Genomic DNA, 58,265 nt, shown 5'->3' with positions numbered 1-58,265 from the left:
CTTCCGATTTATCACATCAACAATATACCATTAATTATGTTCATATTTAAAAATATGCATCATCAGATACATGATTTAGGTAAGACCCATAGTGTAGGATCTCATTAACCAGCAAAGAGATGTTTGTTTGTATACTATTTCATTTCATGTAATAAATTATTGTGAAACAGTTGATACAGATGGGACTTTGCGAAGGTTTTCGCTCATGCTGGTAGCGGACGCTGCCAGCATGTACATGGGGACTTGCAATTTGCACGTCCCCACGTGCAACCTCTTTTTTTTTTGGTTTGTTTTTTTATAAATCAATTATATAATTAATTATATTTTGTAAAATTATTATTTATTAAGTACCGGTATGATAATTTTTTTCTCAAAAATTTGAATTTTAATTCTAATTTTTGAATTCGATGATGGGCTTGAAAAATTATTAAGAAAAGAAAACTAAAAAATTTATGGTTAAAAAAATTAGATTGATTAAATAATTTATTTTTAACATATATATTTATAAAAAAATTAGTTAATCTAAATAAACATATTTTCATTAAATGTATTTTATTTTTTAAATATAAATTCTATTTTTAACTTAAATTTGGGTAGCAAAGTTATACATATTCTGCCGTTAGAAAATTTCTCAATCCGAACTCGAGATGAAACAAAATCATCTCGAAAAATATGAACTCGAAACTGACCCAAATATATCAGAATTAATCCTCTAGGTCTGTCCATATAACTGAAGGACTTGGAGAGATCCAAACGAATTAAAACAAGTCAATAAATTCCTTAACCAATTATTAATACAAAAAATAAAATTTCTATTTAAAAAATATGATATAAAATAAATTTATCGAATGTTTATTTAATTTAACTAATTTTTTTTTTATATATAACTGATTCCAAATAAATTTATTTAATCAATTTAATTTTTTTTAATCATAATTTTTTTATTTTGACTCTTAATAATTTTTCGATGGCGTCAAATTCAAAAATTAGAATTAAAATTTAGACTTTTGATCAAAAAAATTATTATACCAATAATAAATAAATAATGGTTTTGCAAAATATTATTAATTATATAATATTAAAAAAACAAAAACTATAAAAAAAAGAAAATATTGTATATGAGTACTTTGTGATCAAAAAAATTAGTTAACCTAAATAAACATATTTAGATAAATATATTTTATATCATATTTTTAAATATAATTTTTATTGTTTTATTAAAAAATTGATTAGCGGAGTTATTGACTTATTTCAATTTGTTTGGATCTATGCAAGTCTTTTAGTTCTATGTATAGATCTAAAGAAATAATTCGAATATATTAGAATTTACAATTTTTGAGATGATTTCGTTTCAGCTCGAATTCGGATTTAAAAATTTTCTAATAGCATTTTTGAATCAATTCGACCCGAATAGATATGAATTAACTCATCTAGATTTATCCACAGAACCGAGAAATCTTCACAAATCCAAACGAATTAAATTAAATATATAACTTTACTACCCAAATTTAAGTTAAAAATAGAATTTATTTTTAAAAAATAAAATAAATTTAATGAAAATATGTTTATTTAGATTGAATAATTTTTTTTATAAATATATATGTTCAAAAAAAATTATTTTATCAATATAATTTTTTTATTTTCTTTTCTTAATAATTTTTCATCCCCATTATCGAATTCAAAAATTAGAATTAAAATTCAAATTTTTTAGAAAAAAATTATCATATCGGTACTTAATAAATAATAATTTTACAAAATATAATTAATTTAAAAAAAAAACAAACCAAAAAAAAAAAAGGTTGCACATGGGACGTGCAAATTGCAAGTCCCATGTACATGCTGGCAGCGTCCGCTTTTAGCCATAGCAGTTTTGCAATTCGCTGTGGCACACATTATTTTTTTAAATTACAAAAAAAAAAAAAACCCGATTTTGCGACCATTTTTATTGAAGAGGCAGCACCACCAACACCTTGAACGTATTACCAGATAAGTATGCCCGCTTCTTCGAGCAGAATCTATAAGAATAAGCAGACATCAAGATATGCTACATGATAGAAATTATCTAAAACACAAAAGGCTCAGGCCGTAAAATTCATGCTCATATCTCCCCGTCCCAAAGGTCCGCAACTGTCTTGAATTCACCGAGAGTCTCATGGGCAAACGACGTGCCCCGAAGCAATCTTGCCTGTAAATGTGGAAGTAAACAATCTGTTTCACAACGCCCCAATGCAGTTTCAAGAGCCAAGTGCAATTAATCTTCTTTGTTTTTCAGTACTTTCAAGTATTTTTACGAACAGACAGTACTAAAAACTTGAAATAAATGCGGATGATAATAATTTTAGAATATTTCCATGCATAGACATAAAAAGCAAATATATGATAATGATATACTACAAAAAATGTTGGTTCAGGGGGTTGCAGTTATCCGTTAAATACGAGGTTTTAACTTGCTAATTTCTAGGCTATAGCCTGTTCTAAAGAATGATGGGTTATAAGCAAATTAACTCTACATGCTGTGAAAATACTTCTTATTATTATTAATGAAGTTCAAACGAAGACTAGAATAACTTGCCTGCTCGATTTCAGATAACTTGACCATTAAACCATCTGGGATGGACCAACTAAAAACATCAAAGTTTTCTTTGATCCTTGATTCGGTTGTGCTCTTTGGAAGTACACTATGTCCCATCTGCAAACCCCATCGGAGACAGACCTGTGCAGGAGTCTTGCCCAATTTTTCTGCAACAGCCACTAAAACAGGATGCCGCAGGACTTCGCTTTTGAGCCAAGTCGTGCCCGGAGAACCCAATGGTGAATAACCCTATAAAACATGAACAGGTTGAAGGAAAAAAAGGATATGCAGGAAGAGAATATTGAAGCATTCTTTGAGTCTTAATATCAACTATTGATATCTATCAGCTATGTCTGTGCTACCAGAATGCAATACTCCATGGCATGTGTATGTAAAAATACAAGCATGAGTCATACTAAAATACACATAAGACCAACTAATCAACATTATATGCAACACATAAGCTCTTCAAGTGTAGCATACATCAACCCATTATCGATCAAACAAAGGATGTTTCCTAATTCAATAAGGACTTGTAATTTAACAGCACAGCAGTTGAGTAATCGAGATTTTGTTGACTTACAGATAGGTGAACCCCCTTAGATTTACATAACTCCTTCAATTTAGCCTGCTGCCATGAAGGATGGCACTCAACCTGGTTGACAGCCGGAGGAATGCGTGCAATGTCCAACAGATTGCCAAGTTTTTTCATTGAGAAATTACTAACCCCAATTGCCCTGGCCTTACCAGAATCAAAGAGTGCTTCCATTGCCTTCCATGTGCTTGGTATATCTGAGGTTGTCAGGTTTTCAGGCCGAAAGCCAACAGATCCCTTTTTCATCCTGACAGGCCAATGAATCTGCAAAATCATAATGTCTTCATCAAAATGAACATGATTATTCATTATTTGATGTGATTTTCTGGTAAAAAAAATTACAAGACAGGGTAATGCTAACACTTGCCCCTACTTCATGCAAAAAGTCATGTCAAAATCCAGGAAACAAATGAAGTTCTTCCATAAAATGATCAACATGGTAGAAATTTCAATAATGAATTTGATGAGCTTCTCAATGATTCTTGGGTTTAAGATTAACATTCACCTATATATAAAGCAGAAGTGATTCATATAATTGTCAATCAATAAACTCTCTCTTTCTCAAAGGCTAAAAAATCGACCGAGTTTCACAAACAAGGAGTCACAAGCTACGCAAGAAACTAATATCACATAAAATTACATACGAGGAACAAATCAACATAGTCAAGTTGCAATTCTTTGAGTGTTGTTTCTAATGCGACTGGTACATCTTTGGGAGCATGATCCTTACACCTGCACAAGCGCAGACAGCAAATGAGAGGACATATGTGAAAGCCGTGAGAAAGAGTATGAGACTATTGGTCTATGAACCAGATGGCGCTGAAAGTTCTAATCTTCCAGTTTGGCTGCATGAAAGTGTGATCATCTCAATCAATAAGCAGACTTCACATTTATCTTGACATGATGAAATTATATCATACAAAATGTTGATAATAACTCCCGAGTAGATGCAATAAGAATCAAATAACAGTCCAAATGCTTTTATCGACAAAATTTTGGAGTACCAGAGCTTGGAAGTAATGAACAAATCTTCCCTCTTCACAACCCCGTCATCAAATAGCTTCTTCAGGACTAAACCAATCTGACAAGAAGGATCAAGAGTGAGGCTCAAGGTCTCATACACGTGAATAAATAACCACACAATTAATGTTTTGAAATTGCCAAATGCTTATTTTCCAAGTTAAAATAGTGTTTCAGATTCATCCACTTGTAAACAGTCTTGTACCATGCAAAGATGCCACAAAACTTATACTTAACAAGATTCCTCAATTTGCATTCCCAAATCAAAATAAGTTACAGAAACAAAAGAATCATGCATTTTATGGTGATTATATCTATAATGACCAGATTTTTTTCTCATTACCGAAGCATCTTTCAATGCAGACAGAAAACTCTGTTGCAATGATTTTTCAGTCTCTCTACTTAATACAATAAGAAAAATGATCTTTTATCAGTGAGCAATCGCAATAGAAGATGGTATATACCTCCTCCTCATTGTCATAAGCTCGAGCACAATCGATATGGCGGTAACCAATCTGCAATTACATAACAAGAAATCATCAGCACTCAATGATGCTTGTTCCACAAACGACTTAAAGATGGAGACTTATACTTGTGAGAAAATTGTTAAGAAATGGACTTGGACCTAACTCAACCTAGCTCAAAGGGGATGGTTGCACTTGTCTATTTTAAAGACTCCCAGGATATTCAGTCATCGGACATTTACCCAACAGACACAAATTAACACACCCCTCTCATTACCCAAACGATACTCAACCGATGTGAGACACAAATTAACACACCAACACACACCTCTCACGCCCAGGAATGAAACGATAGATCATTGAGACATTAATGGGTGACCCAATTATAGGCAGTTCAATACATACGGTGGACTTGAGCTCTAATACCATGTTAAAAAATTAGACTTGGACATAAGCCCTTGTCTTTATTAAAGGCTCCTAGGATATTTATCCAATCGACTTTAGACACAAATTAACACACCATGTTTTTTTTTTAGAAGTATATGTACCGATATATTTGTTCAAATCATCCTATATTATTTTAGATATACATTTTGAATAATAGCCAACTTGGAAAAAGAAAGTACTCGTGAAAAATGGCTAAATTTTCTCAACTTTTTAATAATATTTTCTTGAAAACTGACAAAGATAACATAAATGTGGGGCTACTCGATCACCAGTCACATAAAGGAAACAATTTTTCCCCAATTTATCGAGGTGGGCCGGCCATGTACATCCCTGGTTTTAACTCGTATATTCACCCAGAAAAAAGAAGACATTCATTTGAATAAACAAAACACTCACAAACGAAAAACAATTAACTCAAACCAATTAAAAAGTCATTCAACAAACATAAAGAGCTCAATAAATGCCAAAAAAAAAATCTCAAACAACGTAAGAAAGATGGTGCTAATACAATGCGAACACAAATTAATGAATACCTTGATCGCTGCTTCAACAGCTTGACCTACGACACCAGGCTCCGACTGCCACGTGCCAAGGCCGACCGATGGTATCTTCGCTCCAGTGTTTAATTCAAAGTATCTAATCTCATCCGCCATTACAGAATTATACGCTAAATGCAAATAAATGGTGTGAACGATTGTATTGACAGTGAGAATTGGAGTGTAGAAAGCTCCAGTTTTATAGAAGCCAAAGAAAGGGACTGCTTTGTTTTCATTTCACGTGTATGAATCTGCGTCTGTTATCTCCGCTGGAGATCTGGGCCGTTGGTTTATTTCCTTCCACAGAAACCGACGGTCTAATTTGTTTGTATTGGCCGGCGAGGCCTAATTTTTCAAACTTGACCCATTTTGTAATACTCGTGTTTGAATAAATAAATAAATAAATATACTATTTAATTTATTTTAAAACCCCATAATTTAATAGCATTTACGTTTCTTGCTTTTTCGGCTTTTAAGTTTGTATTTTATTTCCAAAATCTTTTGTGGGAAAACGACCATTTACCATTGAATGCGTTGAATATTTTTTTTCCTTTTTAGCGATGTACAAAAATTTCGGTGTATAACACATTTTCTATCGTTTATTTTATCCCGTTGGAAAATTTTGTTTTGATCGAAATTTGTAAGGACAATGCTATGTAAACATAAAATTTTACATAGAGGGTTACATGTCCTATTAAATTAGAAAAATATCTCAATTTTTTTTTAAAATTATTTTCTTTTCAACCTACAATTTTTTATCTTACTCAAAAAACTTTTTAACGAAAATATTATAATTTATTTTTATTTACTAATAGAATTAATTTTACTCAGCTAAAAAAAAATAATTATTTTATAAAATTTTAAAATATAATTATTTACTAAGTTCAATAAAAAATAATAATTGCTATTTTTTATAGTAAATATATTTTAAAATTTTTAAAATTTAAATCATATATAAGCGAGATTTTATTATTATATATTTAAATTAAAATATATTTAATATTATTACGTGTAATAATTAATTATTTTTAGAAAGAACAAAATAAAAAATTAAATCATGTAGGTTTGGATTGATCGGGTTAGTCGAGTTCGAGTCGGTCATTATTGATTTATTCGGATTTAGTTTGAGAAATTTTTAAAAAGTTTTTGTACTTCTTTATAGAATTAAGAAATATTTACTATATTTTTTTATATATTGTATGTTTGGAAAAAAAAGTTATTGTATATTGTATCATTGATTTTCAACATGTAATAATTATTTTGTAAAACATTGATTTTTAAAAATAATTTTTATTTTGTATAGTAAGTATATTTTAAATTTTGTACAATTGAACTTTCAAATTTAAATTATATAGAACTATATAAGTGAGATTTTATTATTATGTATTTAAATCAAAATATATTGATTATTATAATGTGTATTTAATTATTTTGTTAAAAATTTAAAAAAATCAAATATTTCGGGTACAATCTGAACCCAAAAACCTCAATCTTATTTCGATAATTATCTGGTAAACTCGGATCGAGTTCAATTTTGACACCCCTAAAATTGTATAATAAATAGTAAAATAAAAATAATAATATTTTCGTTAAGAGTTTTTTTTAACAAGACAAACAATTGTAGGTTAAAAATAAAGATATTTAAAAAAAATTGATATAATTTTTTAATTTAATAGGACGTGTAATCCTTTATGTAAGACTCTATGTACATATATCATTATCCAATTTGTAAATATATTTTCTCAGTCGATTTGTTTAGTTCTCTGAGCTTGTGCTTGGATTAATATTGAATTTCAAATGCATGGATTTTTTATTAGTTTTATTTTTAAAAGAGTTGACCCAGAAGGGAACCCCTCCACATGAGTCAGAGTTAGAGTCAGAGTCAGAAGCCCATTGACTCATGCAGAATTTAAATCGAAAGATGCGTACGAGTAGACAGGGATCCAGGGAGACATTTGATTAGTTTTATTGAAAAACGGTTGACCCCGAAAGAGACCCCATCTCACATGAGTCAGAGGATCATTGACTCATGCGATGATTAAATCGAGGGATGTGCACGAGCGGCAGAGACCTGAGGGAGGGAGCAACATGACCAACCCCGAGCATACCCCCACAATATTTCAGCAGAGAATATGCTCCACACGAGGATCGAATCCGCAATGCTGAGGAATTACTTCTCACGTCACCTCAGACCTTACCAACTCATCTATGCCTCTGTGGGCACATTTGATTAGTTTTATTGTTTACAATGACATCGAATCTTAAACCAATACTTTAATTTTTTACTCATCAATAATACAAAGTATGATGAATTTTAAATGACACCATTATTTGTTGAAATTGAAATCAAACCTAACTAATAATGTGAAGTACTATATAAATTAATACTACGTTACGTGTTTGTACAATCCGTTTTATGACGAAATACTGTAGAATTAAAAAAAATACAAAAAAAAATGTAATGTTTTGTAAATAAATAGTAATCAAAACACAATAAATATATAGTAGATACATCAAATTTATAAAGGTGGGTGATATTTTCATAAATACCAAAACACCAAAGGACACAAAGTAAACATCTAATGTCTAAAAAAAGGAAGTCATATAAAATAATTGATTTGGTTAAAAATTTTGGTTTTCTTGAGAATGAAATTAAGATCATAGTAATATGTAAAAGTTGATTTTAAAATTCATTATTTACTTTCTCTAAACAAAAAAATATAGTACAAAGGATTGCGGGGTAAGTTGATCCATTTGTTTTGATATGCTATCTACTTTAGCCATCTTTCATGTTCAATCACGGATTCACGGGTCAAACAACGAAGGATCTTCCATTCGGTCCACCATTTAATAAGGCGCCTAAAAAGAACAATGTTGCCAATAATAATCATACTTCAAGACCAAAATAGATTTACTCGAGCATATATCATATGTTCTATATAGAACACCAAAATGTTGGCTAAAAAAAACACCAAAATGAGAAAGATTTAATTTTGTGGGCTTGGTCAAATTGTGTTCTGCAAATTCAGACCTCCCAATGTAATAAAATACATTGAGAGAGATTAAAGTTGCAAAAAGTATTTTGACCGATGAAAACAAAAATCATCATATATGTTATGTAAAAATTTGGGGTACGTACCCCAGTTACATTTATGTGAATTATGTGTGCAAATACACGTATGTATATTGGAAACAAAATAGTTGTTAAGTTTAACATATATAGATGAATTTTGGTTCAAATTTCACCATCCCAAAGCTCGTCAAGCGTTTTGTAGGAGCCAAATGTTTGGTGCACAAACGTTGCCCCTTGAGTTAGTCTTACCTGCATAATATACATAAATTTGGTCAGATTTATCATTATACTTAAGGAGTGTTTGTAATCACTAAAAAAAGTGATTGTTAGCTTTTGGCTTAAAAAATTATTTTTGTGTATTTTTTAAACCTAGATTATGTGTTAGCTTATGCTTAACTTAATTGAAATCCAAAAGCTAGTCATGTGGTGATTATGATTTTCCAAAAGTGATTCTAATAAGAAGGTCATTGTTAAAGTCACTCTAATCACTTATTTATGAAACACTACCCAACTTTGATTTTTAGGTTTCAAATATGTTTTCAAACACTACCAACTTTTGATTTTTCTTAACTTTTTTATAATCTATAAATTAATCACTTCTACAAAAGCACAATTTATTGCAAACACTCCCTTAGTTCCATGCTAACAGGTAGATAGTATCAACGTGCTACAAATAAGTTGATAACATGTCATATCAATGTTGATAAGGCTAGATTATTATGACAATATCCGAAAGGTTTCTTATATTTAGCCCACAAGACTATAGTGTCGCAAGTATATATAAACGTCCAAGTTCGATCAAAGAATACTCATGTATACATATATATATTCAAAATCTATGGCAAGCCCGTGCAGTAGAAAACAAACCAAGTTACCTGATGAATTTCAGAAAATTTGGCACACAAGTCTTGAGGGATTGACCAATCAAAAACATCAAAGTTCTCTTTAATTCTCTTCTCATTGGTGCTCTTTGGAAGGACACTGTGACCCATTTGCAAGCCCCAGCGCAGGGCAACCTGTGCAGGAGTCTTGCCCAATTTCTCAGCAACCGTATTGAGAGTTGGATTATTGCGCACTCCTATAGCGGCAGTGGTTGAAGCAGAGGAACCAAGAGGCGAATATCCCTTGCATTTGTAAAGCAGAAAATTCAGATATTAAAGTCAAATGATTCACTAACAAATGTGAAACTTGCGGAATAAATGTTATTGTCTTGAGTCCGCCCCTGAAGAACTACGTTTATTTCCTTGATAAAGAGTTTCAAATTAATTCGCAATTCACAATACTATGGGATTTTGTAATGCAGGTAAACATAGATAAACGCACTCACGGATAGGTGAACTCCTCTGGTTCTGCATAGCTCATGTAGCCGCGCCTGCTGCCATGAGGGGTGACATTCCACCTGGTTCACGGCTGGAGGAATACGTGCTGTGTCCAACAAATCCGACAGTTTCTTGGAAGAGAAATTGCTGACACCAATAGCTCCAGCCTTTCCTGTGTGATAGAGTGATTCCATAGCTCTCCATGTACTAGGGACATCAACTTTAGTAAGATTCTCTGGTTCCAATTCAACGCTACCCTTTTTCATGCTAACTGGCCAGTGCATCTTCACAGATTTAATGGCAAACAAGAGAGAATCAGATAATTCTCCTATACCAATCTTTATGTTGAATTCAAAAGATTCTGGTGACAAAAAGACATTTTTTTTTTTTTCAAATTTCATGTACAAAATGAGAAAGGTTATTTAAGTATAGTAAGCATACAAGATAGAGATCAACGTAGTCAAGCTGCAAGTCGTTCAAAGTTCGATTCAGAGCTAAAGGTACGTCCTCCGGTGCATGATCTGAACACCTGATGATTGCCAAGGCTAACTTCAGATTACGGGACGAAATAGTTTAAACATGATTCACACGGTGAGTATCGAATTGAACTAACCATAGCTTGGAAGTTATCCATAAATCCTCGCGCTTAACAATTCCATCTTCAAACAACTTCCTTAGGGTAACACCAATCTTAAAATTACAAAATGTGATCACTTTATAAGGTAATAAAATATGACTATCAAGGTTTTCTGAAACCTTAAGATATTAACCAATGCACTGAATGAACATCGGAAAGGTCGAACAGGGACAATCACCCTTGTTCGACTTATCAGATCCATTTATTAAAGTTGGGGAAATTGCATATATCACCCTTGTGAAATTCCGTGTTAGCTAATAACACCTGTGAAAATTTTTTAAGCTAATAACCCCCTGTAATTCTAGATTTGTAGCATTTGCATATATCACCCTTGTGAAATTCCGTGTTAGCTAATAACCCCATGTGAAAATTTTTTAAGCTAATAACCCCCTGTAATTCTAGATTTGTAGCATACACACCCTTTTCAGCTAAAAAATGACGAAAATACCCCTACATAAAATAAATGATAAATTAAATAGTTCATAAAAGTCAAGGGTATTTTCGTCATTTTTTAGCCAGAAGGGGTGTGTATCCTACAAATCTAGAATCACGGGGGTTATTAGCTTAAAAAATTTTCACATGGGGTTATTAGCTAACACGGAATTTCACAAGGATGATATATGCAATTTACCCATTAAAGTTTTTGGATCTGTCTATATAAACATAGCTTTCCGATCAATGAAATGTCATAGTGACAAAAACCTAAAGCCTTAAGAGAACGTACGATGTAGATGCTTAAATTCATACCTCTTTCTCATTGTCATACCTCTGGGCACAATCAATATGCCGATATCCTGCCTGCATTTTAACAAATAAATCAAGAACTATTACTATTTCCAACGCACGAAAGATGCGTCAATACTCGTCCATTTCGATGAACGGATTTTTAACTTGGGGGTAGGAATTGTAAGGTCAGAGTTCGATTCAATACAATTTAGGTTTCTTCAATGGCGAATCACCACTGCGATTATGGTCATTAGATACAGCAGCTTGCTATAACGAGCTGATATATAAATCGATCTGCTGAATTGGTACCTTAATCGCGAGGAAGATGGCTTCGCCGACGACGCCGGGAGCCGCCTTGTATGTGCCGAGCCCGACCGACGGGATTCTGGCGCCGGTGTTTACTTTGAAAAACCTAAATTCGTCCGCCATTTTTCTTTACGATCAATAGATGGCGGAATTTGCTGCCTAATCCAAATTATTGTACTGTGATGCATTCATGCATATATATATATACATAGGGTAACGTAGTCGTCATGGTGACGTCGATGTGATTTGATATATCAGGCATAGGACGAACTATTATTATTATGGGGAAAAATAAATAAATAAAGCATTTTTCGTTTAATTCATGGGCAAATTTGCTTTAAATCCCCAAATCCAAACATATTTTTGCATTCAATCTCTGTCATGAAAAAGTATGTTTGAACTCCTTGATTCACACAAAAATGTTTCTGCACTCTCTGGACCTACATGATTTTTTACGGGTGAAAATCATTACAAAACATTGAAAATATGGTACCAATATATGATATTTGAGTACTAATTGCTTTAGATCTGGTACAAAATATAAATTTTGGGTATACAATTTGAGCAACTTTATTTATATGAACACTTGTAACACATGTTTGAATACTCAATAATCATATATTAGTATCATATCTAAAACAATTGATACTCCAATATCATATATTGGTACCATATTTATAATGTTTTGTACCGTCGTTCGATTAGAAAAAACAAATATAAAATTAAACCAATACTTGCATACATATTTGAGTACTCGAAAAAACATATATTAATATCAAATTTGAAACAATTTATGCTTTAATATCATGTAATATTAGTACTGCATTTTCAAGTGGCTCACTCGATTGTTGCTTTTGCTTTTTCTTAACCTCCTATCACTGTACTAAAAAAAAAAAAAAACCTCCTCTCACTTTATTTGGGAGAATTGAGCTTTTTCTTTGTGGTTGATTAAATTTGTAATTAAGGATCCCTCTTGTTCTTAATAAATTACAAGTTTCTAGCTGTAAAAAAAATTATATATTACTGCATTTTCAATGTTTTGTACCAAATATTATTCGAGAAAAATTTTGCTATGGATCAGAGAACTCAAACATATATTTTTTTATGACAGAGACTTAATACAAAGTTATGTTTAGATTTGGAGATTTAAAGCAAATTTACTCTTAATTCATGGATTTAGTCTTAATTAACTTTTATTTTTTTTTCAATTCCGGTCATTTTGCATCAAAATGTTAACATATATCGAACCTGTCAACTATGTCCGGAACTGACATATCATCATTAATTTGATATTAATCAGCATTTCGGTGAAAAAAATCGAGTTAACAGACAAAAGCTGAAAAATGGATAATAAAAGACAAAGAATATGTAAGTTACTTAACCAAAAATATTGTTCGCCCACTATTATGCATGAAAACCAGAATGGAAGTTTGGTCGGACAAGCCGTGTATAGATTTAATTTGAAAAAATTATTATTTTTGATTTTGTATGTTTGTCACTTTGCGAACTTTATATTTTCAGATTTCACTTTTAATTCGTTATCTTTGTTTTTTTCTTTTGAAAATTTTAGTCATTTTTTAGATGTGGAGCTAATGTGACACTAATGCAGTGTTTATGTGAAATTGACGTGTATAATGTCACATAAGCATTTTCGAATAAAAATAACTAAAATTGCCAAAAATCAGAGCATACATGACTAAAGATGGTGTCTAAGGTAAAATTATTTATATATAGGGAGAGATATATATATAGTGTACATGAATATATAAATTAATATATTAAACTATTTTTAATTAGTGACAATTTATAACGTTTTGATACGTTTATTCCATAAAATTATCCTTATACGTATGTTGCTGTGTGTTCATAACTTTTTACAAGTACAATGCTACATAAAAAATATCAATTTTTTGCTCGAATAAAAAAAATATTATTTTGAGCTAAAATATGATGTTATTTGCGAATTAAATGAAAAATACTAGGAAAAAAATTAAGTAATAATCAATTTCTATTACCACTGTGTCCGGCGGATTAGTCTATGCTACACTAGGAGAGTTTCTTCCCCTATTTCAATACCATTAGATCATGTGAGACCCTTATATTTTTATGGAAATTAAAATTTGTGTTGATGATCTAATAGTTGTAATTTGATCACATAATGAGAGAAAAGTTCTTTAGATATATCCTAGAATAATCTATGTCCGGCTCCCTTGTGGGCCAGGCCGATATGTTGGGCATTGTCAAATGTCAATCCAGTGATTTATGAAAATTTGAGCCATTCTCAATGTTTTAGTTTTTACAATAACATTTCAAGGATAACATAAATTTTTTTGGTATTAATTTATTTTATAAACTTTGGATTATAATGATATATATGATCATGAAATTTCGGTACCTTTTTCTCCTTTTTTTTTATAAAAAAAATAACCTTCTTAAGAGAGGTAACTGAAAAACAATAATGTAATGGGTACACTCAAAATTTATGGAATGTATTAAGTACATATAATTTGAGGGTATCATATCCAAACCTTCAAAATACAATCAGTCAAGAATATTGTTGCTTCGATTTCAAAATACGATAATTTAAGAGTTAAGGAGGGTTGTTTTAAGAAAAACAAAAAAATATTTCACTAATAAAACTCTCCCAAATTCATGTGTAACGATGATATAGCTTGAAATTATTTTTTTAGGAGAAATTTCTGCTTTAATAACTTGAATTAATAAAGATAGTAGATATAGCAGTGATGTAGTTTTTTACTCTAGCTATATAAATAAAATTAATATATAAGACACGAGTTTAGGGCTTGCATTATTACACGTGTAAACTTATATGAGATGATTTAATGAGTCAATTTTGTGAAATGATTCTTCAAATTTTATGTCAAAAAATTTACAGATATGAACCAGATTGATTCGTTTAACAAATATAGAGCCGTAGAATAGTTTTTAAAAAAATCCTTAAGCAGTGTGTATGCATCATAAAGTCAAATATTCCTTTAACATGCAGTTGATCATGTGGATCAGCTGATATTTTGAACTTTATATAAACACGTATTAAGAAATATTCTTAATCTCTTTATGCTTCGTATTTTGAAGTTTTGACATTATTATTAGATAGATAGATATGTACGAGCCAACTTCGAAAATTCAAATCAAATTAGTTTTACAAGTCACCACAAAATACCCACCCCATGTATATATTCAGTCTTTAAAGAGACCCCACTCTATCGTTTACTTGTTGTAGGTCGTTCTTCATCATCTTAAACATTAAAATAATAGTTTATTTTCTTATCTTTCAGGAATTTAATTTTTACAATTAATATATACGTTTACACATATATTATATTACATGCATGTCACAACTCACAAAATGGCGTGGTGGGGGTTAAGAATTTTGTGTGTGTCCTAAACATAACTTAATCATGATATATATGCATATAGATTCATATAGAACATATAAAATCTCTAAATTATGATAAGAAGAAAAAAATATAAAATCATGTACACTTATTATTATTATTTCTTTCTTTATAAGATTTTACAAAATACGAAGGTGTGTGGACCCTTTTGGTTTTCCACATTCCAAAGATACACGAAACGTATCAAACATATTGAGACACAATAATGATCGATCATCACGATCATTTTAAACTTAAAAAGTTAATTTGCTCGACTATTATTACAATCACATCACCTGGCAAGATGAATTTATAACTTGCCATCGGCATTAATTTCTTAATGCTTGTAACAAATAACTTGTGCTCCTTGCATGATCATGCAGCCCAAGAATTACCCGGCAAGCGGTGGCCGTGGGGGGACTGAATTCTGGCCGAAACGACCCTTTTCGTCGGAGAGAATTCGCGGTCTTGCCGGAAAAGCTGGACGTCGGAAGTCAAGAACCGGCCCGAATCACCGGGGAGTCTCGTGTATGCAGATGAAGGAGACTCATTCAGCCATGTTCGAATCATGCCATGCCCTCCATTTTTGTATTGCATGATAGCTTTATACACAAAAGGGATGAGGCCCTCCATCTTAAATTTGGGATCAATTAAGTTTGTGGTTTCTTGGGCCAAGTGGTGGCTTTGGACTTGGTTTAAAAAGAGGTAGTAGTGGTTGGGGTGGGGTTAGGGGTTGGGGTTGATGACGTGGCGTAATATTTTTTTGTTTGAGCTTAGCTATTTACGCCTAGAAAGATAAGGTTCATAAAAGAAAATTGCACGCATCAAAGATTGAAAGGCACTAGTGTTTTTTTGGGTTAAATGGAATGAAATTTGATCATTTTTTTATACATAAATTTGAATTCGAGATTTGACCATGAAGAAATAAATCGTGTGAAAATTCTCTTAATTGGTGCAAGCGACTTGTCGTTTTTTTTTTTTTTTGTAGTTTTTTCCTAGCTATATATAAAATTATAAATGAATCTATTTCTATATATATAATATTATGTAAAGTCATATAGTGATCTCTTGGTGTGCCCATTTTTTAATGTCCATTAAAATCTATATATTATGTAAGACCCATATAGTGGTCTCTTGGTGTGCCCATTTTTTAATATCCATTAAAATCTATATATTATGTAAGACCCATATAGTGGTCTCTTGGTGTGCCCATTTTTTAATGTCCATTAAAATAATACATAAATTAAAAAAAACACGCAACCGCTTTCTTTCACTATCTCATTTTTTTTCTCAATTATGATTTCTTTTTTTATTTTTTTTTCATTAAACTATTTTTTTATTTTCCCACCAAATTTTGTATTTAATATATAATATAATAATTTTATTTGGCAGTTCTAATTGAAATATAATTTTATTATAAAAATGAACTATTTAAACGCAATGCGTGAAATAAAGTGGCTAGTATATATAATCGTGGAAGGTGTAAAATCAAAATTAAAGGATAAAAAAAAAAAAAAAACTTGGGGCAGCATTTGGTGCAATAATTTGAAAACCGTGTGTCAACTACATTCCATCACATCTCACCAAATCTCACTAGAATATGGTTGCGTGTCTAACTTATCTTATGCGTAACAGCAATTGCTAATGGATTTTTAGTTATATATATTTATATACAAAAATTAGAGTCAGTCATATAAGTCATAAATTTAACGAGGACAGTCAAAATTATTTTGTATAATATGTATCTTCGGTACATCGAAAATAAAAATTTTGAGAAAATATAATGATATATATATATATTCATAATTAGGAGGGGTAACTTTTGTTTTATCGTCTGATATTACTCATAAGTCATAATAAGAGAGATAATTATATATAGTTGCAATAGTAATTATATATTTTTTTTAATAACGAGGAAACCCCGCAATCTTTACTTTTCGGTGCGTATAGCGTAAACTCCCATACTAACGCAATAACCTGCAAGCTACGTTAGCCCGGTAAACCACACTAGGCAAGCCATGTATGACAGACTAATTCAAAAAAAATGTTGGTAGTGAGAATTTAACTTCTGACATCTGGCCAAGAGTGCACGTACTTCACCAATTTGGATACCCCTTAAGGGCAATTTTAATTCTTTTTTTTTTTGTACTTTAGAATGTTTTCAACAACATCAACAATAATTAGTGCTATGATTACTTTGTTAGTAATATTTAGTGTCACATTACTCCTTCAACAGAAGAAAGACTAAAATTTAAAAATTAATCGATCAAACTAAATTTTGACAAGTTTAGATGATCAATACAACAACAAAACCAAATTATATGATCAATTCTACCATTTTCTGCGTTTTAAAGGACGATTTAATTAGTTTAATTGTCAATTTTCCCCCTCTTTAATTTCTTTTCTTTTTTTCCCCCTCCTCCATTTGTCTATATTTGATCTCTGATAAAAGTTAGGTGCCGGTTGACGTTAACTCTAAAGAAGATATAATTTTAACTTGTACTCATTATTTTATTGAAAATCAATCTAATATATCCTAATATTTAATTGGCCCATCATTATTGTAAATCTCCTTCATTCTCGGCATGGTTATATCGGTTGAGTTATGTTTACCATATTACTAATATATGTATAACTCATCACATCTCATCCCACGTTTTCCTCGTCATATTATTTATTCATATATTAACTATTTATTTTACATCAATCAAATCATTATTTATCTCATATCAATCAAATCATTGAATTCAAATTACTATATTACCCCTTATAAATAATATAATTTTTATTTTATTTATTGTTAAAAGGACAAAATAGTCATTTAATATTTTTATATAAAATTTAATCAATCAAATCAAATAAACCATAATCTATCAATCAAATCCAATATTATTTTAACTATCATTTTTTATTTATTTTTTATTACATTATATTACTTATCTATATATATTACTTATAACATAACTCAAACCAAACGATGTCTTAGCATATGAGTATTACCCCAATGATAGATCTAATGTCTCATGATTTGTCACATCAACAATATATCATTAATTACGTATATGTGTAAAAATACGAACCATTGGATGCATGATTTGAGTATTACCCTTAACGTAGGATCTCATTAATCGATTACATCATGAGTTGAGGATATTCAATAATAGGGTTAGTCGATGCTACCTATAGGGTACTACCCCATGTGTAGGGTGGACCTCAATAATTGGTTTAAATTATATGAGACCCACATGATTTATCCAATAAAATGGCTCCACGCTACCCATGGGGTAGTACCCCATGGATAGCATCGACTTTTCCAAATAATACATGTGAAAAGTGACTGAAAACACCGTACATTTTTCGGGAAAGTCTATGCTACCCCAAGAGCACTGCCCTTGGGGTGACATGTCAGAGTATGATTGGTTAAAATCAGTGGGCCTCACGTGGGGCCTACTAATTTTAACCAATCACGGATTGCCACACCATCCCAAGGGCAATGCCCTTGGGGTAGCATAGACTTTCCCGCATTTTTCCTCGAAGTTTATGGAGTTTCACAAAACAAAGTAATAAAAGATTAATATTAATTTCTGGTTAAGTTAGTATGTGTAACGTCCGAAAATTTGCTACGTAAATCCGCATGCATAACTAAGAGATTTAATAAGTTTAAAATAATGTGAAAATGTGTTAAATTATTTTTATGAGTGATTATTTAAATTATGTGATTTATTTTCATGTTTTAAATATTTTTTCGGTATTTAAATTTGTTTTCTGTGGTTTATGAATTTATTTGAGAAAGTTTATTTTATGATCGCGTAGGCGGGGCCGTGGACGGACGAGATGTTTGTTTTCACCCAAAATATTTTCGGAGATTTTTAGGAGCCTTAAAATATTATTTTAAGGTATAATTTGAAGAAAATTATGGTATTTATATATATGTATATTTAGATGTCCGTTTTTACCCAAAATAAATCATTTTAATGACTTTTATTAAGTTTTAAAAATCACCTATTTTATTATTTCGGGATTTTTAAGTTTTTAGCAAATTATCATGTATTTTTTTAGTTTAAATTTTAGTAATTATCTACCCAAAGTATTTATTTAAATATTTAACCTAGACTACCCAAATATTATACTAAGATTTTCTACCCTATCTCACGCCTCAACTCCCTAGCCGCCTCCCTCAACCTTTCTCCATCATCTTCATCGTTCCAGCAAGATTTTCACAGCCCCGTAGCCGAGCTTTTAAGATTTTATATTGGTTGGAGATCTGTTCGTCCCGGAGAGCCGTACGACGCGACATAAACGTTATTTCTTGTAAATATTCATCAAGGCACGTCTCGAATCCATTCTTGGCCACCATTTAAATCATATACACTGATTTTTACTATGAATGATTTGTTAATGCATGTGTTTTCAGAATTTAAGGATATTATTCATGATTCATGCATGTAATCACGTTTTTTATGCATAAGGCTCATGTTGACGAGTTTTCTGACCACGGCTTGATCGGGACTGCTGCACCTTTGTTAGGGGTCTGATATAGGGTCATTAGGGTCGGTTTGGAGGGCTGGTTCATGGCTGGAAAGGGCTGGAACCGGCCATATCTTCTGATGCGCAGCAGGTCGCGCAGGTTGAGCGAGGTTGGGAGATTTGCTCGTTCTCGGTCCACAGAGCGTATTTTAGGGTGATTCCAGTTAGGTTAGAACCCCAAGACCTTGGGGAAGATTTTTCAGGTGGTTCTCCGGCCGGTTATTGCCCGAGATTGGCGGCCGAACGGCCGGAAGTGGCTGCTCGCGTTCTGCGTGCGAGCAGAAACTAGGTCTAGAGTGTTTTGGTTCGTTCTTCTTCCACAGACCACGGTTTGAGGTAAAATTTGTTGGGTTAGAACCGTCTGGGTGTTGGCTAAGTATGAGAGGTGGTTTCACGACCAAAGGTGGCCTGAGCAGGCGGCACGATCAGATTTTCTGAAGCCGCTCAGGGCTGCCTCGAGTTGGGCTTAGGGAGAGGTAAGCTAGGGTTGTGTCTTGTGTTTTGGCAGGCCGGGCTCCGCTTTTCGAGTCCGGGTCGGGTCTAAAATATAATGGGTCGAGTTAGTTTGGTCCGGGTCTGAGTTATATTAGTTGAACTCGGGTATTTTTATTTTAAATTAAATAAGAGATTTAGTTAATAATTAATGGGTTTGGGCTTGACTTAATTAATTAATTACACTAATTTAATATTAATTTTGGGCTTAAATAATTAATGAAGTGAGCCCACTAATTTTTCATGGGCCGTGTGATTCATGAGAATTATTGGGCCAAGTTGTGTCGGGTTTAGTAATTTTATCAGTCAAATTTATAAGTTAATGGTTAGTTAATAATTTTATTAATTTAACTTTAAGTTAATAAGTTGATGGGCCTAAATTATGTTTTTAGTGAGCCCATTAGTTTTTCATGGGCCTGGGGGCCCATGAAGCTTAATGGGCCAGGTCAGGTTGGGCTTTTGGGTTTTTGAGCCAGTCTAGGAATTTTTGAGTTTAAGTCTAGTGGTCAGCAGCTCGAACAAGTCCTTGGAAAATAAATGTCCGTAAATATATATTTAATTCATGCATGCATTTTTATTAGATATATAAGTATGATTTTTAAGAAAATAAATTAAATATATATTTATGGACAAATTTTCATGAAAATAAAGAAATAATGAGAATTTTTATGTTCATGCATCATTAAGAATTTTCATGATAAGTTTAAGAGCATGTTATGAAAAATATTTTTATGGAAGTTGAAGTGAAGGTGGAAAGTGATGTGGTTGGAGGCCGGAATACCTGGGCCCGGTGACCTTCCTAATGATGTATAAGTATGATGAGCTTATGGATCCAGCTGAGAGGGCTGGTGAAGTGGCAGCACAGAGGTGGAAATCCCACCGCCGCGTACGTTGGTTTATAGATTGATCAATCGCTCAGTATGATGCCACCGACATGGATACGACCTGTTGAGAACTAAGAAATTATGTAAGACATTTTATGAGATTTATTAAATATGATGTTTATGTTTAGCATGATGATGAAGCATTATAATTATTTATTCATGTTTATATGCATAATATTTTAAGAGCATGCACGTATAATTATTATTCACGTATTTTATATGATGTGTGCTTGTGTGTGGTTTCATTTTGTTATATAAGGATAGAACGTGCTGAGCCTCTAGGCTCACTAGATTTAAATGGTGCAGGTGAGCAGAATGTTAATGAAGTTAATGTGTTTCCGACTGGTGGCGAGGGCATATGAGTATCCAGGCGGCTAGAACCCGTGACCATTGCTCTAAGATGATTTTTATGTTGAGACTAGAACATATATTTCCGCATATGTATTATTATTATAGATTTTTAGTATATGCATGGATTTTACATTTAAGTAATTATTTTCTAAGTTTTCATGAATTTTTGTGAAAGAAATATTATTTAGGAATTTTATTATGACATTCTTATAAATTATTATTTAGTAATTAGTTTTAAGTATTTAATTGCATGCGTGTACCTTTATTGTATTTTTTGTGTATTTTTATTTTAAATTAAGTAAAGTTATTTTTAAGTACGATATATATATGTATGGGCATATATATATTTATATTCATTATTTTATAATAAGAGATTTAAAAAAAAATTCAGTAGTAGTTTTAAGATGTTTCAGTATGTTCAGAATTTTAATTCTCTAGCAGCTATGTATAAATGTCGCGATTTGTATAATATAATAACAAATCATTACTCTGCAATCCGGTAGATACGGGAAATTCTATGCCACTCCAAGGGCATTGCCCTGGGGATGGCGTGGCAACCCGTGATTAGTTAAAATTAGTGGGCCCCACGTGGGGTCCACTAATTTTAATCAATTATACTCTGCCATGCCACCTCAGGGCATTGCCCTTTGGGGTGGCATAGACCTTCCTGGTAGATACCACTTGTCATTGAGGTTATATATATATTTCTTCTTCTTTTTTCAAGAAAATAAATTTATATGCCCAACTGGATTTTTTTTAAAATTACATATTTAAATTACAGAGACGATTACTCCATCGAGTCTACATGTAGGGTGAGTTTCGGTATACCGTATAAAAAATATTGGTATGAAAAAAATTTTATACTGCTATCGATATTGAAATTCGAAATTCTGATATGGAAAATGTCCATACTGATACCGTACAGATAACGAAAAAAATTCGATATACAAAAAAATGTCTATATATCAAAAAAATTTCAATACGATATCTCGAAAAGTCGGCATTTTGGTTCGATATTCCACCTTTGTCTAGATATGTCGAGAATACAAATTTAGCATAAAAATATATACATAATTTGCCCAACTGGACATTTAAAAAAAAAATACCAAGTGGATTGAGTTAGCTGACATGTAATTTTCTACTAGACTGCACGAATTAGCCATGCTTCACCCAGAACCTTCTCCAGAATATTAGAGCCTAGAAAAATATTTATGGGAGAGAGCTATATAATTTTTTTTAATTAAACATCGATAAAATCACTTTATCTAAAAATCAATTTCAAATTTTTGTAACTAAAAATAATAACATAAACAATTGAATCGAAATATAAAAAATAAAACTAAAACTAAAAAAAACTCGATGAATTCTCAAATCTCATTAGTCAGAGATGAATTAATGCATAATACAAGTAGAATAAAAATCTCCAAATTAAGGAAGCATAAATAATATATTTTTGTCACAACAAATCTGAAAAAAAATATAAATTATAATTTAAATAGTAACTTAAACAAGGAATAATTATAATCTAATTAAGTAAAAATCATTCTCATTGTCGAATAAGCAAATTACAAAATTTTAGTATATCGAGACCAAAAATTAAATCAATTAAAAAAAAATCAACCGCAGTACAAAAATAGACAAAAATAAATCTCATTCAATAAATAAACGAAAGATGATTGCCCCAATTTGAATAATCTAACTCATTTGAGTGAATCAATTTAACGAAAAAAAGAGATTTTTGTTTAAATAAATATATATATATTTTTTACTAAATAAATTATAAAAAAAAGTACAAAAAATTGACCACAATCGAATTTTAAACAACATAAATAGATTTACGTAATATTTTAAATATATATAAAACAAATAATACTTAAAAAAAATTTAAAAAAAATTGAGGCCCCCGCCAAGGGAGGCCCTAGGCAGCCGCTTAGGCCGCCTCCCCTTGGAGCCGGCACTGGCTTCACCACGTACATGATGTTATTTATGATGAAATATATTTTCGTTAATGGGTAATTGTAAAGCCATATCTTTTGGCGATGATTCATATATATCTTATCTTATATATGAAGTTTGTTAAAATATGATATAACACATTTTATAGAAGCACGTACGATTAATTAAATAAATCGCTAAACTTAAAATTATTTTGTAGAGACAGCTGAACCACAGGCCCTAAAAATAATTTGATTATTTCGGTGGACGAATCATAATAATGAGATATTGTTGCCTTGAAGAAGATTTGAAGAAATATTCAGACAACGAGTTTCCACCAAATTAAATTGTATCCTCACTGAAGCTTCACTTATGTCATGCCATATAAAATTTTAATGAAATTTTTTTAATTATTTAAATGTAGACAAAAAAAAAAAAAGAAATAAAATGTCGTTTCCCTTGCCCAGACGCCAAAATGCCAAAAAATTTAAATGCATCCACTTTAATAATCATTAAATGAGAAAATCAATGAAGCATTTGGTTTGAAGTTCCCTGGAGGCCCAAGACAACAATCAATTGAATAAAATAAAAATGTTTGTTTACGTATTTTATTTTATTTTATTAAAATTGAATACAAATGTATTAAACATTTTTTTTAAATTATCTGAAAATAATTTAATGAATACATGCATGTGAAGATGACTTGACCATTAAAGAATATATATATATATATAGAAATGATACCCTGCACCCTAGGTGTGCAGGGTAACATGAGTACCGCATACGTGGCGGTCCATGATTGGTCAGCCAGTTTTTGTAAAAAACAATTGTGTGGTTGTGGGCGCGCCACGTAGGCAGGTGCCCACAGGTGTGCAGGGTAAGGGTGTGCAGGGTATCATTACTCATATATATATATATATAAAGTAAATGTAGAAGTTGAGTCGTTCATCATGATTCATGATTATATTCCAATTAGAATTAGATCTTGGAAAAGGTGCTAGTATATATTTCAAAGATGATTTGTTTTAAGACTATTATACTTATGTCTCGAACTTGAAAATCCGTCTAAAATATAAGACGTTTATGCCACATCGATTACAAACCATGTTAATGATTTTGAATGTCTTAAGTTTATACCCACTCCATTGAGTTTAATTTACTAGTTAACAGATGATGTCATTTCTTGCGTAAGAATATGTGTGACCAAAGAACAAAAGAAGTAACAAACATTTAATTATATATATATACTCCTTTTCTTTTTTTTTATCCCAACTGAGATTAAAGTGTATCTTCTAAAACAATTTTAATTAATTAAACAAATCAAGATGATGTCACAGATTCTTCAGTTCCAGCCAAAGACTAATATATTTGTCCCCTTTAATTTAATATTTCATGGTGTTGTTTTCATTATATATACAACAATATTTAATTTTGAAATTAGAAAATGATGGCAATTATTTGACTATGACGAAACTTATAGTATCTGTTATGTTAGGTAGATTGATATTATTATAAACTTAATCTAATATATATTTATATAATAATTAAGTTGGGCATTAATTAATTAAGTGCAGTGCATGCCTATGTATTCTTGTAACTAATTAATTCATTTTATGTAAAACTCAGTTCAGGCTTGTCCGATGAGTATTTGACTTGGCGATTGATAGAAAATCCTAATCAAACAGAATTATAAATTCTATATATAATTAAACAATATTTTTCCTAACATATTTTGAACGGCACATTCAGGATATAAAAGATAACTATCTCGGGTACGTACGTCTCGCGTTGAATACAAAGTTTACCTGAGTATAGGGATTCCAAAACTTTAAAGTTGTTATATAGATTTGGATATATTTGGAATTGAGTGCTTTTTGTATCCAACCTGATATTTTAATTTATTTTTTTAATAAATAAAATCAAGTTTAAACTTTCCCGGCCAATTTATAGTAATTTAAAGTCCAAATTCTCAACTTATTTAATTTTTTTTTTTTCAAAATTAAGTCCAAATTCTATCCAACTATACAACCTAAATGAGTAATCAGCAAATGTACTTTGAATATTTTATTATAAAAATGAATATTTAAGGATGATAAATTAGCTTAATTTCATGTATGTATATCAATTAATTTTTATAATTTATATTTTAAAACCAACCATTTAACATAAAAACTCATGTGAGACGATTTCACTGGTCAATTTTGTGAGAGACTCCTTTTTCTAATCAGAATAAATATTACATGATATATGTTCCTAATTGAGACAAACTTTGAAGTCAAGAGATGCATGCACGTTTTAGCTAGGTTGCTTAAATGAAATGGTTCCGATGGAATTTGGAAGAATAAAAATCATGAATTGGAGAGCTAGAATCCTCCAGCAGTGTATCCTCCATCGACGTAAATAACCTGGCCAGTAATATAGGAAGCAGCGGGAAGGCAAAGAAATGCGACCAGTGAAGACACCTCCTCAGGCTCTGCTATTCTTGTGATCGGGGTTCGACCTATCAGCGACGTAAGCATCGCAAGCAGGCTTGGATCAATGTCCTCCTACTTAATCATCAAACAATATTATATCTTTATAACATTATTTAATGTCATAGAAAAACAAAACTTGGATATATATATATATATATATATATCACAACAGATATTATATATGTATGGACTCATACAGGTTTCAAGATAGTCGTCCGAACCCCCCATGGCGCGACCGTATTGGTACGGATGTTATCCTTAGCCCACTCGCACGCCAAGTTCCTCGTCAGCTGATTTATTGCACCTAAAGATATATATATATATATATATCAACAGGACTGAAATATGAATGATCATGAACAAAAAAATGTAACAATATAATATATATAAATTAAATCATGACCTTTGGATGCAGCATAGGCGGACATAGCAGGCAAAGCCATGCCACCAGCAACAGAAGATATGAAGACTACACTGGCAACTTGAGATGCTTTTAAAAGAGGGTAAGCAAGTTGAGATATATGGTAAGGGGACTCCAAGTTTGTGGCCATCACACGAGAGTAGTCGTCAGCGGTATGATCAAATGCTCTCTTTATCAAACTTATTCCAGCATTATTTACCTATATGTAGATCAAGATTCAGTTCTAAACGAAATATGTAGATGATCAAGATTCAGTCATGCATGTGTACGTATGTATATCCAAAAACATGTTTTCACCCTTTTTTGTACGCGTTTTCAGTGGTATGTGTGCTATATACGTTTAAAATTTGAAAAAATTACATGGAATTAAATCATATTATGTTTTCAGTAATATTGTAATTTAACAGAGCTGATGTATGTAAGTATAAAAAAAAAAAAAAAAAAAACTTTGCTTTAGCTAGCACCACGTTTGCATTGGGACTAATAATTATAAAAAGTATTAAAAATCATCAAGATTACCAATAAACTTTGACTAGGCAAAACAAAATCAATTTCATAAGTTCATAACTATTTTTGCAATTTTCTCATATGAATATGCACGGCATATATATATATATATATATATATATATATATATATATATATATATAGAGTTTTGATCTCACCTCTCATAGGGTGCGTGGGGTTCCACGTGCACCCGTGCCCAAAATAACTCCGATTGTCTTGAAATTTTCACGGTAGGATCGTCTCGAAATTGCGAATCAATCGATATATCATATGATAAAAAGTTCAACTTCAGTGTTCGGAAATAGGAAGATGACGGGAAATTAGGTGAAATATATATGCAATTTTCGATCATCTTCCTATTTCCGAACACTGAGGTAGAACTTTTTATCATATGATATATCGATGGATTCGCATTTTCGAGACAATCCTACCGTAAAAATTTCAAGACAATCGGAGTTATTTTGGGTACGGATGCACGTGAAACCCCATGGTGCGTGAGATCAAAACTCTATATATATTATCCATGGAACCAAACATCCTCCATTTTGGAGGATTTCTCCAAAATGGAGGATAGTTTGGCCTATAACCGTACTCTATTTGCATCCTCCATTTTGGAGGATGCTACATGGAGGATCACTATTTAAATGGAGTATGGTTTTGGAGGATGACATATTTACGAAAATGCCATTCTCCAAAATTATTATTTAAACCCTTTAAATGATTAGTTTATTTTTTGGTCCCTATTTCAAATTATTTTATATTATTTTCAGTTTTTATATTAAATATTAGTGGGTTAATTGGTCCAATTTTTTATTAATTTGAGTGTTCTCCCATTTTTAATTTGATCCATTTTATTTTTAAAATTTTTTAAAATTAATTTCAGTGTTTCATTTTTTTAGTTTAGTTAAAATTTATTTGATTTTTTTTAATTTTTTAATAAATTAATTGTAATTTTATTATTTTTAAATAACATTAAATGGGAATAATGAACAAGGTTATTAAAAAAAACGAGTCGTGTAAATTTTTATTTTTTAATATGTTTAAAATTATAATACATAATTATTAATATATTGCACGATTTTTATTTTAACCATATCGAATTAATACAGTTGAAAAATATATTATATAATTATTTTATTATATATATATATATGTTTTAAAAGAGAAAAAAATTGAGCATTTGGTAATATTTAGAGGATATGGGTTGGAGAAGTTTTTTGAAAATAGAGATCAAGTATCTCTATTTTAGAGGATAGATGATGAAATTTAGAAGATATGGATTGGAGATGGCCTAAGACATTAAGAAAATAAAGATAGAGTAAAAGCACGTTTTGCACGATAGTTAATTAATTAAAATGGCATCACAGATGACAGAACTTTCTAAAAAATGGCATTACTAACAAATAAGTAGTATCTCACAGTTTGAATTTTTTTTTTTTAACCAAATGGCTAAATTTTTATAGATTATAAAATAATTTAACACAATAAGATTTATTATAATTGTCAAGGTACAATAATTTGCCTTATTATAATTGTCAAGGTACAATAATTTGCCTTACTGACAGAGTGTGATCAAGACAGTTGAGTTGATATACGATTTAAAAGATTGGAGTTTGATATATTTCGATAAAACAACAAACATTTGATCATACATTAATCTTAATAATGCAACAAAACTATCATTAATAAATAATACCAAAATTTTTGGAATCTTATTATATTATTATTATAGTAGAGTCATTTAATTAATATTTAACTAACTTTTAATTAATTGATGAAGTTTGAGATAAAATCAATATTATATCCTAACTTAATTCACAACAAAAACTAAATTATTAGATAAATTAGTCATTTTATATGACCTTATCTTTTTTTAACCATTAAATTTTATCTTATTTACCAAAATGATTAATTTTGTAACCTTTGGTGTCTTTCCTATTTATGAAAATGTCAGACACCTCTAAAATTGATGAATTTGTTGCATTTTAGTGGCTATTTATTTATAAAAATACTATATTTTTTGTTTTTTAATCTTTTTTTTTTAAAAAAACACAAACTTTACAAGCACAAAAACGTGCACTAGAGCATCACTAATAATTAAAGCATCGTCGGAATGAAAACCACATCAGATTTCAAACTAACTGATCATATATATATATATATATATATATATTCAAATAAATTTTCAAATAAGATAAGAGAGTCTCCTTGTCCACTTCTCGATCGGTTCACAGGACACAGTGGTCCATGTTATGATCGATCGTTGTCCCTTTGTGTATAGAATAAAGGAGCCACTTTGAAGGTTTGATCCACCTTATGCATAAATATATTTCATTTGATGACTTTTTCAATCATTCCTATATATACTTTTCAGATTTAAGGTCTCAATCATTCCTTTCAATTTACGCAAGCCCAATTAAAGATATTTTTTTGGACACATTTTTCTTGATAAAAAAAAAAATCTCTAGCAAAAATCTCTTGAATTTATTATGCTATTCGATTCCTTCCCCCATAAAAGTACAAATACAGTACACACACAAAGGACAAACTTCTTCAATTGTGCAAGAATTCACAGACCAATATCTCATAATATAAAACAATATTATTATTGTCTTATGCTACATGCATGCTCTTCACATGTACATATCTGCATCCAAAGGCCAGGTCTCCCAACACCCAAACCAATCACTGAATAATACAGAGATAGATGTCTTTAACAAATTACAAATAATTAGCTAGGCCGGTTCTCTTCTCTCATGTTTGAGAAATCAAGATATAGCTATATATTGTCTATATAGTCGAGTCGATATTAAAGTTGGACTCTTTACTTAATTACGAAGTGTTTAACAAAATTTTTCCCAAATACACATGACAAAGAACCATGAAAGGACGTTAATCAAATTTCCAATTTACCATTACTGATTATTTAGGGGCTAATTGCATGAACGTCCCATGAAAAGTAAAAAAAAAAGAAAAACAAACATATAAAAACCCACTAAAAATTTAATTAATAAGCTATGTCTTTCATTTTTTAAAAAAATCAAAGTTATAATAAAATTATGATAAAGAAAAAGAAATACTTACAAGAATATTGAGCTTGCCAGCAAAGGCTAAAGATACAGTTTTGATGAGTTGTTCTCTTTGAGTGGCGGAAGACAAATCGCAGGGGGAACCCTTTACTTTGTACCCTTTGGCTTCCCATTCTTTAAGCCTTTCGCTGATTTCTTGCTGGTTTCTTGAACAAATATACACACTCGCACCAAATCCTGCTAGCTCCTCAACTATGGCGTAACTGCAAATTTATTTATTTATTAATATCATTCATGCATATAGAGAAATTAATCAAAGGATTTAATTTAATAAGAAAGAAAAGATATCAGATCAGAATCGATATTAATTGTATTTAATAATTAATAATTACCCAATTCCTCTGGTGCCGCCGGTTACGAGTGCTGTCATTCCTTGGAGTGTCCATCTGCGTTGTCTGCTGCAACCATGCGCTTCATTTGCCATTGTCAATTTTACAGTTAATTTCTATGGACAAATTACTCTTCCTGGCTGGGACGACTAGTATTTATAGCAAATTTGTTTCTCAATATTTTTTTTTATTTTATTTTATGTCGATGTGAAGGCTTGGAAAGGTTTCGGCCTGCGCAAGGGATAAAGTTTTTCTTTTTATTTTTTTATATATATTTATTGGCAATGTGATTATGTGATTTTATGACTGATAAGGGTATTATATCATATATACCGTACCATTTTTTATTATATTGTATCGGTATACCAAAATTTTCGATATGAATAATTAACATATCATTATACAAAAATTTTGCGATATATTGAAATTTCGATACAATATTGATACATGTAATATACGGGAAAAAACTTACATATTTTTTAATTTTTAATTTATTATTTAAAAATATTATATAGTCTTTTATTTATGTATTTATTGTTGCAATATTTTGGTCTATACCGAACTTTAATGATACCAAAAGTTCGGTATTTCGGTAAACTCATTATTATCTTTATTTTAGATTAGGCAGGCTTCCGATTACGAAATATTATATTAATTTAGAGAGAACCAATTATTTAGCTAGAAAAAAGAGCTTCTCATTGAGCTTTTCCTCATGTACCAATGCTAATTGTTTTAGTTGCGTGTCTTCTATGTGATTCTTCGGCTGTTTCCAACTCTACACACAGCTTATAACATATATTTTTTCAAATATTGTCTTCACATACACACAAATTAAACTCGTATATATACTAATAAGAATAAGAATTTGATGCCCCATAAGGTGTCCAAGTTGGTGTAGTAGGTGAACTTTTGGCTATGGAGTTCGATTCCCCTTGCCAACATCTTCTTCAACTAGCCTGTCACACATGACATGCCTAGTGTGGTTTACTAAACTGGCCTAGTGTGGTTTACCTGATTGGCCTAGTTTGCAGGCTTTTTTTTAATAATAATAATTTGATGGATTTTTTTTAATAAACCGATAAGATATCATTTCATCACATCATCGTTTACAAAAGAGCTTAAAAACAAAAGATAAAAATTTACACAATCTGAGCGCACCGAAAGGTAGCGGCTGCGAGCTCCCACGTAAAAAAAAAGAATAATAATTTGATGGCTTTATTTTTTTAATAAACCGATAAGATATCATTCCATCACATCATCGTTTACAAAAGAGCTTAAAAACAAAAGATAAAAACACAATCTAGTAATGCCCCAGACGATAAACCATAAAAAGCTAACACATGAGCTACACAATTAGTCGGTCATCTAAAAAAATGTAGAGCAAAAGAAAAAGCTTGACTACTATAACGATGGATGATGTTAATGATAGGAGCTTCAGATGCAAAAAGAGATGGATTAGTGATAGTTTTCACTCTTGGTTTTTATGTTCGATGCACAACGAAAATATATATGTGAAAATTAAGATTAAACGACTTTTAAATTTTTTTCACGAATTTTTTTTTATAGGTCGAACAAATGATCTAATTTAATTATAAAAACTTCACAAATTCTTTTATTAATTTTTTTTTGGATAAAGTTCTTTTATAATTAAACATGCAAAATATTATAATAAATTTAATGAATAAGATTCTACTATGGAATTGGAAATTAGAATCGTTACCAAAATCCTTTGGATGATTCACTTCGTGTATGCGATCCACTCCTCTGAAATTCTTTAAGTTCCACGATCTTTTCCGCCAATCTTCGAATCAATCAACGGATAAAGGGGTGGGCTAACTCTTTAATTTTCTTACAAATTCTTTATTAGAATTTTTCACAAAAATTCTAGTCTGACAGAATGAGACGTGCATGTGTATGAATCTACAAAATTTGATCGATTGATTTGAAAGTGAGAAGACTATCTTTATAGATAAAATATTAATCGATCAAATATTTCAATATTTGAAAAATAATTTTTTTATTAAAAAATAAATTAAAATAAAATCCCAACTGATTTAATTTGGGATTTACATGACTGAATTTCAAATTTGTAACCAACTTTGAAAACCAAAAAATGGTTCTCGAATCTAGAAACAAAAACTAATTCAAAATTTTGATTTTTAAATAATGGTCAAATAACTAATATTTGATGTCTATTATTAAAAAATCAAATCTTGTTTGAATTTCTATAGAATCAGATAACAATATACAATTCTAATATTGGAATTATTTGACATTCAAATAGTTATCAAATATCTCAAAATTATCTAAAATAATTATTCTCTCTATTTCCAAAAAAATTTATTTATAATCAAATTAAAAATATAAAATGTACTATCTTTATTAAATAATAAATAGTTTTATTATCTTACTATATTATTAAAGTAGAGACTCTCTAATTAAAAAACTTTCAATTAATTGGTGAAGCTTGATTTGAAATTACCATTATCTCATAACTTAATTTTCAATAAAACAAAAATTATTGTGCAAAATAGTCATTTTATACGGTTTCCTCTTTTCTAGCCATTAAAAGCTCACTTTGTGCCATTTGATATTATTTTATTTACAAAAATGACACTCACTTTATAAGATATATCTATTTTTTGTGAATATTTGTTTAAGAAAACGTTATATTTTTATTTATTTTTTTAATTTTACAATTTATTATTTATTTTTTTTCGTTAAAAAAACGAAATGTACGAGCACGCAGCGTGTGCAGCGAAATACTAGTTTAATTAATTTTTGAGAATTAATAATTAATCAATCCATCATGATTGTGTGAAGATGGTTTGGGGACCATGGACCCATAATCTCAAGATCCAATAAATTTAGAAAAAAATAATTAAATCTTTTTAATTAATTATCTAATTTATTATTTCAAAGGTTACTCCACTAAAAACCTAGATCTGAACTCTTGAAAAATATGAAACATGTTTATCCAAAAATATTTGAATAGTCGATCGATATAATAATTACATGTTAATCAATCCTCCATTCATGGTTCACAATTAGAGCTGAGTGAATTATCGTTTTACCCCTGTGTTTGTATCTAAAATCTCAAGTATATATAATTGATTCACTAGTGAGCAGTTAATTCATAATCTAATTATGAATTAGAGCGTTCAAACTGTTCAATGCTAGAACCAATACTCAAGAGAACCATTATAGCATCTTTTAGGAAATTACGGATTTCGTGTCCGTTAATCATATTCTCAGATGATCAATGTATTGACGACTCTCCAAAAAGTAAGTATTAAGTATATTACTAACACTACAAAAAAAACTCCTAAAGACAACATTTTTTACCAGTTGTGGTAGGGGGTTTAAAACTGTTGTAGAAAGCCGTGTTGTTAAAAGTCACGCTCAAAGACAACAGTTAAAAACTATTGTCTTTTCTCTCAAAGACAACAATTTTTAACTGTTGTATTTGAAAGTGACTTTTAACAACAAGGTTTTCTACAACAATTTTAAACCTCTACCACAACATGTAAAAAATGTTGTCTTTTTCAAATAAAAAAACAAAAAAAAATTAAATTTAATATACAAATTTTTTATGTTATAAATAATTTAAAATACAAAATTCAAAAATAAAATTTAATATACAATTTTCCAACATTCGAAAATAATATTTACAACATTTTGAATACGTATTCAGACCGTATAAAGAGTTCATTTAATAACTCGAACCTATTCTAATGGTTGCTGGAATGGATCTACCCAACATTCATCTTCTCAAACAGCTTTCTTCAATATTTTCTTGAACTTGTTTAATTCAATCATGCAAAGACTCCTTTTCAACCTACAAATATCAAATTTCACGTAGTTACACAATTATAATATTCTCATACAAGCATAAAATTCATTAGTTATCAGCAGTTAATCAATAAGTTATCAATCTTTTGTCGCAAATCCTCGATTCTTCGATATTGTTGAAAAAATTTATCAAATTTTGCATTAGATTAACTTGGAAAAGGCAAATCATGTGGATATGAAAAAATAAAATAGGAAGAACAGAGCAGTGCTCAAACCAGATATTCCTTGTGGAGGAAACAATGAAAAATCACTCATTGAGTACATAAAAACATATTATTTCCATATACCAAGAGCAAACACAAAGTTCTTATGAGCAGTTGGGTCATAATAATACACTATATTATTACCAAGCTATCACCCAATCAATATACGTTTCGAGAGAAAAAAACTAAAAGGAGTTGCATATGTAATTCTATTATCATGAAGCTTTTTTTTTTTTTTTGTGCAATCAGTAAAGCAGTAGCCATCTTTCAGAGTAAATCACTGGCTATTTGTTTAATACATCTGGACACAGAGGAAACAAGTGAAACGACATGAAAAATGAACAAAAATTCTTCAGTCAACTCACATGTAAAGACATTCATGTCATATTCTGCAATACCATGCGAAAGTTGAAAACATAATACAATTTTTAACATTCGAAATAATTGAATTTTACAAGTGGAATATTCAAAAAATTACCTATGAATTCAAAACTAGCATATCAATTATTCTAATGCAGCTTAATCTCCAAATATCCATTTAATCAATTCTATAATCTAAAAATACTCAAAATACAAGCTAGGAATTCGAAATAAATCCTGGAAATACACGATTAATCTCTAATTCAGTAAATTAGCAGCGAATTACCAGTTGGCCTGAGCTTTCTTAGGGCAGCCACCACATCCCAATCCCCATGATGAGTGACAAAGGGGAACTAATTGCATAGATGATGCGCTAGCCTGAAACTGTCTCGACCAAAAGACTACCGGCTATATAGCCCATCTACAACAAAATTCAGGCATTTAATACAAATTCTAATGATATATATGAAGTTAACATTACACAAAAGGCATGTTCATAGCCAACAAAAAAATTCGATGAAATAGACACTTCAAATGCAAGTATAGAATCTCTCTCAAGAAACTTGATACTTACAAGCATCCCAAGAACAATAAAAAATTCCTTAAGGGAAATTAGCAGTCCCCATATTTAACTTGGAGTTGTTTCGGCAATATACATTGGAGCAACATGCATTGCCTGAAACAATTGGAGGAGATCATAATCGAGCAATAAAGAATATAAATAACCAGACCACAACTACCACCATCACCCTAGCTCTCTTATGGAATGTTTCATATGTCAGGTCCATTTTCCTTCCCGAACTCTACTTAATGACCCAATAGGTAAATTGCTACATTATCAGTGTGTTTACATAAGTGTGGCACAACAATCCGATTGTGAGAATGTAACTTGCAGAAAAAGGTGGCCATTGTCAAACAACAGCAGGTACTCATGTGTACTTATAACCAAATGAGATAGTAAAAGAAATTGAAACAAAGCAAATGTAGTAACCCAGAACTCATTTTAAGATAATAATATGTTAAACATGATTAAGGGTTGGTAATTAATCAATTTCGGAGTGTTATTGAACTTCGAAAGAGAATTTGGGCTTTTGACTTTGGGCCGGATCGGAAGCTCCGAACCCAGATCGGAAGCTCCGATCCCAGCCACTTCGGAAGCTTAGCGGAAGCACAGAGATCGGAAGCTCCGATCCTGGAACGGAAGTTCCGATCTCCAGCTGCCAGCAATGCTCGATGACTCAACCGCGAGTTTTGACAAGTGTTGAACGTAAGCAGATCAGAAGCTCCGATTGCCCGATCGAAAGTTCCGATCCTGGCGTGTCTTGCATGCACGCAATGAGCTGGATCGGAAGCTCCGATCCCGTAATCAGAAGTTCCGATCCTGGCCGGGAATTTTGCCTATAAATAGGGCTTGTTCGATTTCATTTTGAAATACGAATTCCCGAGTTTCTTTCTTCAGTTATATAGTGTGAGATATACACTTGAGGGCCCTATCGGTTATAATAGAGGTTCTGGAATAACCAAGGTGTGGTTATAGTCATCCGGGACTAGCGACTCCAAAGGGCTAACTACGGACGAAGGTATGGTCCGGGAATCTATTTAAGTTTTGGGAGTACTTATTAGCTTAGTTAAGGCTTATAGAATTTATGTAGTGATACGGTGAATTTTTAAATATAGGCTTGGAACCTAGGATCCTACTATACTTGAACTAGCCTAGAGGTACGTACACATTGACTGAGATTGCCAACGAGTATACATGTTTATATGTTGCATTTATTTGGCATTATTATATGGCATGAGATATGATTTACCGCTTTCTATATTCATATGTCATGTGCATATACACGTTGAGCCTATACCTTTTTATACCTGACTATAGAGCCGTTCAGCTCTATACTTTATAGTCTGTCACTGAGAGTACCGCGACGGCGGGGGCATTTATGTCTGTCTACTCTGGTGTACTGGACGAGTGTGGTTGCACCCAGAGGTTGATCCGTGCGGTAGCAGCACTCATGTGGCGCCGGTTCTGAGCATGACTTTTCAGATGACCCTGTACCAGTCATCATGTTGCATGCATTATATACATATGTTTACTCATGTCTATGTACTGAGCATTAGTGCTCACGTCCTAGTTGTTATCTTGGACACCCTATTCCATGGGGCAGGTCGCAGGATGGACGGAGCTGGTAGTTCAAGGCAGGACTAGGGAGCAGGAGCCTTAAGGATTTTCTTACACAGCAGGATTCGATATAGCTGTATAATGTTTACTGTTTAAGGTTTCGATTTGGTTGTATCACTACAGATTTTAAGCCTGGATTTTATTACTAAGCTGATATGTAAATTATGGTTTTTTTTTCCGCACGTTTTACTCTGTTAAGTTATTTTGATGTATTAAGTTTAATGCATGCTATTAGTTGCCAGTTAGTAGGTGATACCATGCAGGGTCACTACATTTTTGGTATCAGAGCATGCTTAGATTTTGGGATTAGTACTTTGGATTTAGTTTAGTCTTGAGTAATTCTTGCGCATTTGGGATTTTAATGTGCAATTCTTTTCAGGATATGGCTGACGAGAGTCACGGTAGTGTTGGCCAGGGAGGTGGTCATCATCATCATCGCCATCATCATCAGGATGATCATCATCATCATCATGAGGGTAGACGTCGCTACTCTATCAATAAGTTCATGCAAGTAGGACCGAAACCTTTGGTGGGAGGCGAGAATCCTGAACAGGCGAGGAGTTGGATGTCTAAACTCGAGAGTACTTTTCGTGCTTTCGATTGTACTGAGGATCAGAAATTGGAATTTCTAGAATTAGTTCTAGAGGATCGAGCACGTTTTTGGTGGGATGCCAAAGCTGCTCAGGCACGTACTGAGAGAGGACAGGTGACTTGGGGGGATTTCTGTCGGGAGTTCCAGAAATTGTATTTTCCTCCGGCTGTTCGCCAAGCCTGATCGATGGAGTTGCTTACTCTAAGGCAAGGATCAATGACTATTGATCAATATCAGCAACGATTTTTTGATCTGTTACCTTTCAGTCCTCATATCAATGAGAGTGATGCATCGAAGTATGATATCTTTCTACAAGGTTTGAACCAAGATATCTACTAACAGGTTGTCGTCTGTGATGACCCGGTATCTTTTGAGACTTTGGTGAACCGTTGCCGTCTTGTGGAGACTAGCAACAGGCGGGCACAGTTGATGATGCCAGCACAGCCTAGTGGATCTTTTGAGCCTCGAGCTCAATCTGTTGTGCAATCTGGACCTACGTCTTCTTCTACTCCTACTACTTCATCTGGATCTCGTGGTTCACGAGGTATGTTCCGTTTTGGGAAGAAGAAGAAGAAGGAGGAGTTTTGTAGTCATTGTGGATGGAAGCATCCTGCAACTTCATGTCGGAGAGCTACTGGTGCTTGTTATATTTGCGGTCAGCAGGGACATCTGCGGAGAGATTGTCCTCAGCGCATGGGTTTTGCTAGTGGATCAGGATCCCAGGTTGGATCTCAGGCTTCTATTGTTCCACATCAGCAGCCAGCACCACAGAGTTCTTCTGGTTATCGTTCCCAGACTCAAGGGCAGGTGTTTGCTCTGTCTCAGGAGCAGGCTACTGAGGGAAGCGATCGCATGTTGGCAGGTACTTTTCTGTTATGTGGTATTCCTGCACTTGTTTTAATTGATACTGGAGCATCGCATTCCTTTATTTCTAGTCGCTTTTTTAAGAGACATAGATTATCTTATGTATCATTAGATATGAATTTAGTTGTATCTACTCCGTTGGAGCAAGAGATAGTAACTAAGCGTCTAGTGATGGGTTGCCTTATAGAGTTTGAGGGTAATGTGTTAGCAGCTAATTTAATGATATTAGCGATGGCAGATTTTGACTGTATCTTGGGAATAGATATGCTGACTTTGTATCATGCTACTGTGGATTGTTATCAGCGTCTGGTACAGTTTCATCCGGTTGAGGGTGATAGCTGGTATTTTTATGGTGAGGGTGCGCGACCTCCGATGCCACTTGTTTTGGCTCTGAAGGCATGTAATGTCTTGGAGTCAGGTGGGGAGGGCTACCTCATCTATGCAGTTGATATGTCCACGAGTAGTACGGGTATTGATCAGTTACCGGTTGTCAGCGAGTTTCCTGATGTATTCCTTGATGAGATTCCTGGTTTTCCTCCAGTGCGAGAGGTTGACTTTGGTATTGATTTAGTACCAGGAACTACGCCTATATCCCGAGCACCTTATCGTCTGGCACCGTCAGAGATGAGGGAATTGAAACAGCAGTTACAGGATCAGCTTGATAAGGGATATATTCGTCCGAGTGTTTCTCGGTGGGGAGCACCTGTTTTGTTCGTCAAGAAGAAATATGGATCGATGCGATTATGTATTGATTACAGGCAATTGAATCGTGTCACCATCAAGAATAAGTATCCTTTGCCGCGGATTGATGATCTATTCGATCAACTACAGGGTAATTCTGTTTACTCGAAGATAGATTTGAGATCTGGATACCACCAGATGCGGGTACGAGACTCAGATATATCTACGACTGCTTTCAGGACCAGATACGGGCATTATGAATTTCTGGTGATGCCATTCGGTTTGACGAATGCACCGGCAGTCTTCATGAATCTGATGAATCAGATATTTCGAGAATATCTGGATAGATTTGTCATCGTCTTCATTGATGATATTCTTGTCTATTCTCATGACAAGGATGAGAATGCACAACATTTGAGGATTATTTTACAGACGTTACAAGATAAGCAGCTGTATGCAAAATTAAGCAAGTGTGAATTCTGGCTTGATCGAGTAGTGTTTCTCGGTCATGTGATTTCTAATTAAGGGATATCTGTTGATCCTAGTAAGATAGAGGCAGTGCTGAACTGGTCTCGTCCGACGACGGTTGCTGAGATTCGTAGTTTCTTGGGTCTAGCTGGATATTACCGTCGGTTCATCGAGAATTTTTCACAGTTGGCCAGGCCTTTGACTCAGCTTACACGGAAAGATGTTGCCTTCATATGGTCCTCGGATTGTGAGGAGTCATTTCACGAGCTGCGGAGACGTCTTACTACTGCACCTGTGCTAGCTCTACCTTATGAATCAGGAGGTTATGTTGTTTATACTGATGCCTCTGGTCAGGGGTTAGGATGTGTTCTGACACAGCATGGACATGTTATTGCCTATGCTTCTCGACAGTTGAAGACGCATGAGACTAACTATACAGTGCATGATCTCGAGTTAGCCGCCATTGTATTTGCACTCAAGATTTGGAGGCATTATTATTATGGCGAGAAATTTGAGATATTCACGGATCATAAGAGTTTGAAGTATTTATTCACTCAGGCGGAGTTGAATATGCGACAGAGACGCTGGATGGATCTTCTGAAAGATTATGATTGTGAAATCAAATATCATCCAGATTCTGCCAATCTTACTGCTGATGCCTTGAGTCGGCAGGTGAGACTTTTGAAAGAGTGGGTGCCCGGTGAGCCAACTTGTGGCTAAGGGCTTTTATGACTCTATGTATAAACAATCTTTTGTTTAATATAATTTACACTTTTATAATGGCATTAACTTTATCTTTTATCATATTATTATGTTGTGACATACTATAAGATGTTTAGATGAAGACCTTGAATATACTATAGTGTATGTAAGATGTGGTAGCACATGGGGATGGCTATCATGAAACACATCTCAAAGTCACTGTATATTCTAAACAGTTCCTAGTCAATTGAGCCGTCCGTTAATAAGGATAAGGATCGCTCGAGATTGAGACTAGCATTTGCGATGCCGAGTACCACGTTTCATTGGTATGGAACATAGAGATGTTCAAAGCATGCAAATGGATATTCATACGATGAATGATCGAACTATCCTATCTGTACTTTCCAAGTGGTTATCACTTATCGAGTGGATAAAGTCCGCGGTTTTGGTTGTACACCATTAGTCCTTACTACTTGAAACATCATTGAGACTCTATATGCTAGTACTGTACTTTGACTCGTTTACCGACTCTATTGGGGTCATCAGGTGTCGGGATTGGGTACAGTTACGACACATATAGGAGTCGATGCTTTGTTGTCAAGGATTCACCACATACTTGCGAGTGTGGATATCCTATGCAATCTGAGGAGATATTAGTGCGACGAATCTCTGGCCAGAGTACATGATGTGTTTTAAGAAATGGTTTCTTAGTAGCACATGCGATGTCACTATTTGATCTTCAAGATGCATTGCATAGTTATCGAATCTCGAACGACTCTCGATTTACCAATGGTTGTTGATTCGATCGGGATATATGGATGAAGGGACCGTACTGTATGCTAACCAAAATCTATTGGTTCTTGCAGGCACTATCAGTGATACCTAGGGAATCATGGGGCGATGTTGCTAGGCGCTCTTACCATGATTCGATGGGCAAGTCGGAAATTGTTGTTCCGAGTCACAAGGAGTTGTGAGCCCACGGCTAGCTGTATCCCTGAACCATTGAGGGTCACACAAGTAATGGATTTTTAATCCCCGTTGAGATAATTAAATTTAAAGAGTTAAATTTAGTGAATAAAGAAGTGGGACTTTTTATTTAAGAGTAGAGGGAGTAAGATTTCCTAAAATGACATAGTGATGGACATTTTTGGAAACCACTGAATTCGGATTCAGAAAATTTATCTTGACTTTAAAAGATGCAGAAATGTTTTCTGTGCACATTGGTGAAATTGGTTTATCAATCTGAGTCACGATGAATTTTATATTAATTTCTGAACATGCGGGCTTTGCTTGTCAGGCTTGAACTTAGGACTAATGGGCCCTAAGCTGTTAGCAGCCCACATTATAAATAAGTTATTGCAGTACCGAAATTACATATAACTTACACTCAGTTTTTCGAAAACCCTAGCCTCCAGTCTAGGAATTTCGGCCGCCCCCTCTCTCTCTGTCTTAGAGAATTTTCAGTCTGCGAATTTCGAATTTACAATCTGAATTAGCAGATCATATCTGTTCTATCTCTTCGTAGAAACTTCTGATAGACTTTCTAGTGCAGTCTATCAGAGGGATTAAACTTCTGTTCGTGGACCTGATTGAAGAATTGTTCGTTCATCAGTTCCTGGGATATACAACAAGAGCAGTTTAATCTGTTGGTGTCCATAATCTCGTTTCGAGATTTTAAGGTAAAATTTATATTGTTTAAATTTTATATTATCAATTTTAATCGTAGGAATTTGATACCCATATGGAATCGTTCCATATAAAAATTTAAAACTTCCGCTGCACCGGGTATCACTTTCTTTTTCGATCCGGAGAACGACCGTGTTCCAACAGTGGTATCAGAGCCAGGCTGTTCTCGGATTTTACGATTAAAATTTTATCGATTGTACAAAGCCTCGATTTTTCAGAAAAATAAAACGGAAAAGAAAAAAAAATATTTTCGGGCTGCCCGCTGCCCGAAGGCAACGAGCAGCCCTGGCTGCACGCAGCAGCCCTGCGCAAGCTAGGGCAAGCGTTGCCCTAGCCCGCGCAGCTGGGCCGCATGGAGCGGCCCAGCGGCTGGGCTGGACGAGTCCAGCCCAGCGACGGGCGGGCAGCCCGGGATTGTCCCGGGCTGCCCAGAAATTTTTTTATTATTAAAAATTAAATTTTTTCGTGAATTATGAATTCTAGCCCAAAATGGTTTTGGGCCCAGTTTTTGGCCCGATTGAAAATTATTTCAGTTGGTCAACGAGGCAATGGGTCAAAATTGTTTGAGCCCAAAATTTTTAAGAAAATTAATTTTTGGATAAATTTTGAATTTTGGAAATTTATAAATTTAATCCCATAAATTAAATCTTTAATTATTAATTTTGGTACAATTGATAATAAAATATGATTTTATGTATAAAATTGGATTTTATATGTAAAATATGATTTTATGGATAAACTAGATAAAATATGATTTTATATATAAAATAAGATTTTATGTATGAAATATGATTTTATCTATTTATATTTATTGCCATTGTATGATATCCAATAAATTAATTTTTGAATTAAATATTATTGGATAAGGATGATCGATTGCCATGACCAATATTATAGGTGTATGTTAGGTTGTTTACATTTGACTTTATTATTGATTGTTGGGTTTTATTAATGGGTCTGGTTTATGGCCCAAATTTGATTTTATCATTTGTAATAAAAGTGGGCCTGGTTTATGGCCCGTTCCCACCCCTACAATGTATCCCTTTATTTGTCATAGTAATTTATTGTAAATTCACTAGAAATAGTGGGAGTTTTTGAAGATGGAGGTGGGACCAGCAAGCAATGATAAAGACTGAAGAAATATAAATTGAAAGCACAATGTAATAGGATTGCGTTGCATACTTGCATATCACCTAGGATTGGACTTAGACTCGTGATTGGCAACCACGGGTCGATTAGTAATGGAATCGATCTTCCTAAAATATAATATATGATATTATCGTTGTATGCATGTTTAGACTAAATTGTATGAATCCCGCAAGAATACAAATTTTAAATGATGAGACAAATTTTCAAAATTAAAATCCCTCATTTTAAATATGATTTAAAATTGATATCAAGATAAATAAAGGAAATTTAAATATTGTTTAAATGTTCCTACCTTCCATCAACGATCAATGTATGAGATGCTACCCGCAGATACGGTCTGGCTCATATTATTGGGGGGGCCCATTCGTCGGAAAGCTGTACATTGGATCGACACATGTTGTAAGTTGGATGGAACTCCCATGGGATTGGCTCATATTATTGGGGATCCACATGGCGACCGTCCATCACAACTTGATATTGATGGGTCATCTTGACATGTCACAATAAACGGCGTCATATTATTGGGCCCTTATTGGACATGAGGTAAAAAACATGGAGGTTGCTTTGGAAGCAATTGGGCTCTACCTTTTGAAAATTATGGTTGGCTGATATTATTCGGGACTATAGTTTGTCAATTGGACTCCATGTTCCCACTAAAGAAAATGTTTCTCGTTTTCACTAGAGGGTAGTGAAATCGTTAAAATAGTGGGAGTGAGATTCATAAAATAAATTTCGCCTATTTTATGTCTTAGTAAATTAATTAAACAATCACTGATTATTGTCTGTTTCTTTTCAGTATTTCATTAAGATGAATTCGCGCAATCCACTATTCTCTATTCTCGAACAAAATAAACTGACTGGCGCAAACTATACGGAATGGTTCCGTAAGTTGAAGATTGTCTTGACCTCGGAGAAGATGTTCTACGTGTTAGAAAAATCTCCTCCGAAGGAAGCACCAGCTGATATAAGTCCGGAAGAGTTGGCCAAACTTGATAAATGGTGGGACCATGATATCAAGGCCAAATGCTATATGCAAGCTTCGATGTCTGATGAACTCCAGAGGCGATTTGAGGATACCGTGAATGCTGCTGACATTCACGTACAACTCAAGGAACTTTTTGGGGCTCAATCGAGAGCTGAAAGGTTTGCTACTGTAAAAGAGTTAATGACGTGTCGCATGCGTGAAGGGACTTCGGTCCGTGATCATGGGGTACGCGTGATTTGGCTCATTCAGAAGTTGGTAACGCTTGAATTGGTATTGGAGCATGAACTCAATGTGGACTTATTACTTCTCTCTCTTCCTTCATCGTTTGACGGTTTTGTGGTGAATTTCAATATGAACAAGATAGAGGCCTCCCTTGAAGAGATGGTCAATATGCTTGTAACTTATGAAGCCACTTTAAAGAAGGATAAACCGGTTCTCTTGGTGGGCTCCTCTTCTTCTGCTAAGAAGGGGCCAAGTACAAAGGGTAAGAAACGTTCTGCCCCATCCAAAAAAACCGGACCCGAGAAGAAGAACAAGACAAAGGCTTCAAACATGGAAAAGTCCAAGGATGTTTGCCATCACTGCAAGAAACCCGGTCATTGGAAACGTAACTGCAAGAAATATCTAGAGCAGTTGCGAACTGCGAAGGGTATGTTTTATATTGAAATAAATGTTTCACTTAATACTAATTCTTGGGTATTGGATACCGGATGTGGATCTCACATTTGCAATGATTTGCAGGTGATGACAAGAAGTCGCAAGCTTAGAATGGGTGAGACCCAGCTGAGGCTCGGAAATGGTTCTAGAGTTGAAGCCAAAGCTGTGGGAGACGTTTATTTAATTTTGCAGAACGATTTTAAGTTACTTTTGAGAGATGTTTTATTTGTTCCAGACTTGATTAAAAACATTATTTCTGTTTCTATGCTTGATAGAGATGGTTTTTCTTGCAATTTTGTGAATAGGATTTGCAATATTTACAAGAATGAATGTTTGATTGGAAATGGACAACTTGAAAACGATCTATATAACTTAAAATTAAAATACGTTCCAATAAATTATGTTGATAAACCGGTAACAACGAACAAAAGAAAAATCGATAGTCAAAACCCGGCAAATCTTTGGCATGCTAGGCTAGGTCATATTTCATCAAGGAGGATGAACAAGCTAGTGGGAGAGGGCATGTTTGATATGTCTGATATTAACTCTCTACCTACTTGTGAGTCCTGCCTGAAAGGAAAAATGACTAAATCTCCTTTCAAAGGAAAACCTGAGCGTAGTCAAAATCTATTGGATTTGATCCATACGGATGTTTGCGGACCATTTAGTATTGGTACAAATTTGGTCACACCTACTTCATTACCTTTACTGATGATTATTCTAGGTATGGGTACTTATATTTGATGAAATATAAGTCTGAATCATTTGAAAAGTTCAAAGAATTCAAGGCTGAAGTAGAAAACAAACTAGGTAAGAGGATTAAAGCACTTCGATCAGATCGAGGTGGAGAATACTTGAGTACCGAGTTTTTGAACTATCTAAAAGAGAATGGGATTCTCTCTCAGTGGACTCCTCCTATGACACCTCAGCTTAATGGTGTTTCGAAACGTCGCAATCTAACTTTGTTGGACATGGTTCGATCCATGATGAGCATCACTGAGCTCCCACCTTCGTTTTGGGGCAATGCTCTTGAAACGGCGGTATTGTTGTTGAACAACGTTCACACTAAAGCAGTGAACAAAACACCATAAGAGTTATGGAATGGCAAAGCTCCTAAGTATTCGTACTTGAGGATTTGGGGATGTCCTGCTTACGTGAAGCAGACAGTGAGAGATAAGTTGGATAGTCGATCCACCTTATGTTATTTTGTAGGGTATCCGAAGAATTCAATCGGATATTATTTCTATCATCCTACTGAAACAAAAGTGTTTGTTTCAAGGAATGCCACCTTCTTGGAGAAGGAGTTCTTATTGGATAAGAAAGGCAAGATGATGGAACTCGAAGAAATTCAAGAAGAACCCAAGATACAAAATAATGATCCTACACCTCAGGAACCATTGATTGACACGCCTATTACTAGAAGATCCGAGAGGACTTCTAGGCCTCCTATTAGATATGGTTTTCTTCTTGAAGGGGATCAAAGTGAACCCGACATTGGATGTGATCCAAGAAACTTCAAGAAAGCAATTTCTGATGCAGATTCGAATTTATGGCTTGAAGCTATGCAGTCGGAAATAGATTCGATGCATACAAACCAAGTTTGGACTTTAGTAGATCCTCCCGATGGAATTGTTCCAATAGGGTGTAAATGGATCTATAAGAGAAAACTTGGGCCTGATGGAAAGGTACTGACCTACAAGGCACGATTGGTGGCAAAAGGTTATACTCAAAGACAAGGAGTTGACTATGATGAAACTTTTTCACCAGTCGCAATGTTCAAGTCCATAAGAATTCTTATTGCCATAGCAGCATGGTATGACTATGAGATATGGCAAATGGATGTGAAGACTGCATTTCTTAATGGAAACATTAAGGAAGAAATCTATATGATGCAGCCCGAGGGATTCACATCCATGGGAAGCGAGCATAAGGTATGCAAGCTTCAGAGATCGATCTATGGTCTCAAACAAGCATCAAGAAGTTGGAACCAGAAATTTGATGAAACAATAAAGGATTTTGGTTTCATCAAGAACCCGGAGGAACCGTGCGTGTACAAGAAAGTAGTTAAGGATGCTGTGACATTCTTAGTACTTTATGTTGATGACATCTTACTCATTGGGAATGATGTAGGGATGTTGCAGTCAACAAAGATATGGTTATCAGGTAGATTCTCGATGAAGGATTTGGGTGAGGAGTCCTATATTCTAGGGATACAGATCTATAGAGATAGATCTAAGAGAATGATAGGACTTACTCAAGCTACCTACATCGACACTATATTGAAAAGGTTTTCAATGGATGAGTCCAAGAGAGGACATCTACTATGTGTCATGGAGTCTCTCTATCCAAGTCTATGTGTCCCAAGACTGACGAAGAGATAGAGAAAATGACACACATACCATATGCGTCAGCCATAGGGAGTATCATGTATGGGATGATATCCACCAGACCGGATGTGGCATTTGCTCTGAGTGTCACGAGCAGATATCAAGCCAATCCCGGTCAAATGCATTGGAAAGCCGTGAAGGATATTCTTAAGTACTTGAGAAGAACTAAGAATGTATTCATGGTTTATGGAGGAAGAGAACTGAAATTGGAAGGCTATACCGACTCTAGCTTCCAAAGTGACGTGGATGACTCGAAGTCAACCTCTGGATTTGTGTTCATGCTCAATGGCGGTGCTGTCTCTTGGAAGAGTTCCAAGCAGGATACCACAGCGGATTCCACCACTGAGGCAGAATACATTGCGGCATCAGCTGCTGCTAAAGAGGCCGTTTGGATGAGGAATTTCGTCCAAGAGTTGGGCGTTATTCCTGAAGCTGTTGGTCCAGTCCTGGTGTACTGTGACAACACGGGTGCCGTTGCTCAGGCAAAAGAACCAAGGTCTCATCAAAGATCCAAACACGTACTGAGGAAATACCACATCATCCGGGAGATCGTGGAAAGAGGAGACATCACTGTCGAGAGAGTGGCCTCTGCAGACAATATCGCTGATCCACTTACTAAGCCCTTTCCAGGACCATTATTTGACAAACATCACGAAGCAATGAGACTACGTAGTATGACTAGTTGGCTTTAGGGCAAGTGGGAGATTGAAAGAGTGGGTGCCCGGTGAGCCAACTTGTGGCTAAGGGCTTTTATGACTCTATGTATAAACAATCTTTTGTTTAATATAATTTACACTTTTATAATGGCATTAACTTTATCTTTTATCATATTATTATGTTGTGACATACTATAGGATGTTTAGATGAAGACCTTGAATATAATATAGTGTATGTAAGATGTGGTAGCACATGGGGATGGCTATCATGAAACACATCTCAAAGTCACTGTATATTCTAAACAGTTCCTAGTCAATTGAGTCGTCCGTTAATAAGGATAAGGATCGCTCGAGATTGAGACTAGCATTTGCGATGCCGAGTACCACGTTTCATTGGTATGGAACATAGAGATGTTCAAAGCATGCAAATGGATATTCATACGATGAATGATCGAACTACCCTATCTGGACTTTCCAAGTGGTTATCACTTATCGAGTGGATAAAGTCCGCGGTTTTGGTTGTACACCATTAGTCCTTACTACTTGAAACATCATTGAGACTCTATATGCTAGTACTGTACTTTGACTCGTTTACCGACTCTATTGGGGTCATCAGGTGTCGGGATTGGGTACAGTTATGACACATATAGGAGTCGATGCTTTGTTGTCAAGGATTCACCACATACTTGCGAGTGTGGATATCCTATGCAATCTGAGGAGATATTAGTGTGACGAATCTCTGGCCAGAGTACATGATGTGTTTTAAGAAATGGTTTCTTAGTAGCACATGCGATGTCACTATTTGATCTTCAAGATGCATTGCATAGTTATCGAATCTCGAACGACTCTCGATTTACCAATGGTTGTTGATTCGATCGGGATATATGGATGAAGGGACCGTACTGTATGCTAACCAAAATCTATTGGTTCTTGCAGGCACTATCAGTGATACCTAGGGAATCATGGGGCGATGTTGCTAGGCGCTCTTACCATGATTCGATGGGCAAGTCGGAAATTGTTGTTCCGAGTCACAAGGAGTTGTGAGCCCACGGCTAGCTGTATCCCTGAACCATTGAGGGTCACACAAGTAATGGATTTTTAATCCCCGTTGAGATAATTAAATTTAAAGAGTTAAATTTAGTGAATAAAGAAGTGGGACTTCTTATTTAAGAGTAGAGGGAGTAAGATTTCCTAAAATGACATAGTGATGGACATTTTTGGAAACCACTGAATTCGGATTCAGAAAATTTATCTTGACTTTAAAAGATGCAGAAATGTTTTCTGTGCACATTGGTGAAATTGGTTTATCAATCTGAGTCACGATGAATTTTATATTAATTTCTGAACATGCGGGCTTTGCTTGTCAGGCTTGAACTTAGGACTAATGGGCCCTAAGCTGTTAGCAGCCCACATTATAAATAAGTTATTGCAGTACAAAAATTACATATAACTTACACTCAGTTTTTCGAAAACCCTAGCCTCCAGTCTAGGAATTTCGGCCGCCCCCTCTCTCTCTGTCTTAGAGAATTTTCAGTCTGCGAATTTCGAATTTGCAATCTGAATTAGCAGATCATATCTGTTCTATCTCTTCGTAGAAACTTCTGATAGACTTTCTAGTGCAGTCTATCAGAGGGATTAAACTTCTGTTCGTGGACCTGATTGAAGAATTGTTCGTTCATTAGTTCCTGGGATATACAACAAGAGCACTTTAATCTGTTGGTGTCCATAATCTCGTTTCGAGATTTTAAGGTAAAATTTATATTGTTTAAATTTTATATTATCAATTTTAATCATAGGAATTTGATACCCATATGGAATCGTTCCATATAAAAATTTAAAACTTCCGCTGCACCGGGTATCACTTTCTTTTTCGATCCGGAGAACGACCGTGTTCCAACAACTTTCTGCACTTCAGACTAGTAAAGTATCTCATATGATTCAAGAGTGCTGTTCATTGAGTTTTACGCTCAAGCACAAGAAAAGGAGGAATGAGATTCGGTTGTATACTATTTTGTCTGAGCCAGCATTGTATTCTCGGATCAGAGATGCTCAGATATCTGATGTTAAGACTCAGCGTTTGGCACGTTTAGCCAATGGAGTTAATACATCTAGATTCCATTTTCAGGCAGATGGTTTATTGTGCTTATCTAATCGAGTGGTTGTACCTAATGTTGCGGAGCTCAAGAATAATATTCTTTCTCAAGCTCACAGGAGTCGATTATCAGTTCATCCTGATAGCATGAAAATGTATAAGGACTTGCGAACTAGTTTCTGGTGGAAAGGGATGAAGAGGAGTGTGTATCAATTTGTTTCTAGATGTTTGGTTTGTTAACAGGTCAAGGCTGAACACCGACGACCAGGTGGATTACTGCAGAATCTTGAGATTCCCGAATGGAAGTGGGAGCACGTGACTATGGATTTTGTTACCCACTTGCCTATGACATCACGTCAGTGTGATGCTATCTGGGTTGTCGTTGATCGTTTGACGAAATCAGCACACTTTATTCCTTATAACCGGGAGTATTATTATGATCGCATGACACGTTTATACATCCAGGAGATAGTGAGATTACATGGGATTCCAGTGAGCATAGTCAGTGATAGAGACCCGCGATTTACCTCTCGTTTTTGGGGTAGTTTTCAAGAGGCGTTGGGTACCACTCTAAGTTTGAGCACTGCATATCATCCGAAGACTGAAGGGCAGTCAGAGCGGACGATTCGTACGCTGAAGGATATGCTACGTTCTTCTGTCATGGATTTTGGCTTATCTTGGCAGGATCAGTTACATTTGATCGAATTTGCCTACAATAACAGTTATCATCGTAGTATTGATATGGCACCTTTCGAGGCATTGTACGGTCGACGGTGTCGTACTCCGTTATTCTGGAATGAAGTCGGGGAACGACAAGTCGAGGGTCCTGAATTGGTGCAACAGATTTTAGACAAGGTAGATTTGATCAAGCATAGGATCAAAGTTGCTCAAGATAGACAAGCCAGTTATGCTAATATTCGTCGCAGGCTACTTCAGTTTGAGCCTGGTGAATATGTGTTCCTTCGAGTATCACCTTTCAGGAAGGTGATGAGATTCGGCGTGAAAGGCAAGTTGTCTCCTCGTTTTATTGGACCTTTCCAGATACTGGAGAAGATCGGAGATGTTGCATATCGTCTGGCGTTACCGCCAAATCTTTCCAGTATACATAATGTTTTTCACGTATCGTTGCTTCGACAGTACATAGCTGATGAATCTCATGTGATTCAGTCTACTGATATTCAGCTAGAGCCAGATCTGTTTTTTGTTGAACGACCAATCCGTATCCTAGACAGAAAGGAGAAAGTTCTTCGGAACAAGACTATACCACTTGTGATGGTACAGTGGCAGCGCCGAGGCGTTGAAGAAGCAACTTGGGAAACTGAGAGTCGTATGCAAGCGGAATATCCTGAGTTGTTTGCTTTGTACTTTTGATTTACCATGTAAGATGTAATTACAGTTGTTGTAATAAAACATGGTTTGATGTTTCATATTGTTATCTTGATTTGTCTTTAGATATTATTTCGCGAACAAAATATCTAAAGGTGGGGAGAATGTAGTAACCTAGAACTCATTTTAAGATAATAATAATATGTTAAACATGATTAAGGGTTGGTAATTAATCAATTTCGGAGTGTTATTGGACTTCGGAAGAGAATTTGGGCTTTTGACTTTGGGCCGGATCGGAAGCTCCGAACCCAGATCGGAAGCTCCGATCCCAGCCACTTTGGAAGCTCAGCGGAAGCACAGAGATCGGAAGTTCCGATCCTGGAACGGAAGTTCCGATCTCCAGCTGCCAGTAATGCTCGATGACTCAGCCGCGAGTTTTGACAAGTGTTGAACGTAGAGCAGATCGAAAGCTCCGATCGCCCGATCGGAAGTTCCGATCCTGGCGTGTCTTGCATGCACGCAATGAGCTGGATCGGAAGCTCCGATCCCAAAATCGAAAGTTTCGATCCTGGCCGGGAATTTTGCCTATAAATAGGGCTTGTTCGATTTCATTTTGAAATACGAATTCCCGAGATTCTTTCTTCAGTTATATAGTGTGAGATATACACTTGAGGGCCCTATCGGTTATAATAAAGGTTCTGGAATAACCAAGGTGTGGTTATAGTCATCCGGGACTAGCGACTCCAAAGGGCTAACTACGGACGAAGGTATGGTCCGGGAATCTATTTATGTTTTGGGAGTACTTATTAGCTTAGTTAAGGCTTATAGAATTTATGTAGTCATACGGTGAATTTTTGAATATAGGCTTGGAACCTAGGATCCTACTATACTTGAACTAGCCTAGAGGTACGTACACATTGACTGAGATTGCCAGCGAGTATACATGTTTATATGTTGCATTTATTTGGCATTATTATATGGCATGAGATATGATTTACCGCTTTCTATATTCATATGTCATGTGCATATACACGTTGAGCCTATACCTTGTTATACCTGACTATAGAGCCGCTCAGCTCTATACTCGATAGTCTGTCACTGAGAGTACCGTGACGGCGGGGGTATTTATGTCTGTCTACTCTGGTGTACTGGACGAGTGTGGTTGCACCCAGAGGTTGATCCGTGCGGTGGAAGCATTCATGTGGCGCCGGTTCTGAGCATGACTTTCAGATGACCCTGTACCAGTCATCATGTTGCATGCATTATATACATATGTTTACTCATGCCTATGTACTGGGCGTTAGTGCTCACGTCCTAGTTGTTATCTTGGACACCCTATTCCATGGGGCAAGTCGCAGGATGGACGGAGCTGGTAGTTTAAGGCAGGACTAGGGAGCAGGAGCCTTGAGGATTTTATTATACAGCAGGATTCGATATAGCTGTATAATGTTTACTGTTTAAGGTTTCGATTTGGTTGTATCACTACAGATTTTAAGCCTGGATTTTATTACTAAGCTGATATGTAAATTATGGTTTTGTTTCCGCACGTTTTACTCTGTTAAGTTATTTTGATGTATTAAGTTTAATGCATGCTATTAGTTGCCAGTTAGTAGGTGATACCATGCAGGGTCACTACAACAAACATGAGAGAATTTCAGAGAGTAGACAACATAAAATTTCTGCATTTAAATTACAAAATCATATATTGAATTCCACTATACTAGCCATCATAAATAATCATAAATGAATAGAAAAGAGGATCAGTGTAAAAAAAGATAGAATATTTGGAAAAAATGAAAAGAAAAAAATGATAGAAATACATATAGTATCTTTTCATATCAACAAAACACAAGAACGTCAAAGTAGTCAGATAATTAAACTTCCCTTTTGAACTAATATAAAGTCAAGAACTTAATCATTTTTTAAAAAATGGATCATGCTTTAAAGTGAAAATTAGATAGAAAATAATGTTAAACAAGCCTACCGTATTAGGCACCAACATTTACACTATAATGTTCAAGCAGAAGCCTATGTTTTGGAAAATTATTACGGTTCTTGTGCATCTGAAATTTTAAACCTAGGATATTCTAATACCTGCAATCCACTTAAAAATAGGAAAACAAATGGTAACTCACCATATGACAACACATATAATTTATTGAATTTGTGATGTTTTCCCATGTTTATCAATACCCTACTGCGCATTCTCCTCTTTTCATTATTAGCAAATGAAAATAACTTTTATTGGCCCGTTGTGTTGCACTTATAGATGAACTATTTGATTAAATGATGGCAACCAATTACCCATCATTATTTAAATAAGAGCATGACAAACCATTCGTTTACACTTTTATTAAGTTATTATTTTTTGATAGTTTAAACAAAGCGAGGATCAAATGAAAATATTGTGGGATGAACCAAGAATAAAAGATGAAAGATTCATAAGCATATATATGTACAGAGGTCATAGTTTTACCCAACTCCAGCCTATTCCATTATTGTCTCAGATGGTCAGAGGTTTGAAATATTAAACAAGAGTATGCCCGAAATCCTTTGATAAGAGATGATCTAGTAGTAGCCGCATCAACAATATTCATATCTGCTCATGCCTGATGCCACCACCATTATACTAGACAGAAACAGAAACAACACGAACTTCAGTAAAAAACATAAAAACATCCAAAAATATGTGGCGGCATATGAAAATAGATCTTTCCACAAGATTTAAAAGTTAACAAAAATATCACATTCCAACTATGGACTTAAGAATAGAAGCAAAGCTTCACAGATAATGAACGGAAGGCTGGAAACAATAACAAATGAGTAATATATATTGTTACTTAAATTAAACTATAGACCAAAGAAAGATCCAAACGGGAAAAACAGCAGAGACTATGAGCTAGAATCGGACATAAAATCGAGAATAAACCGAACACAAGATAGCAAGAAATCACAATTTATGCTTTGTAGAAAACTAAATTTTATGGCATGGGAAATAAAAGCCCTTGACCAATTTTCAAACCCGGCAACGGTGGACGACGGAATCCCTCGAGAACCAGGCGCCAAAAGGAAGGTTACGGGTTGCACAAAATCTCGCCCAAAACTCACGATTCAAGTTACAGTATGGGTCAACAAGGCTTGGGCACCCTTTTTCTGAGATAAAATAATTGTTTCTCGGCAGCTAAGTGGGCAGAACGGCCGGTACCCAAGCAAGATGGTTGCAAGGCAGAGAAACTGGTTTCTCGACAGGTCGTCGGCCTGTTTACGGGCGGCGGATTGGAGATTGGATTAGTGTACCACGAGAAATCTTTGAGAATGAATGTAGGAAAAGACTAACGTTTATTTAATATATTCGATTTAATTTAATTTTTTTAAATACAAATTTAAGACAACATTTTTATTAAAATTGTTGTCTATTTACCTTAAAGAACGCAAAAAGACAACAGTTTTAACCAAAATTGTTGTCTATGAGCGTTTTTGTAATTAAAGACAACTGTTTTTTAAAAAATGTTGTCTTTAATTTAAAAAAACTCCCAAAGACAACAGTTTTTGTTAAAATTGTTGTTAAAAGATAAAAGACAACAGTTTGTCCTAAAAAATGTTGCCTTTTTAGTGTTGTTGATTCAGGATTTTCTTGTTTAAAATAACTTTTAACGAACAAATCAAGAGACTAATTAATGCAAACAAAGAGTCTATGATTACTCAGGATTGAGATTGATCTACATAAGATCATCATAGGTAGAGCCGTCAATTTGGGTTAGGCCCGTCGGGTTGGCCCGGCCCGCCACACAGGTTAAGTGGGTTGGGTTGAAATTTTTTCAACCCAACAAAAGGTGGGCCTAGATGGGCCAACCCGCTCCAGAACTTTAACCATCGTATAGAAGCGGTTTTTTTGAATTTTAAGAGCGGTTTTTAACCGCTCCAGAACTTTAACCATCGGTTACAAAATCGCTCCTCTTATCAATGCCCTTATATCTTATAGAAGCGGTTTTTTCAACCGGTGGTACAAGTTGCAAAACCGCTTCTATTGTTCATTCTAGGTGCGGTTTGAAAATGATCATATACGTAGCGCATATAGCAACGGTTTCGAACCGTTTCTGTAGTTGTGTTCGTAGGAACAGTTTCAAAGCGTTCTAAACACCATGAGATATAAGAACGGTCATACACTGCACCTACATGCCATGAATATAAGAGTGATTTGCAACCGCTACTAATGTTATAAATTAAAGAACGATTTGAAACCGATCGCACAAGTTATGCTTATTACAATGGTTCAGGACCGCTCTTGTAGTTGTGCATGTAGGAGTAATTTCAAAGTGAAACGACCCTAGCTCTATAATTAATAAATAAATATGCGGAATTTTTTTTTTTTTTTTATACTTACTAAATAAAATATGTACATATATGCCCATACATATATGCACAGAATAAAAAGATTTAAAAATAAATAAATAAATAATTAAATACTTAAATAAAATGCATTCTTTAAATAAAATAAATATCTGAGTCAAACATTTAATTAAAAATACTGCATAAGAAAAATGATTAAAGTTTGCATGCACTGACAATATTCAATAAAATATTCAAAACTCACAACCACTGAAAAATAATATAAAATGTGTAACGTGCTGACATAACTAAAACATGCAATGTGACTCAGACATCTATCACGGTCACGGGGTCACTGCATGTCCGCTCATAGGTCCTCGCCGCCGGTAGGAGCTACATCCTCCTCTACGAACCCACCTGCACCATACCAGTGTAGTGAGCCTAGAGGCCTAACATGCTAACATAACAAGGGTTTAAAATAATTTAAACAATTAAATATTAATACATAACATATACATGAATGAGCATGCTTAAAAATATCATGGCATAAACATAACTTAAATTAACTTAAATAACATAATACATAAATATTGTTGAGCAGTTAAATTTCTAACATCGCATGGTTGTATCCGTAGTGTAACCTTAAATCATACATTAAATACTGATCAGCGTGAAAACCAACGTACGTGGCGGTGACGAATCACCTCTTAAATTGGCAGTAAACTGCCCTTCAATAGTTCACATATGGGGACGAATCCTCCTTAAATTGTCACACTACTTCAACTTCCAACATAAAATATTTTATTATTGCTCAACCTTAAACATTTAATTATGCATAAAATTATTTCATGAATGCATGGACTTAAATAAAATGTGTGTCCTTCATATATATTTAATTTAATTTCTTACTAACATATAAATATTAAAATAACTTCAATGCATGAAAATAATTAAACATATAATCAGGACACATGCAAATTTCTCATGATTTTACTGGACTGCTGACCCTAAACTCTCAAGCCCATTTACTTAAATCTGGCCCATTAACACAGAGACTGGCCCATTAACACACTTAAGCCCAATAAAATTATTCTAAGCCCAATTAAATTAATTAAAGCCCATTAAAACATTCTAGGCCCAATAACAACTTAAACTGGCCCAATGAGCCCAAAAGCCCAAAGACTGGCCCAATAACTTTCATGGGCCCTAAAGCCCATAAAAAATTAGTGGGCTCACTTAATTAAAATTATTTAAGCCCAAATAATTAAATTCAACCCAAAAATAATTAAATGGAGCTCAATTAAATTTTGAGATTTAATTAGGCCCATTAAACCATTAATTAAACTAAAAACTTAAAAATAAAAATACCCGAGCCCAACTAACTTAACCCGGACCCGGACCCGGACCCAACTAACTTAACCCACTGACCCACGGACTGGACCCGGACCACCAACCCGACCCGGACCCCAAGACCCGACCTAGCACCCCATCCCAGCCCAACCCAAACCCTTCCCCCCTTCGGCTGCTCTCGGCTGCGTGCAGCAGCCCTTCCAGGGCTGCTGCCGCTCCAGCCCGGCCACCACTGGCCGGTCGCCGCCGGCAGGACCTTCCCAGGGTCCTGCCGGTCCTAACCTATGCACTGAACCCGAGCCATGCAGCCCAGTCTCTAGCCAACCCGAGCCCCTTCCGCAAACCCTAAACTGTTCTCTACCGGGCCGATCGAACCTCCTGACTTTTCCTGGGCTCGTCTGGCTCGAACCACTCAAGCCATTCGAGTCCAGGCCACGCCATAAACCCCTCGGGACCCTCGGCCAGCAGCTAGCTGCAACCCACGGTGGAAAACGTGACATGATTCCCTCAAACCACATGACAAATTCTCGAATTATATGGAAGCCGACATATCTTTCTGAAAAACTGTAAAGGCTTCGATGCATACATTATACACATACAATAATAGCTGGTAGGTACAAAAAAAATCAGAAGAATACATGCCTTTCACCGAAAAAAATCGATAGATTAACGGACGTAGGACGTTTCCGGGACGACGGGCGATGACGACAAGCCTTGGACCCTCAAAAACGTGACTATGGTGTAGATGGAGGCTGCTGGAACGTTGGAGGGGATGGTGAGCAGTAGGGGTGGTGGTTGGGTGTGTGTGTTCGGTAGGGTGAGGGATGGGTTTGGGTAGATTAGGTTTTGTTTTTGTTTTAAATTAAATATAGGTTAATTAAATATTAAACATAGAAAAAGGATTTATTAAATATAAAATATACAACTTATACTTTCAAATAAAAGTTAAAATTTGATAACTCAATTTAAAATCCTGAAATTACAATTTAATGGAATTTTAAAAATATTAAAAAGTCAATATTTTGGCTTATTTTGAATAAAAACGGACTCCTAAAATTATATAAATTAAATACTAAAAATTTTGAGGTAATAAAACTCAAAATAATATTTTAGGGCTCTAAAAAGGCTCATGAAATTAATTGGCTAGAAAGTTGTCATCTCGTCCGTCCACGATCCCGTCTACGCGATAAAATAATTAAAATACTAAAAATCATAAAAATCACTAATTATGGGTTAAATGCTTAAAAATAAATTAAATCATGCACAAATAATTCACATAATTATTTAACCCATAAATCTAAAATTTAAATAATTAAATATCCTAATTATGCATGCGGATTTACGTATTTAAAATACCGGGTGTTACAATTCTCCCCCCCTTAAATTGAATTTCGTCCTCGAAATTAAAGTACTTACCCGAACAACTCCGGGTAGCGAGTCCTCATGTCTGCCTCGGTCTCCCAAGTAGCTTCCTCCTCTGAGTGATTCAGCCACTGGACTTTGACCATCGGTATGACCCGCGTCCTAAGCCTCCGCTCCTCTCTTGCCAAGATCCGCACTGGCCTCTCCTCATACACTAGATCTGGTGGCAACTGCAAGGGCTCAAAATCCAACACATACGACGGGTTGGAGACATATCTCCGAA

The 58,265-nt window shown here is 34.1% G+C and overlaps 3 protein-coding genes and 1 long non-coding RNA gene across 5 annotated transcripts; all 4 read right to left on the bottom strand.

The window, feature by feature from the left end:
* Positions 1 to 1,898: 1,898 nt before the first annotated feature.
* Positions 1,899 to 5,904, bottom strand: LOC140887538 (NADPH-dependent aldo-keto reductase, chloroplastic-like). The gene is made up of 7 exons (XM_073294831.1): positions 5,632 to 5,904; positions 4,652 to 4,702; positions 4,172 to 4,248; positions 3,812 to 3,899; positions 3,156 to 3,431; positions 2,573 to 2,821; positions 1,899 to 2,185 (listed from the first exon to the last, which is right to left on the bottom strand). Exons 1-7 carry the CDS (start codon positions 5,749 to 5,751, stop codon positions 2,099 to 2,101), a joined length of 948 nt encoding a protein of 315 aa, XP_073150932.1. The 5' UTR covers positions 5,752 to 5,904; the 3' UTR covers positions 1,899 to 2,098.
* A 2,740-nt stretch (positions 5,905 to 8,644) lies between these two features.
* LOC140890705 (NADPH-dependent aldo-keto reductase, chloroplastic-like) lies at positions 8,645 to 11,845 on the bottom strand. Its single transcript, XM_073298698.1, has 7 exons — positions 11,699 to 11,845; positions 11,411 to 11,461; positions 10,640 to 10,716; positions 10,468 to 10,555; positions 10,035 to 10,310; positions 9,583 to 9,831; positions 8,645 to 8,956 (listed from the first exon to the last, which is right to left on the bottom strand). The coding sequence occupies exons 1-7, from the start codon at positions 11,816 to 11,818 to the stop codon at positions 8,870 to 8,872; spliced, it is 948 nt and encodes a 315-aa protein (XP_073154799.1). The 5' UTR covers positions 11,819 to 11,845; the 3' UTR covers positions 8,645 to 8,869.
* Positions 11,846 to 25,481: 13,636 nt separating this feature from the next.
* LOC140890948 (tropinone reductase homolog) lies at positions 25,482 to 31,983 on the bottom strand. 2 transcript variants are annotated; one of them, XM_073299129.1, is made up of 6 exons: positions 31,823 to 31,983; positions 30,106 to 30,184; positions 29,769 to 29,976; positions 26,160 to 26,376; positions 25,954 to 26,060; positions 25,482 to 25,828 (listed from the first exon to the last, which is right to left on the bottom strand). In XM_073299129.1, the coding sequence occupies exons 2-6, from the start codon at positions 30,141 to 30,143 to the stop codon at positions 25,646 to 25,648; spliced, it is 753 nt and encodes a 250-aa protein (XP_073155230.1). In that variant the 5' UTR covers positions 30,144 to 30,184; positions 31,823 to 31,983; the 3' UTR covers positions 25,482 to 25,645. The 2 variants fall into 2 exon arrangements, with proteins under 2 accessions (XP_073155230.1, XP_073155229.1); XM_073299128.1 differs by lacking the exon at positions 31,823 to 31,983 and having other exon boundaries at positions 30,106 to 30,359.
* Positions 31,984 to 33,803: 1,820 nt separating this feature from the next.
* LOC140893607 (uncharacterized) lies at positions 33,804 to 54,229 on the bottom strand. The gene is made up of 4 exons (XR_012153216.1): positions 53,418 to 54,229; positions 35,092 to 35,193; positions 34,804 to 34,938; positions 33,804 to 33,940 (listed from the first exon to the last, which is right to left on the bottom strand). It is a non-coding gene; the product is annotated as an uncharacterized lncRNA (long non-coding RNA).
* Positions 54,230 to 58,265: the final 4,036 nt, after the last annotated feature.

The sequence above is a fragment of the Henckelia pumila genome, chromosome 3 (genome assembly GCF_033568475.1).
Source record: "Henckelia pumila isolate YLH828 chromosome 3, ASM3356847v2, whole genome shotgun sequence".
NCBI lineage: Eukaryota > Viridiplantae > Streptophyta > Magnoliopsida > Lamiales > Gesneriaceae > Henckelia > Henckelia pumila.
This window is presented reverse-complemented; position numbering and strand designations above follow the sequence as displayed.

Bases quoted from the DNA above. Each gene is read 5' to 3' on its own strand.
- LOC140890705 (XM_073298698.1), bottom strand. From the start codon at position 11,818: ATGGCGGACGAATTTAGGTTTTTCAAAGTAAACACCGGCGCCAGAATC. The intron at 11,462-11,698 runs GTACCAATTCAG...GTTAAAATGCAG, and splicing joins CCATCTTCCTCGCGATTAAG to GCAGGATATCGGCATATTGA. The intron at 8,957-9,582 runs GTAACTTGGTTT...TATATTATGCAG, and splicing joins AATTTTCTGAAATTCATCAG to GTAAGACTAACTCAAGGGGC.
- LOC140890948 (XM_073299128.1), bottom strand. From the start codon at position 30,197: ATGGCAAATGAAGCGCATGGTTGCAGCAGACAACGCAGATGGACACTC. The intron at 26,061-26,159 runs GTCATGATTTAA...ATATATCTTTAG, and splicing joins CGCCTATGCTGCATCCAAAG to GTGCAATAAATCAGCTGACG. The intron at 25,829-25,953 runs GTATGAGTCCAT...ATGATTAAGTAG, and splicing joins GGACGACTATCTTGAAACCT to GAGGACATTGATCCAAGCCT.
- LOC140887538 (XM_073294831.1), bottom strand. From the start codon at position 5,751: ATGGCGGATGAGATTAGATACTTTGAATTAAACACTGGAGCGAAGATA. The intron at 3,900-4,171 runs GTACTCCAAAAT...GCGCTTGTGCAG, and splicing joins TTCATTACTTCCAAGCTCTG to GTGTAAGGATCATGCTCCCA. The intron at 2,822-3,155 runs GTAAGTCAACAA...CATGTTTTATAG, and splicing joins CTAAGGGGGTTCACCTATCT to GGTTATTCACCATTGGGTTC.